This window comes from Pipistrellus kuhlii, unplaced genomic scaffold (genome assembly GCF_014108245.1).
Source record: "Pipistrellus kuhlii isolate mPipKuh1 unplaced genomic scaffold, mPipKuh1.p scaffold_m20_p_170, whole genome shotgun sequence".
Taxonomy (NCBI): domain Eukaryota; kingdom Metazoa; phylum Chordata; class Mammalia; order Chiroptera; family Vespertilionidae; genus Pipistrellus; species Pipistrellus kuhlii.
In genome coordinates this window covers 53-69157 of record NW_023425483.1, presented here as the reverse complement: position 1 = coordinate 69157, position 69105 = coordinate 53, and the positions used below count along the sequence as shown (strand labels likewise).

At 61.9% G+C, this 69105-nt stretch overlaps 2 protein-coding genes across 2 annotated transcripts in view; one reads left to right on the top strand and one right to left on the bottom strand.

Annotated features, from left to right (window-relative positions):
- LOC118721058 (arf-GAP with SH3 domain, ANK repeat and PH domain-containing protein 2-like) overlaps positions 1-4250 on the bottom strand; it is a 35473-nt gene extending 31223 nt beyond the window's left edge. Inside the window, exon 1 of the mRNA XM_036441580.2 lies at positions 3774-4250. Coding sequence (XP_036297473.2) covers positions 3774-3899 — 126 coding nt within the window. The 5' untranslated portion in view covers positions 3900-4250. The remainder of the gene's footprint in view (positions 1-3773) is intronic.
- A 34381-nt stretch (positions 4251-38631) lies between these two features.
- On the top strand, positions 38632-66213 carry LOC123652515 (lysophospholipid acyltransferase 2-like). The gene is made up of 4 exons (XM_045582907.1): positions 38632-38790; positions 52374-52519; positions 55669-55746; positions 66087-66213. Exons 1-4 carry the CDS (start codon positions 38716-38718, stop codon positions 66184-66186), a joined length of 399 nt encoding a protein of 132 aa, XP_045438863.1. The 5' UTR covers positions 38632-38715; the 3' UTR covers positions 66187-66213.
- Positions 66214-69105: the final 2892 nt, after the last annotated feature.

The following is a 69105-nucleotide window of genomic DNA, read 5'->3' as shown; positions in this document are numbered from 1 at the left end:
GGGTGGGATGGGGGGGCACTAGGAGATCTTTTCTTCCTCGAGTGACTCAAACATCTCAGAACACGTAAGTCCAGACTTCAGAACACAGACAGCACCCGGGGCCCGCCTGCCCACAGAACCTCACTTCCACTCACAAACACACCGGCAGAGGGGGCCTCCGGCCGGCAGGCAGCGTCTGTCCAGCTGGAAGAGCCGTCTCAGACAAGTCCCAAAGGGCTGGGATTCAGAATCGCACTCTTTTCTCTCTTTTTTTAACATATGTATTTTTTATCTCAGAGAGGAAGGGAGAGGGAGAGAGACAGAAACGGCAGTGATGAGAGAGAATCACAGATCGGCTACCCCCTGTACGGGTGCCCCCCCCCCGACCCCCGCGGGGATCAAGTCTGAAACCTGGGCATGGGCCCGACGGGGAATCGAACCCATGACCTTCTGGTTCATAGGTCGACACTCAACCCCTGAGCCACGCCAGCTGACCCAGAATCGCATTCTTGCCGGAAAAGCCCAGAGGCCCGGTTCCCGCCCTGATCGCGGGGGAGGCCGCTGGCTCCCGGGGGTCCTGGCAGCCCGGCCAAGCACCCCGGAGGCTCACCCCACCCCTGCAGCTAGAACCCTGCGCGGGGACACCACTGAGGTCTCCACGGTAACCGAGGACAACAGAGCGGAGCAAGATGGCCCCGAGGGAGGAGATTCCATCTTACATCTCCCGAGTCAGCGTCCGATTTACATTTAAAACTATGTACGCCACCGAGCCACACAGGCAGGCGGGAGGCAGGATGCTCTGAAGGAGTTTCCCATACACACGGGATTCCTGAGGAGGACACAACTTCTCCCTGTTTCCAGACAATTCCCAAGTGCCCAGAGACTCAAAGAAGCGGAGACAGAAGTAACCCCCAGCCCCCAGGAAAGCCACCGTCACAGATGTACGCCATCACGGCGCATGCTCTTCCCGTTATTTCCAAAAACACAGGGCAGCCCCGGACCTCATCTGAAATGGTGCCAAAGTAACGATTTCGCCCGGAGAAAGGGATCAGGTAAAAAAATGTAAAACAGTCTCGCGGTGACCTGTTGCCGAGAGAGCTGCTTAAAAAAATAAACACGGGTTTAATAAAAACAAACCAAACGAAAGCACGGGTTTCCGAGTGGCTTTTCATCCCCTTCCTCATTGAGCCATTCACGTCTCTCCCCCCTCTCCTCCTCCCTCCCTCCCTCCCTCATGCAAATCTCCTGGGCCCGGTCCTCCCGGGCTCTGTGGCTTAACCACAACCTGTTAGCGGTCGGACTCTCACCGGGTGTCTGCCAGGGCCGTGCTGGGTGTGTGCTCGTTAGCGCTCCCCTCGGCCCCCCGCGGCCCGGCCTGAACGCGGAGGGAACGCGGAGCTCCCGGAGCCCACACACCTGGCGAGGGGGGGGCTCTGAACTCGAACCCAGGCCTGGCGGACAAAGGAGTCATTCAGGGAGCGCGGCCGCACACAGGAACAGGAAGCAGCATCTGCTTCTGAAACCAGCGTGGAGCCCGTTCCGATGCCAGCTCAGCAGGCCTCGCTGCGCCCGCCTTCCTCGCGGGGAAAGCAGGGGTGAGGCGCCCGGGCCACGGATGTGGAAGCCGTAGCATCGGGGGGACCCGCACCCCCCAGAGCCTCGCTGCAGGTGTGCGTGAAGAGATAAAAGGCACATTCCCGCAGGACCGGGGAGGTGCCGGGGCCAGAGGTCAATCCGTTCAAAGCGCGTTTCCCAATCCAGGACTGGGTGTGGCCACAGGCCTGAGGGGCGGCCCGGCGGCAGGTAACATCCGGTCCCATACCCGCTCCCCTGCCTCTCTCCAGGGGCCAACGCAGCTGCGTGTCACACACCAAAGGATGTGGGCACCCCCGGCCAATAAGGCCATCAACAGGCCCGGGTTTTGGTGAACACCCCGGAAAGGGCATCATTTAAACGGACCCCGTGCAGACCTCGCTCTCAGAAACGCAAGCTCCCACGGCCGCCGTCCCGGGTGGCACCCCGTCCCAGGGTGCAGCCTGGATCGGCTCCTGGCCGAATTCCACCTCCTCACCCCGAGACCTTCACGGATTCCCGGGCTCCGAGGGCACCGCGGAGGGAGCTGGCCTCTAGCACAGTGACCGAGCCCCGTCTCCCCGTCTGCTCCATCCCCCAGCGCCAGGGCAGGCTCCCAGCGGCGTGGAAGGACACGCTGGTGCCGGACGGGGACCGCAGAGGCTGTGCCCGCTTCCCGGCCGCGCCTATCCGCCCGGCCTCCCACGTCTGGCACCGGGAAGAACATGTGGCTGACACACCGCCGCGGGAAAGAAACAGAACTCGCAGCCCGGCCAGGCCGCTCCGAAAGCTCTGGGCACCTGCGCCTTCCCTTAGCAGCCGCTTCCTCTCCGGCTGCCGTCATTCCGCGGACATCATGAATGGTATTTTCAAAGCACCATGAGCATGTTTCTCTGGCCCAGCACGTCCGGGGGGGGGCGGGGGGGGCTCTTCCGGGCCCTCCCATCTGCCTCCCATCGGCCTGTCTGCGGCTGGGCTGACACAAGCAGAACTCAGTGCCGTGGGGTCCCAGAGCTCCCTGAGTGAGGATTCCGTGAGGTTTGCAAGCAGGTCCCCTCTGCGAGAAGGGGGAGGGGCCGGGGGAGGGGCTGGGAGGGCAGCCCTGGCTGCACTCAGAACAGTCAGGGCGCTGAAGCTGCGACTTCTGCCTTAGCCCGTTAGTGACTGTGCCTCCAAAGGGAGAGAAAAAGGTTTCCATTCAGAGAAACATTCTGGATTTCCACCCCCCAGCCCCCAGCAATGCCTAACAGCAAACGCTTTGTTCCGGGGCCACAGAAAGGAATGCCATCGCCTCTCTTACAGCTCTGGGGTGACCCCCATCCCTCCCTCCGCCCAGACAGCTCCTAAACCTTAGAACCCAAAGCCCCTACGAGCCCCCACGTTAGGGCTGCCGCCTGACATCCCGGCCCAGAGAACCATAACCATCTCCTGCGGTCCACACGGGCTCACGTGCGGCTGGAGGGCCGGCGCCCCACGGGGAGCCTGACCCCGGGGCCTGGGACCCGCACCGGCCTGGGAAGGACGGAAGGACGCGGGGCTGCCCCCCCCCCCGCAACCCCCCGGACGTCAGGGCCCTGAGGGGGCAGAAGCGGCCCCAAACCGGCCGCCATCGGCCCTGCCCTCCCCTCCCGCCCGCGGCCGGTCAGGGCGCCGCTCCCGCCCGGCGTCCCCGCGGGAGGGGGCGGGCCGGGGGCCGGGGCCGGGCGCAGTGGCGGCGCCGGGCGGCAGGGTAGGCGCAGGGAACGGGTGCGGGGGAATGGGTGCCGGGGGGAACGGGTGCGAGGGGAACGGGTGCCGGGCGGCGATCCCAGGCCTCGGGCCAGAGCGCGGCCTCCCTGGGCGCCCCCGGGCCCCGGGCCCTCCCGGCGGGTGCGCACCCCGTTCCCGGAGGGGCCCCGGACGGAGGCGCACACCTGCCCGCGGGGCCGCTGCCGGCGGGGCCCCAGCCGGTCCCGGAGGCGGGTGCGCGGGGCGGGCGGGTGCGCGGGGCGGCGGGCCGGGGAGCCGGGCCCGGGCCGGCACCGCCCCGGCTCCGGGCAGAGTGGGGCGGGGCCGGGGGCCGGGGGCCCGCGGGGGCCGGGGGCCGGGCGGGCCCTTCAAACAGGCCCCGGTGGCCGCGGCCGCCTCCGCGGACAAAGGCTCGGGCTCGGGGCGGGGAGCCGGGCGGCCGGACCGAGGAGGAAACTTTCCCGGGAGCGGGCGCGGGCCCGGCGGCGGCTCACCTCCTCGATGGCGGCCACGGTGTGGCGGCACTGCGCCGTGCGCGTGGTGAAGCTGGAGGCCGTGGGCGCCTTGTAGTCCTCATGGGTCTCCGCCACGAACTCCGCCACCGAGATCCGGTCCGGCATCGCCGCGCCGCCCGGGCCGCTCCCCGCCGCCGCCGCCGCCGCCGGGGCCGCCGCCGCCCGGGCCGCCGCCCGGGGCGCGGACAAAGGGAGCGCGGGGCCTGCGGGGCCGGGGCCGGGGCCGGGGGCCGGGGGCCGCGGGGCGGGAGCCGCTGCCGCGGGCCCGGCGGCGGGAGCAGGGGCGGCGCACCCGCAGCTCGGCCCGGCCGTCCGCCCGCCGCGCCTCCGAGCGCCCTCCGCCGCCGCCGCCGCCTCCGCCTCCGCCGCCGCCGCCTCCGCCGAGACCACGGCCGCGGGGACGCGCAGAGCCGGGAAGCGCCGCCACCGCCGCGGGCGAACCGGAGCGTCCGGCGGAGGGCGGGGGCGGGGCCGGCCGGGGGCGGGAGCGGGGCCGGCCGGAGGGGGCGGGGCCGGGCGGGAGCCAATCCGCGCGCTCGCTGCCGCCGCCAGGATCCCGGGAGCCGGGCCCGCGGGAAGCCCGCGCCCCGCACCGTCCCCGCGTCCGGGCCCCGCGCCGCGGGCTGGGCTCCAGGACGCGCCCCGCGGGGCCGGGGCCGGGAGGGGCGGTGGCGGGCCTGGCGGCGGGCTCCCCGGCGCCGCCCCTCCGGCTCCGCGGGGCGCGCAGGAGACGCTGGGCCCCCCAGGCCAGGCCCGGCCTCCTGGTGCACCGCACCGCCCCGCACCCCCGCCGCTCCCCGCCCCGCCCCACCGCCCCGCACCCCGCCCCACCCCGCCCCACCCCACCGCCCCGCACCCCCGCCGCTCCCCACCCCGCCCCCAACCCACCGCCCCGCCCCGCCCCGCCCCAACCCACCGCCCCGCACGCCCCGCCGCTCCCCACCCCGCCCCAACCCACCGCCCCGCCCCGCCCCGCCCCAACCCACCGCCCCGCACGCCCCGCCGCTCCCCACCCCGCCCCAACCCACCGCCCCGCACCCCCCACCCCACCCCGCCCCGCCGCTCCCCACCCCGCCCCAACCCACCGCCCCGCCCCAACCCACCGCCCGCACGCCCCGCCCCGCCCCGCCCCGCACCCCCGCCCCGCCCCACACCCCCCGCCGCTCCCCACCCCGCCCCAACCCACCGCCCCGCACCCCCCGCCGCTCCCCACCCCGCCCCATCCCACCGCCCCCGCCCCAACCCACCGCCCCGCACCCCCCGCCCCGCCCCGCCCCACCGCCCCGCACCCCGCCCCACCGCACCGCCCCCCCCCCGCACCCCACCCCGCCCCAACCCACCGCCCCGCACCCCTCACCCCGCCCCGCCGCACCGCCCCGCACCCCCCACCCCACCCTGCCCCACCGCCCCGCACCCCACCCCGCCCCACCCCCCCACCCCGCACCCCCCGCCCCGCCCTGCCCCACCGCCCCGCACCCCCCGCCGCTCCCCATCCCGCCCCAACCCACCGCCCCGCACCCCCCAACCCGCCCCGCCCACTGCACCGCCCCCCCCCCGCACCCCACCGCCCCAACCCACCGCCCCGCACCCCCCACCCCGCCCCACCGCACCGCCCCGCACCCCCCACCCCGCCCCACCGCACCGCACCGCACCCCCCACCCCACCCCGCCCCACCGCACCGCACCCCACCCCACCGCCCTGCCCCACCCACCGCACCCCACCGCACCGCACCCCCTGCCCCGCCCCGCCTGGCCTGGAGCCCCTCGGACCCCTCGGCCCTCCACCCCTGCCCCGCCCGCCCCGGAGGGAGAAGGCGTGCGGCGCTTGCCCCCTGCCCCGGGCGCACTTGACCTGACCCGCGCCCCCTGCCCGCTGCCTTCTGGCCGGGCTCTGTGACAGCGACAACCAGCCACCATGGCCCACCGGTGTGGCTCAGTGGACAGAGCGTCGGCCTGCGGACTGAGGGGTCCCGGGTTCGATTCCGGTCAAGGGCATGTACCTTGGTTGCGGGCACATCCCCAGTAGGAGGTGTGCAGGAGGCTGCTGATCAATGATTCTCTCTCATCGACGGTTCTAACTCTCTATCCCTCTCCCTTCCTCTCTACAAAAAAATTAATAAAATATATTTTAAAAAAGAAGAAAGTTAAAAAAGAAGAAGAAGAAGCAGCAGCAGCAGCAGCAGTGACCGTAGACTCAGTGTATTCTCCGGGTCCTCACCTCATGGCCTGAGGACCAGGGAGGGTGGGAGTTGGGGTTACGTAGACGACCAGGGCCCCAGAGCGCCAGGTAAGGGGCCCAGACGGGGTTCAAACCCACGTCCCCTGACGCATCCGAGGCCCCCTGGCAAACGCCCCAGGCGTGTTCCTAAGCTACTGCAGGGGGAGGGCCTTCTGGGGTGTTTGGTTACTCCGTGTTAGGGTCCTAGGCCGGTCCCCACCCTGTAAGGCACCGGAATCACCCAGCTTTCTCACCGTTTCCGAGAGAACGTGCAGCGACAGTGGGCAACTCTCCCCCCTACAGATGTCCCTCTAGCAGCTCTCCCGGTTCTTCTAAACGCCCGGGAGCCCCGAAGCCACCCGCCGAGGAAAATCACACCCTACAGCTCCACACCGGGCTGGGCCTGGCCCTGTAGCCGCCGGCCCGAAAGCCAGGAGAAACTGGACAAAAACCTTTTGTGCCTCGGAGAAGGAGGAAGTGAGGGAGACGCTGGAAATCAATACCAGTCAGACCCCGCATAGCCACTGAGGACGGGGGCCAGTCAGACTCCCTCTTTAAGCTCCTTGTGAGAACGTGCTGAGGGGCGGCAGCCTGGGCAGACGTGATGTATGGCCTCTGGTATTTTAGCAGCTCTGCTGTGAAGGTCCGCTCTCTGCAATAGCTGTATTGGTGGGTAGCTTTTATTATTATTATTATTATTATTATTACACTAGGCAAGAAGTCACCATTTTGAAACCTGTCACGTTTTGCCCTAACTGGATTGGCTCAGTGGATAGAGCGTCAGCCTGCGGACTCAAGGGTCCCAGGTTCGATTCCGGTCAATGGCATGTACCTGGGTTGTGGGCACATCCCCAGTAGGAGGTGTGCAGGAGGTGGCTGATCAATGTTTCTCTCTCATCTATGTTTCTAACTCTGTCTTCCCTTCCTCTCTGTAAAACTTAAATAAATAAATAAATAAATAAAATAAAATAAAAATATATTTAAAAAATAAAACCTGTTGCCCTAACCGGTTTGGCTCAGTGGATAGAGCATCGGTCTGCGGACTGAAGGATCCCGGGTTCAATTCGGGTTGTACCTTGGTTGCAGGCACATCCCCAGTGGGGAGTGTGCAGGAGGCAGCTGATCGATGTTTCTCTCTCATCAATGTTTCTAACCCTCTATCCCTCTCCCTTCCTCTCTGTAAAAAATCAATAAAATATATTTAAAAAATAATTAAAAACTAAAACCTGTAACTTTGCTTCTTGTATCCTCCCTATATGTGTAGTTCTCTTCCTCCCTGCCTCTCCCCTACCCCCCCCCCCCCCCAGTGTCTGGGGTGGTTTCCTCTGTCTGCAACATGCCACCAGGCAAGCCCGTGCACATTAGTTACGTGAGCACATCCTGTCCGCTGCGGGCAGACTCCGGCCTGCCTCGCGGGTTTGCGGCCGCAGGTGCTGCTGCTGCTCAGACTCTGCAGCCCGCCCCAGCTCCTGTCCCAGTCCTGTTTAACCAGGACTCCTATCTGTCAGGCCACGAGGCCTTCAGAAGGGACGGCACCCTTTTTCTCAGCACCGGTCAGACGGGTCCAGACCTCCACAAGGACAAAGTCAGCCTTGGCGTCTTCTCCTCTTCTGTCTTTATGTGCAATCCTGTTCTCCTTCTTCTTCTGTTTGATAGGACGTCCCAGGAGCTAAAGGGCCGAGATAAGATTGCGAAGCTGCACCGTGTGTTACGAGGGGAAGGGAGCAGCCATGACCAGGCCTTTGCACTGGAGGTGAGACCACAGCCGGGTGGACACCAACGCAGTGTGTCCTCCCGCCATCCCGGAGCAGCTTGGGAGGCACCACCCGGTGCAGAAGCCGGAATAAAGCAAAGCAAAACCCATAAGGTGTCTCTGACGATGACATACTGTGACTGGCCCGCCGTGTACTCAGGCTCAGCGTCCACCTCCGAACCAGGAGGCCACGGTGTGACTCCCCGTCAGGGTACCGGCCGGGGTTGTGGGCTCCATCCCCAGTAGGAGGCGGGCAGGAGGCAGTGATTCTCATCATGGACATTTCTATCCCTCTCTCCCTCTCCCTTCCTCTCTGAAATCCATACAAATGTATTCTAAAATCCTATATAACAAAGATGTAATGTGCAAGTTGGTCGTTATGTCATGAAGTGTAACAACCAACTGTGTAACGATCAGACCAGCAGGAGGGTGGGGCAGCGAGCTACAGGCGGGCGGTGGAGAGCTTCAGGAGGGGGCAGGCAAGGCAGCAAGCTACTGGCGCCGGATTTGTGCACAGGGCTACGTGTGTGTGTGTGTGTGTGTGTACATATATATGTAATGCGAATAAGTAGTTTCCAAGAAATAATAATGAACTAAAGTTGAATGTGGATCAAGAAAACATTACACAGAAAGACACATTTTTGATGCATAGAGAGACTATTCTGATAACACCTACGCCCTGATCCAGAATATTGCAGTCTTGCCGCCTCCGTCACCTAAAGCTTAAAAATTAACTCCGCAGCGGTGGGCTCGACCTGAAATGCACCGGCGTGAGGCTATTTATAGTCTTGTTTGCCCCACTTCTCATGAATATTTATGTTTTGCTACAAAATATAAATGTGCTTGACGATGGAGTCTTGCCCCAGACCCCGTGGTGCAGGGGGTGGGGGGGGTGGGGATGGTGGTGGGGATGGTGCCAGGTTACCTGGTATTGTTGCTGAATGACCTGTTTAAAATTCTGAAACATTCTGAATGCCACACAATCTGGCTCCAGGGCTTTTGGGTACGAGGCTGTGGACTTGTACTATTTTTTAAGGAAAAAAAAAAAGGAATTGAGGGAGAAGCATGGTGTTTCAGACCGGTCACCTCCGGGAGAGGGGAAAAAATCTCCTCTCAGGAATGAACTCCCAGCGGCCCCGGAGACTGGCCAGCGGCCCCCAGAGACTGGCCAGCGGCCCCGGAGACTGGCCAGCGGCCCCCAGAGACTGGCCAGCGCCCCCGGAGACTGGCCAGCGGCCCCAGAGACTGGCCAGCACCGTTTCCCAGAGGCGCTCTCTGCCTCCCTCGCTCCTCATGAACCCGCGCTTCTCCGTCCAGATCGAGGTGTGAGAATCCGTCCTTCCCTCTGACCTGTGCCGGGGGCTCGCTGGCTGCCTCCCCCGGCCCAGCCCAGCCGCTGGCTGCTTGGTGGTCAGTGATCACCCTCGGAATGTACCTCTGTGCCTGGGAAGAACCAGGGGAACCGAAAATGAAACAGAAAAACAAGACAAAACCCACAAAAACCAACGCGGGACCGCCCTCCTGATGCAAGCAGGTCAGTTAACCGGAAGCTTCTTCTCCACGGCTCACCAGCAGTCTCCCCAAAAACGACCTGCGAAGGGACTCCTCCCCAAAGTGAGAGACGTTTGAGTACATTTGCCACAGGCCCTCCCCTTGGCACTTTGGGGAGGGGTGGTTAATACACCAGCACTTAGCTTACAGACGAGAGCTTAGGCTGAGAGCTTAGGTTTTGTTGTCGGCTTCGCGTACCCGTGCCTTTGGATAAGTAAGCGAACTTCTCTGGGCGTCAGTGGAAGACCGTGCCCCGCTGATTTCACAGGCTCCTGCGGCCCTGGCATCCGCGGTGCCTGGTCCACCGTGTACCTTAGTTTGGGCACAAGGGCCCTGCTGCTTCTGAGGATCTAACCAGGGGGCCGGGGCACTTGACAACGAGGACATTTTAGATGACATTTAAAAGTAATTCTCAAAAAAGCTAATATTGGAGAATGTTGTCATCGACACTCATAAAAGAGAAACATGCAAATCAACCGTGCCTCCACTGCACCCACCAGCCAATCAGAGTGAGGACACAAATTAACCCAACAGAGATGGCGGTTAATTTGCATATGTGAAGACAACGTAAAAGAAGCCAAACGCTGCAGAAGGGAGGGGAGCTGCGGAGAAGGGAACAAGGCAGCGGAGACGGGAGGGAACGAGGCAGCAAAGACAGGAGGGAACGAGGCAGTGGGCTTTGCTCTCTCCTCTGCTTCACTCTGGCCTGAGGAAGCCCTATTTTTGCAGGAATATTCCTGCAACCGGCCTCTAGTTTTTTGTTTTTTATTTGTTTTTGTTTTTTAAGAGCTGGTAGGTTTAGATGACAAACTGATTTATTTATAGCCAATGTCACAATAAGCTACCGGAGGTCTGTTTATTTATTTTTGTTTGTTTTAACAAAGCAGAGTCTACAGGCAACTGATGCCCTCTGTTCTAGAAAAGTGAAGTGTAATCTGCAGCGTGCTCGAGCCGGCCTGAGCTGATGCCAGAAAACTGATGTCAGATGGCCAGGGGCTTTGCACCCACCCGTCGGCTGCAGATGCTTTGTTTTAACCATAATGACGTGCTGTGGCCATCTACCCGCGGGGTGTTCTGGGAGCTTGAAGTCGCCCGTGTGGGAAGTATTTACACCACAGGAATTGGCAAGTGCTCGGCTGTGTTGTTTTGTTTATGTTATGGCTGTGTGGCTTGTCCACACCTACGTGGCAGAGATAATGTTAATGCGGGTGAGACGGACTGTGTCCTGGCTGTAGCCTCTGCATTGTGAACTGGAGATGTGTGCGGTGATGTCCTGGTATGTGCAGACTTGTGTGATTCAGCAAAGAGGCGGCTCCTGTCCCTGACCGGCGAAGGCCCTGCAGCATCCGTCTTCACAGCTTCCCTCTTATCTTAGAGCCCATCCACGTAAACAAAACATCACGCACATTCGCACTGGAACGACCCTCATTTGTCAGTGATGGGGCGCTTCTCTGATGAATTGGATTGCAATCAGGCATTGATTCATAGTTTTGTTTTGTCAAATCGCTGTTGAAATGCAAACGCCGATTGACTACGAATACAAAAGTCAATGAGAGCACCCTGGGGAAGGCAATTAGCTGTATGGAATGTCAATAAAGAATAGTCTATAGCCCTAGCACCATGGTCGGCAGCTCTTTGGCCCCTTGAGTGTGGCTCTTCCACAAAACACCACGGCCTGGGCGAGTATATTTGAAGAAGTGGCGTTAGAAGAGGTTGTAAAAATGTGTCTCTCCAAAGAAATGTCAGTCGTTGTACTGTTGCTATTTGGCTCTGTTGACTAATGAGTTTGCCGACCACTGCCCTAGCCGGTTGGTTTGGCTCCGTGGATAGAGCGTCGGCCTGCGGGCTGAAGGGTCCCAGGTTCAATTCCAGTCAAGGGCACCTGCCTGGGTTGCAGGCTCGATCCCCCGTAGGAGGAGTGCAGGGGGCAGCCGATCAGTGATTGTCTCGCATCATTGATGTTTCTGTAGCTCCCTCCCTCTCCCTTTCTCTCTGAAATAAAAAACAAATAGTGTGTAATTTGTGGTTATCAGCAGGCTGCTGTACATGCTGTGTAGAATGAAGTGAATGGAAAGCAGACCCATGTTTGCCCACACCGTTGTCAGGGAGCCAGTGGTTAAAGGTTTACCCGCTGCGGAGGGTCACCCTCCCTCCCGGGGGCAGGCAGGGACCCCCGCGGAGCGGCTCCTGCGATCAGGCCGGGGGGACCTGACCACCTCAGGCTCCTCCAGACACGCGTGTTCCGTCCGGTGCCGGGGCGGCAGAGCGTGCGGACGGCGGTCCGCCCCGGGAGGAGCAGTGGTTCCGGGCTTCCGGGCGGCGCCGGCATCACTCGGTGCTGGGCCGGCCTCGCTGCCCCGACGAGACCGTCACTCGGTTTGTAGGAGCAGCTCGGTGGCATCGCCTTCACTCTGCCTCCCGGTCCCTCATCCTGCACTGAGGACCCCTGGCCTCAGAGGAGGACCCGCCCCCCAGGCCGCCTCTGTCCCTCCTCTCCCCAGGCCGCCTCTGTCCCCCTGTCCACGCCTCCTCTGTTCCCCGCTCCCCCCATGTCCCCTCTGTGCCCCTGTCCCCGGCCCCCTCTGTCCCTCCTCTCCCCAGGCCGCCTCTGTCCCCCTGCCCCCCCAGCCCCCTCTGTCCCCCTGTCCCCGGCCCCCTCTGTCCCTGCTCCCCCAGCTGCCTTCACGGCTGCTTCTTCGCCTCGCTCTCCGTCTTGCTCTCCGCCTCGCTCGGGCCCAGAGGCCCAAGACGCCTTGTCTTCCACCAAGAATGACGCTGGGTGTTCTCTGAGTCTGAACAAAACCAACAGAGATCACTGGTGGCCCATGAGGACGGCGTGAGCCTGAACCCTGGGTGTCATACGGTTTCCCTGGCTCACAGCCACCCCTTTGCTCCTCTGTGTCACCGCGGGGGCGAGGCTGGGTGGCCGTGACACTGACCGGCCACACCCCGACACACCGGGAGCCGTCCCTCCACTCCGTCCGTCCCCCGCACGTGCCCGCTGTGCCGCGTGACCCGGAGGCCGCGGTGGCACCGGCGTCCAGCCTGGGCTTCCCACAGGTCTCCGGGGGAGAGGCAGCAGAGACTTTGCGGGTGATGCCAGGTGGGCGATGGCGTCTGGGCGGACGTGGCGTTGGGGCTGGGCACACACCGACAGCACTGGCAGCGCCGGCGGGGCCTCGGACAGGCAGACCGCCTCAGGAGGGAGCAGAGCTGATGTCATCTCCCGGGACAGCGTGACGCCCCTCCGGGCAGCAGCCGGAGAGGCCGAGGGCCGGCTTCCCCCAGGCCCGGGCGCTCACGGCTGCCGTCACCACAGCCGTGCCCGCGGCAGAGACGCCACCCCTGGGGGGGGCAGGAGAGAGGGCGCTGTGAGCCCGCACCCAGCCTTCAGGCTCGACCCCCGCACCCGAGACGCTGAGCCGAGAGCCGGTCTGGGCCGTGCCTCCCGGGCTCCTGGCACGCTGCCGGCCGTCCTCGGCACGTGTGCCGGACAGGAAACCGGTGAGGAGACGGCCTCTGAGCTGGCCACGCCGTCCGGGCGCTGGCTCAGGGCCCGTGCGTTCCTGCCTGTGGGGTAGGTCCCTGCAGCTCAGGCTCAGTGCTCTCAGAGCGCCTCTCCGCCCCAGCCAGGGGCTCAGGGGCTGGGCCGCAACCTGGGGCGAGAGGTCAGGGTTCGATTCCTGCTCAGGGCACGATTCCCGGGGGGGGCGTGCAGGAGGCAGCTGATCCATGATTCTCACTCATCATGGATGTTTCTCTCTCCCTCTCCCTTCCTCTCTGAAGTCAATAAAAATATATTTTAAAACACCGAATGGCTCTTTCCTGAATGAACTAAGAAGGGGGGTGAAGTCCAGGGGGCCTGGCTGGCTGTGTCCAGGGGCTGGTGGAGAGGTTCCAGCAGAGTCACTGCTCCTGGCGGGGCGGGCGCCCATTGGCAAGTTCTGGGCTGTGGCTGGTCTGCCCTGGGCTCAGCTTCCTTAGCAAGTCCTGGGCGAGCGAGTGGGCGGGCTCAGAGGGGCTTCCTCCGGCTCCCGTCCTCCAGCCCCACACGCACTCCCTTCGTCCTTAAACATGTCCGGGGACGACCCCGAGGGCCTCACCCGAGACCCAACACCCTGACTGACGGCCACACGGGTGTTCAATGCCCTTCCACCGCTCACCGGCTTTTAAAAAATGTTTTTAAAATATATTTTATTGATTTTTTACAGAGAGGAAGGGAGAGGGATGGAGAGTTAGAAACATCGATCAGCTGCCTCCTACACACCCCGTACTGGGGGTGTGCCCGCAACCAAGGCACGTGCCCCTGACCGGAATCGAACCCGGGACACTTCCATCCCCAGGCCGACACTCTACCCACTGAGCCACACCAGTCAGGGCCAAAAGGTATTTTTATTGATTTCAGAGGGGAGGGGAGAGAGAGAGAGAGAGAGAAACATCAACGATGAGAAGGAGTCATGGAGAGACTGCCTCCTGCACGCCCCCCACTGGGGATGGAGCCCACAGCCCGGCCTGGGCCCGGACCGGCGAACAAAGCCCTGGTGGTTCGTAGGGCGATGCTCCGCCCCTGCGCCACGCCGGCCCGGCTCCAACCAGGAATCTTACTCTGCAAGCGCCGTGTTTTCTCCTGCTCAGGCCCACGAGGGCCACTCCACAGGCTGCGCCTGTAACTATGGGGGCGGCGGGGGGGTCACCCTGAAGGTGCAGAGCTGGGCAGCAGGGCCTGGAGCCCACAGCAGGGAGAGGGGGGAGCGGGCTCCCATGACCACCGCCTGCCTTTCCCGCGCCGTCCGCACTGCCCTCGCCCACGCCGGGCCCTCGCCGTGCCGGTCGCCCCGAGGCCTGGGTTAGACGGCCCAGGGCTGTTTGGGAGGAGGCACCGCATTCCTCATGCGTTTCCCCATCACACACGGCTGCTCTCCCAAAGGGCGCTCTGCGTCACCGGCAGGAACAAAGGGCCTCAGTCTGCAGCCGGCGGGGGAGGCAGTCAGCCTGCGGCCCACGTGGTGTTTGGAATCTCAGCCCCCGGCCTCCGAGGGGCCCAGCACCTGGGAGAGCCGCTCGCTCGCCCCAGCGGCCAGTCCACACCGGGAACCGCGTCTGGACCTGCGGAAACCATCGCCCGAGGGCGGGGCAGCCTGTGACGGGGCTGCTGGGGCAGCCGAGCCACCGCCTCCTGCTCAGCCTGGGGGCCCTGTGCTTAGAGAGACTCATTACAGCCTTCCTTCCTTCCTTCTTCCTTCCTTCCTTCCTTCCTCCTCCTTCCTTCCTCCTTCCTTCCTTCCTTCCTTCTCCTTTCTTCCTTCCTTCCTTCCTTCCTTCCTTCCTTCCTTCCTCTTTCCTTCCTTCCTTCCTTCCTTCCTTCCTCCTTCCTTCCTTCCTTCCTTCCTTCCTTCCTTCCTTCCTTTCTTCCTCCTTCCTTCCTTTTTATTTTTTTATTACTTTTTTTCTTCCTTCCTTTTTAAATGTATTTTCACTAGAGGCCTGGTGCACGAAGTCCGTGCACTGTGTGTGTGTGTGTGTGTGTGTGTGTGTGTGTCTGTGTGTGTGTGTGGGGGGGGTCCCTCAGCCCGGCCTGCGCCCTCTCACATCCGGGACCCCTTGGGGGATAACTCCCTATGGGGATCGGGCCTAAGCCAGCGATCGGACATCCCTCTCACAGTCTGGGACCCCTCCCTCCCACCCACCTTCTTGCTGCTCCTTACAGCTGGGCTCACCACTCCTTAGCACAGCTGCGGAGACTTCTGGCGGAGCTGCGATTCCCCTGAGGGAGCGCACTGACCACCAGGGGGCAGCTCCTGCATTGAGTGTCTTCCCCCTGGTGGTCAGTGTGCATCATAGCGACCGGCTGTTCGGGTTGTTTTGCCATAACGGCGGCTTAGGCTCTTGTTATATAGATTTATTTTAGAGAGGAAGGGAGAGAGAGAAACATGGACCGGCTGCCTCCCGCCCGCCCCAACTGGCGATGGAGCCCGCAGCCCGGGCCTGTGCCCTGACAGGGAGTCGAACCGTGACCTCCTGGTCCAGAGGTCCATGCTCAGCCGCTGAGCCGTGCGGCCGGCCTCCGGGTTTCGTTAGGAGCTTGAGTCTCCTCTCGGGGGCAGCTCTCCAGCACCCGGGCTCGGCCGAGTCCTCCCCTGAGGAGGGACACCGGAGGCAGACGGGGCGGACAGGAGCGGGAGGGCCGGCCTGGCGTCCCTGAGGCCACGAATCACACACCGCGTGCCGGGACCCTCACCCTCCGCGCCGCAGCCCAGCCTGTCGGGGAGTGCACGCCGCTCTGGGGGGGCTCCTCTGGGGTCTCCTGGGCCCCCTCTCTGCACCCCGATGGTGGCTGTTGTTCTCTGCCCTCCGCCCTCCCCGCCCCCGCCCGCTCTGCTCGTCCAGTGTCCGCCTGCCTGTGCCCCTGGCTGTGTGACCAGGGACACGCTCCGCCCCTGCCCGGCCCGGGTCTGGGCTCCGCGAGCACCGCCCAGGCCTGGCGGGTGGACCACGCCTGCTCCGTGTGGGCCTTCTGGACCGTCTCCGAGGGCCGGGCCCGGGAGCCGGCGACACGGAGACCGAGCGGCTGCTTCTGCTCCGCCCTCCCCCCCACCCCGAAGCGGCTGGAGCCGGGCCCTGGGGAAGGCCCATCAAGGGCAATGCTTCCCTAATGGACGATTCATTAAAACAGCGAGCGAGTGAGGGCCCTGGCGGAGCCATAAAGCGGCCGGGTCCCCCGCAGAGCCGGCTCCCCCAGCCCCGGCCGTCCCGGCCCAGCTGTGGCCCTTCAGCAACGAAGACGATGTTTTGAAAAAAGAACTGATTGTTCCTTTTACTTGCCCCAGATCAGGAGAGGAGACCCTACTGTGAGTGGCCAGCGCGGGGAGGGTTCCCCCGCTGGAGCCGAGCTGACTGCGTGGGGTGCGGGGGCCGGGGTCCCCTCCCGAGGCTGCGCGGGCCTGAGGCCAGCCGGGCACCGCCTCGGCTCCTCCCCAGCTGGGCCGGGGGCGTGTCCTCTCGCAATCCTGGACTCCTTGAAGGAGGTGGAGCAGCCGGTTTCAGCCTGGTCCCCGCAGACCCGATCCAAACAGGAGGGAGCCGATCCTGTGCATTGAGTGTCTGTCTCCTGGTGGTCAGTGCGCATCATAGTGACCGGTTGACTGGTTGTTCTGTTGTTCGGTTGTTTAGGCTTTTATAGATACAGACTAGAGGCTGGTGCGTGGGGTCCCATGGCCTGGCCTGCAGGATTGGGCCGAAACTTGTTCTCCAACATCCCCCAAGGGGTCCTGGATGTCAAGAGGGCACAGGCCAGGCCGAGGGACCCCATCGGAGCACGATCAGGGCCGGGGAGGGACGCAGGGGATAGGCTAGCCATTGAGGGACCGCAGGAGGGCTCCAGGGCGTGTCTGGCCCATCTCACTCAGACCCGATCAGGCGGACCCCAGCAGCAAGCTAAACTATCAGTTGGAGCGTCTGCCCCCTGGTGGTCAGTGCACGTGATGGAGAGAGGTTGAGCATCCTTTGCACATCATTAACATATTACGCTTTGACTGGTTGATCAGCTGACTGGGCCATGGGACACTTAGCGTGTTAGGCTTTTATTATATAGGATGTCAGGCACAGCACTGGGATTAAGGCTTGTGTGGCAGGGACCGTGTGTCCACGCCCAGGCGCCAGGCCCTGGGGTCTCACTGGGCCCCCAGGGCCTTCTGCGCGCGGTGCAGCTCAGGTGTTCGAGGTTAAATGCCACGCGATCGGCACTTTTTTTTTTTTCAACAAGAGGGCCCAGCACGCTGAGTCCCGGGGAGAACCAGCCGTCAGCGCGACCGCGCAGGGAGGACATTTCTCCCCGGAGAGGAGGGAGCGGCCCCTGGACCACTGCCGCGCTCCGTGTTTTCATCTGTCACCGCACGTCCGCTCCTTCCTCCGTGAACTCTGAACTCTACTCATTCCACAGGCCACAGCCTCAGGCTCACAGGCAAACACCCAAGGCCCCTGTGGGCGGAGGCGGTTCCCTAATGGCGCAGCAGCACCATCTGCTGGCGAGAATGAGCACTGCACCCAGGCCTTCCTGAGCAACACACTGTCTCCTCCAGCCTCCTCCCCAGGCCCAGCCTCCAGCCTCCAGCCTCCAGCCTCCCCCCCCCCCCCGGCCTCCAGCCTCCTCCCCAGGCCCGGCCTCCAGCCTCCAGCCTCCAGCCTCCAGCCTCCTCCCCAAGCCCGGCCTCCAGCCTCCTCCCCAGGCCCGGCCTCCAGCCTCCAGCCTCCAGCCTCCTCCCCAAGCCCGGCCTCCAGCCTCCTCCCCAGGCCCGGCCTCCAGCCTCCAGCCTCCTCCCCAGGCCCGGCCTCCAGCCTCCTCCCCAGCCGCAGGCCCCTCTCTGGGCGGCAGCCGGGCTGGCGGGTGGAGCTCCAGGCTGAGCCCGTGGGCGACCAGAGGCTCCTGCGGTGGCGCTGGTAGAGCCGGGCTCTGGTCTTGTGGTCGCCGCACCCTCTCCCCTCAGCCCCCCGGAGGCCGCCCCACACCCCAGGTCTGGCTCCGGGCCTGGTTCCTGTGAGATGCCCCCCCACTCCGGTCCTCGGGGCCAGCTCCCGCCCTGCGCCCTGAGCCCCCGTTCCTGGCAGTCCCTGGCACCCCCACTGGTCACCTCTCAGCCCCTCTTTACCCGGCAGGAACCCCCGGGCTGCCGTCCAGCTCCAGGGCCTGGCCGGGGGGTCCGATGCGGGGCTCAGGGAGACTGGCCCCCAGCGCCCGACCTCCCTCTCCCCTCCCAGAGGCCGCAGACGCTCAAGGCCGGAGCCGGGCACTGTGGTCCCTGTTGGCCTCCCCGGCCGCCCAGGCCCTAGCTTTCCTGTTCCTCTGGGCTCAGGCCTCCCGCTGCTCGGCTCCCTGACCCCCCAGGGGCCGGTTCTTTCCGTCCGCGCTGGGGCCGGAGCCTCCTCTCCCTGGTCCCCCCCGGTGGCCTGTGTCCCCTGCTGCTGGTGGCCAACCCCGGGCGGCCAGGGACGCCCAGGTGACCAGGAGGTGGCGCTGCTGAGCCAGCTCTGCCCCCTCCGCTGCCCATGGAGTTCAGAGGGACTGAGCGTGGGCGGAAGGGAGGGGCGGGCCTGGGCCTGGTGGGTGTGGTCCACCTCACGGCATTCTGCGTGTGTGCATGTGTGTGTACCGTGAACACACACACAAATCCACACCAACAAACATGTACACCATACATTCTAACAAACATATAGACACACATACATATCAATAGACACACATGCAGACATAAATGCAACACATTACACTAGTATGTGTATATACCCACACATACACATATACTGATAGATACACATACAGATAAAAACCAGTGTGTTAATCTAACATATGTAAGATATATATGCACATACATATCAATACAAACACACACGCATGCATGTCTATGTATGTGCATATACTGTGTGTATAAATATACATGGGTGTGCCTGTGTGATTCGCATGCACATATATGCACACCCTGGTGTGCACACACGCACTGCCCGTTAGCGGCTGACTCCTGGCCTGACTCCCCCCAGGGGGCAGCGAGCCAGACGGCCGTCCTCCGGCTCCCGCCAGCCCCGCCAGCCCCCGCATTCCCGGGCTGTGCTCCCCTCGGTGGCGAGCTCGGCTGCCGTCCGGCCGCGTTCACTGTTTCAGCGGACCCGCCTCACCGACCAGGGGCGGGCTGGGGTGGAGGCGGGAGTGTGCTCCAGGCTCAGAGACGGCCGTGCTTCACAGACATCGGAGCTGGGGGCTGCGGGTGTCAGACCCTGGCGCCCGGGACCACGTGTGGCCTGGGATGTGTGGCCCGGACGTGGCTGGCTGTGCCTGGAGGGGCGTCCTGGCCCGGGCTCCTCTCCCCGGGCGGGCGGTGCTGGGGGTCAGACCCTGGCGCCCGCGCTCGGGCCTGTGCTGGTGAGGATCTGGCCCCGTGTCCTCCCCGTGCGGGAACCGGCCGTCCTGGTTCCTCCCGGGCGGGGCGGCTGGGAACCGGGACACGCGTGGGCTGGCCTCCCGGTTTCATGCTGGCGGGTGGCTCTCGGTGGAGCCAGGAGGGCGGGCCGGCTGCAGGGAGGGGCCGGCGGAGGATGGAGGGCCTCACACTCCGCTCATTTCTCCTCGTCACCTCGGCCGTCCACCCGCCACAGGCCACAGCCTCCCCACCTTTTAAAACCTCTACTGATTACGGCTACCTGTGTCCTTGTCCCCCCAACCCCTCCCCCCCAGGCCCTCACCCCCTCTTGTCTGCGGCCATTGGCTGGGCTCACATGCATGCACACGAGTCCTTCGGCCGCCTGTCTTGTTCCACACGTTGTCTTTGTTCCATCTTTTTAAAAAAGATGTTTTACTGATTGTTCACAGAGGAGGGGAGCCCTCTGAGCTCTGGGTGGGGCTCCAGCTGTCCCCACGGGTACCACCCTGCGGGCCCCGGGGCTGGAGAGAGCGGGAGACCCCCATCCCGGTCCTCCCTCACCCTCTGCCCCAGCACGTCGGCTCCTTTGTCGAACCCGGCACCCAGCAGGCCCGGCCCCGCGCCCCTGTGATCCCCCTCCCTCCACCCCTCAAACTCCCGGGGGACGGGCCTCAGCACACAACTGGACAAATCACAACCCTTCGCTCAGGTGCACACTTCTATTGATTTCCAAGAGAATGGGAGAGAGGAGAGAGAGAGAGAGGAGAGAGAGAGAGGGAGGGAGAGAGAGAGAGAGGGAGAGGGAGAGATCCATGGTGAGAGAGAACCATGGATCGGCTGCCTCTTTCCTGCCCGCCCCCCACTGCACACCCCGCACCCCGGGCCTGTGCCCCGACCGGGAATGGGCCGTGACCTCCCGGTTCACAGGCCGATGCTCTGCCACGGAGCCACGCCGGCGGGCGAGGGGAGCTCCTTCAGAGTCTCCCCTTCAGGTGCTCCTCTCCTCTCGGACCCTCCCGGGCGCTCAGAAACGATGTTTCACCGGCTCCCTAGCCCCCCTTCGCCCGGGGGGTGACACAGGAAGTTGACCCCGGACAGGTGACGTGGAGCCGTGTCCTGTCCCCTTTCTGTGCGCCTTCCCTTCCAGCCCCGCTCTGACGCCGCCTCCGGGCAGCCCGCCCTCACCAGCCGCGTGTGGCTGGCGTGTGGCTGCCCCGGCCCCTCCTGTCCGCTGCCCCCCCTCCAGGCTCCCGCCTCCTCCACACAGGATCATACGTGTCTCTGCTCCCTCCCTCCAGGCTCCCGCCTCCTCCACACAGGATCATACGTGTCTCTGCCCCCCCTCCAGGCTCCCGCCTGCTCCACACAGGATCATACGTGTCTCTGCTCCCTCCAGGCTCCCGCCTCCTTCACACAGGATCATACGTGTCTCTGGCCCCCCTCCAGGCTTCTGCCCCCTCCCTCCAGGCTTCCACCTCCTCCACACAGGATCATACGTGTCTCTGCCCCCTCCCTCCAGGCTTCCACCTCCTCCACACAGGATCATACGTGTCTCTGCCCCCTCCCTCCAGGCTTCTACCTCCTCCACACCAGGATCATGTGTGTCTCTGCTCACTCCCTTCAGGCTCCCGCCTGCTCCACAGCAGGATCATGTGTGTCTCTGCTCACTCCCTCCAGGCTCCCGCCTCCTCCACACAGGATCATACGTGCCTCTGCCCCCCTCTCCAGGCTCCTGCCTCCTCCACACCAGGATCATACGTGTCTCTGCCCCCCCTCCAGGCTCCCACCTCCTCCACACCAGGAACATGTGTGTCTCTGCCCCCACCTCCAGGCTCCCACCTCCTCCACACCAGGATCATGTGTGTCTCTGCCCCCCTCTCCAGGCTCCTGCCTCCTCCACACCAGGATCATACGTGTCTCTGCCCCCCCTCCAGGCTCCCACCTCCTCCACACCAGGAACATGTATGTCTCTGCTCACTCCCTCCAGGCTCCCGCCTGCTCCACAGCAGGATCATACGTGTCTCTGCTCACTCCCTCCAGGCTCCCGCCTCCTCCACACCAGGATCATACGTGTCTCTGCCCCTCCCGGCCTGTCCGGGCCCAGGGCACTGTCCGAGCCCGCGTCCAGCTCCCCACGGCCGTGTGAATAGAACGGCCTGTTTGTGCGGGTCCAGGAAGTCAGTGTCATTTCTGGGGGAGGAGCAGGCCCCGGGGACAGGAGGCAGGAAGCGGCTGGGAGTGGCCGACGGGGGCGCGGGGCCGGCGGGACCCTGGCGGGCGGCTGCGGGTTCGAGCCCCGGGCCCCGGGCTGAGCCACGTCCCTGGGCCGGAGCCGGTGTCGCGCCCGGAGGCCGACGTGGCCGGTCTGGAGGACACCAAGTCCAGGGCTCAGCCCGGCCGGGGGCTCAGGGCTGAGTGTCCACCTGTGAACCAGGAGCTCAGGGTTCGATTCCCAGTCGGGGCACAGGCCCGTTTGCAGGCTTGATTCCCAGTGTGGGGCGTGCAGGAGGCAGCCGATCAGCGATTCTCTCTCATAACTGATGTTTCTGTCTCTCTTCCTCTCCCTTCCTCTCTGAGATCAACAATATATATATAAATATTTTTAAATTCTACAGCTCATTGTCAGGCCTGCTCCGCTCAGGGCACGGTCTTTGAGGCTTGGCACGCGCACACACACACACACACACACTTGTGCACACGTATGCACACTAACAGAGATACACACATGTGCGTGCACACACAGATACAGATACATACATGTGAGCACACAAATGTGCAATGCGCACACACACGAACACACACACACACACACACACACTCGGTCCCGCGGCGGGAGGAACAGGAGGGGCTCAGCAGCGCCTGGCATTCCTGGCGCTGAGCGTCCTCCCGCCATGGCGACACCAGCGACGGCGGCCGGTGGCCGAGGTGGGGCTGCCGCCCGCCGAGGTGGGGCTGCCGCCCAGGGCTGCCCTGGGCGTCCTGGGCTCCGGGGCCCAGGCCCTCCTCCTGCTCACGGCCGCCCCCAGCCCAGAGGGGCCTCACAGGGACCCCCTCTTTGGGACCGGGCGGGGGGGCACTCGCTGTCACTCCCTCCTGCCCCCACCCCACTCAGACCCACGGCCTCTTCACGCCTCCCCTCCCCGGCTCCTCCTCTCGTCCTGCGGCTCCCGCACCTGCTCCTGCTCAGGGCGAGGGGGGTGTTGGGGCCGGAGGGAAGGTGGGTGCTGCGCCCTCAGCGCCCCCCGCTGGCCTACTTACGGGAGTGCGGCCTGGGCCCCGCCTCCCGGCTCCCTCAGGCCGCTGTGCTGTGCGGACTCTGTTGTTCCCCTTCCTGGCCCCCTGCCAGCGCCCGGGTCAGCCGAGGACCCGGCCGCCGCCTCCGCCCCCAGAATGCCGAGCAGGCCGGGCGCTTCCTGCCGGGCCCTCTGCCCCTCTCGGGCTGCAGCGGCCCAGGGCCCCACGCCTGGGGGGGTGCCACGCCCACGGTTTGGCCGCAGAGCTCAGGCGGCACGAGGGGCGAGGACCACAAAACAGGCCGTCCCTGTGGGAAGGGCGGTCACTCCTCGTGCCCCTGTCCCTGGAGGACTGGGCCTGAGCCGGCGGCCAGACATCTCCCCGGCTGGAGAGGGTGCCGGCTGGGCTGAGGGACAGCCCCAGTGCACGAATTCCAGCACCGGGCCTCCAGTGACTATAGGAGCCCGGTGCATGCATTCCTGCACGGGGGCGGGGGGTCCGGCCAGCCTGGCCAGGGGGAGGGGACGTGGGCGGTGGGCCGGCCTGCCTGCTGGTGGAACTCCTGCTCAAGGGGACAATTTGCATATTAGCCTTTTATTCTATAGTAGGGGTGTCGAACTCAATCAGAGAAGGGGCCAAAATCTAAAATCCAGCCTAAATCGCGGGCCGAATGGTTTACTGAACAGTCATAAACTGTCATTGTGATGGAAACGCAGCGGAGTGCAGTGATGACAGCGCGGTGCGGGCCACACTGCAAGGCCTGGCGGGACGGATTTGGCCCGCGGGCCTTGTGTTTGACACATGTGCTCTATAGGATAGACACTGAGTGGCCAGATTATTCTACGTTCAGAGATCATAATAATCTGGCCACTCAGTGTGTGTGCGTGTGTGTGCGCGCACACGTGCGTGCATATATATAATATATAATTTTTGTTGATTTCAGAGAGGAAGGGAGAGGTGGGGAGAGATAGAAACATCAATGATGAGAGAGAATCATGGACCCACTGCCTCCTGCACGCCCCCTGCTGGGGATCCAGCCGGCACCCGGGCCGTGCCCTCAACCAGAACAGAACCAGGCCTTCGGTCCCAGGCCCTCGCTCTGCCCACTGGGCCACACGGTCAGGGCTCCGCTCGCATCTTTTAAAACAGGATGGTCTTGAAGCGTCTGGGGAAACATCAAAGTGTCTCAAACAGCACAGAGCAGGCGGCCGCCGCCTCTGACCTTGTGCTGAGATGTGGCGTGTTCCCACGTGGCCAGGCGGGGAGACACGCCGGCAGGAAGAGAGGCTGCGGTGACGATGTGGAGGCCATGGCCGCTCCCTCCAAAGGCTCCTTTCCAGGACTGTGCCAGCGCCGGGCTGGCGAGCGGAGAGGCAGCCCTCACCGGTCGGGGTGCGCCGGCCGTGGAATCCCTGCTCGGGTGACGGCTCTCGGTGCTCACCGCCAGGGCCCGCCCCTCTCGGACGCCTCCTGCCGGGACCCCGGCTCCATTTGACCTTGGCCGCTATTTTTAGCCCGAAGCCCGCAGCATGGATGTCTGTGAGCGGCTAAAAATAGGGCGAACATTCGATTCCCGGGCCAGACAGCCCCGTGGCTCAGAAAACAAAAGAAGGGCAGACGTTACACCCCCTCCAGGCGCTCGGGGCGGACACGGGAGCCGCTTCCGGTGAATTCTCTGTCCTTCCTCCCGCTCTGCTTTCTTCTCTCTCCAATGAGATGGAGCTGTTGGCTCTCACATCGGAGGGGGAGGGGGAGGAGAGGGAGGGTAAGAGGGAGGGGGAGGAGGGAGAAGAGGAAGGGGAGGAGGGGGAGGAGGGAGGAGAGGAAGGGGAGGGGGGGGAGGGAGAGGAGCAGGGAGAGGGGAGGAGGAGGGAGTCACTGTGGCCTGTAAATCTCGGTGTATCTTACCTCACCGTGGCCCTGGCCAGGTGGGGGTTCTCTGTCTGTCAGTTTCCACTGCCCTCGGACACAGGTGTGTGCAGGCACATGCCCTTGACCGGAATCGAACCCGGGACCTTTCAGTTCACAGGCCGGCGCTCTATCCACTGAGCCACACGGGCCAGGGTGTGCTTTGGATCCTGGAAGGCCCAGGTCCGGGCTCCTCACCAGACTGGGCGCTCGCCCCGGTGGGCACATGCGCCGGACGCACAGCTCCGGCCCCAGGCCCCGCCGTGGAGCGGAGGCGAACCGGGGACGGGAGCCCGCTAACCGGGCGCCCCGCGTCCTCGGGAAGCGCGCTCACAGGGAGCCGGGAGAGACCTGGCCGCCGCCGTGGGGCTGACGGTCCGGCCGAGAAAGGCCCAGTTAGAGCCACATTCCACCGGCAGACCAGAGGCTGCGGGGGCCGGCCGGCGCTGAGCCGGAGCCAGCGGCACATACTGACAATGTCGTTCCATAGAGAAACACGGTGCTGCAGTTAGACAATGATTAGGGAGGCTTTCCGGGGATGAGAGACGGGCTGTTTGTGGACCGGAGGGTGTCTTTCTGACGGGGACAGCCAGCCGGGCCGGGGGCCCAGGGGCTGAGCATCGGCCCAGGAACCAGGAGGTCAGGGTTCGAGTCCCCGGTCAGGGCACAGGCCCTGGGTGTGGGCTCCATTCCCAGCGGGGGGACGTGCAGGAGGCAGCCGGTCCATGGTTCTCTGTCATCACGCCCCCTCTCCCTTCCTCTCTGAAATCAATTAAAACATTATTTATTTATTTATTTATTTTAAAATATATTTTATTGATTTTGTACAGAGAGGAAGGGAGAGGGATAGAGAGTTAGAAACACCGATGAGAGAGAGTCATCGATCAGCTGCCTCTTGCACACCCCCTACTGGGGATGTGCCCGCAACCAAGGTACATGCCCTTGACCGGAATCGAACCCGGGACCTTTCAGTCCCCAAGCCGACGCTCTATCCATTGAGCCAAACCGGTTTCGGCAAAACTTTAATTAATTAATTAATTAATTAATTAATTATTTTTAATTAAAAGGGACGGAGGGAGCAGGGCCGTGGCTCTGAGGGCGGAGGGCCGGGTCGAGATGATACTTCTATACGTTCCAGCGCGGTGTCTGCAGATGCTCTGAGCTGAAGGCAAGGCCCTGCCAGGTCCCCTCAAACCCTTCCCCCCAGGGCAGTTGGGGTGCAGCAGGAGGCTCCGGAGAAAGGCAGGTCCCCAGCTGGTCTCCCTGTGTCCCGGTCCGGGGTCCGAGAACAGCGCTGCCGGAGGAGGAGGCTGCGGGCTCGCCCAGGCCCGGCCATCGCCGGGAGCAGCCACGCGTGGGGCTAGCTGTCCGGTCTCCGAGGAGCCGTAAACATTGCGGCCGCGCGGACAACACGCTCCGAGCGGGCGCGGCCTGCCCAGTGCTTCCTGCTCTGCGCGGGGCTGGCAGGAGCCTCTGACCTGACCGTCACGCACAGGACACAGGCCCGGGGGGAGGACGGGGAAGCACGGCCTGGGACGCGGGGCATGCCGGCCGCCAGCCTGGCTCCCGCTGTGTCCCCACCGCCCGGCGGCCCCGCAGCCCTGCGGCCGGAGCCGGGCCGGGAGCTGAGCCGGCGGGGTCGGCCGCGGGGGAGCCGCTCTCTCACGTGGGCGCCCTCTCCTCCTCTCCGTCCCCCGACAAACCTGGAGGCGGAGCGCGGAGGGCCTCAGGGTGGCCTGGCCTGTGCACCGCTGCTCTCTCCGGGTTTTTCTCCTCCTCCCATGAGCATATGTGTTCCATGGGTACTTATTTATTTGCAAAGCGTTTTCGTCGCTTTCAGAGAGGAAGGGAGAAGCGGAGAGAGACAGGAACATCCGTGATGAGAGGGAATCACGGACCGGCTGCCTCCTGCACGCCCCTCCCTGGGGATCGAGCCTGCGCCCCAGGCCTGTGCCCCGACCGGGAATCGAACCCTGACCTCCTGAGCCCGCCGCCGGCGGATTAGAATGATCAGAGGATTGCACGGGGGTGGCTGGGGGGGTTCTCAGGAGACCGTGGGAAGCAGCTGCTCTCAGACCCCCGGGAGGCGGGGGGATGGCTGTGGGTGTGCAGATCCCCCGTTCCCCAGTCCCCTTCCCCTAACCGGCCGGGAGGAGGGCGGCCGTGGCCCAAGAGTGAGGGTGCGGCCGGGGTCCGAGTCTGCGGAGCGGAGCCGGCAGGCCGCCGGTCGGTCTGGGCCATGAGCTCGTGGTGTGGGGTGCACGGCCGGGAGCCCCCGGGCGGATGCGGGCAGCGGCCCCGCGGGAGAGCCGGGCGCGCGCTCCGGGGGGCGCGGAGGACGCGGAGGACGCGGCCTTCTCTCGGGAGTGAGCCGTGAAGACGACGCCCTCGCGGTGCCCGCCTCCCCGGCCTCTGGGGCGCGGCCCCGGCTCCGTCCCTTCCCGTCCACCGGCCGGCAGCTGGAGGAGGCGGACCCGCTCCCGGCGCCCGGCCTCTCTGCCTCACCTTTGCCCCTCGCGCTGAATGAGGAACCGGCGGGTACAGCCTGAGTGACTCAGCGTCTGAGCCCCGGGCGTCCCTGGGGGGTCCTGACAGCGCCCCTTTTCCTCCTCCTCGCGCCCTTCTCTGTCCCCTCCTTCTTCGGGGCCGCTGTTCTGAGAGGCCTGCTCACTGCCACGGCGGACGAGGCAGAGCCACCTTCTCCACCAAACCCCGGGGCCCTGTGCACCGGCGGATGCATTCTTTAAACGCTGTTGTTTTTCTAAATGGATGTCAGAGAGGAAGGGAGAGGGAGAGAGAGAAACATCCATGATGAGAGAGGATCGTGGATCGGCTGCCTCCTGCACACACACATACACAGACACACACACACAGACGCACACAGACACGCACACAGACACACACACACACACACACAGAGACACACACAGACAGACGCACACAGACACGCACACACAGATACACACAGACAGACACACACACAGACACACACACACGTACACAGACACACACAGACAGACGCACACAGACACGCACACAGACACACACACACAGACACACACAGACACAGAGACACACACACAGACACTCACACACACACAGACACTCACACACAGACACACACAGACACACAGACACACAGACACTCACACACACACAGACACACACTCACACACACAGACACACACACACAGACACACACACAGACACTCACACAGACACACACACATACACACACAGACACACACACACACTCACACACACACACACACACACACACACACACACACGCTTGCACACACTGGGGATCGAGCGGCCATGGGCACGTGCCCTTGCCCGGCCTTGAACCCGGACTTCAGTCCGAGGCCGGGCTCTGCCTGCTGAGTCTGCCGGTTCCCACGCCCTGACTGAGCGAACGGCTCCCCCCTGGCCGTGAAGGTAGGGAAGCCCTGACTATGGCAGAGAGGACGGCGCCGGTGCTGGCTCCGGCTCCGCGGGGGGAGGGACGCGGCCCTCGGCAGCCGGCGAGGCCAGGGCCGCGGCCCCGGGGACCCTGGGGAGCCGGGAGGAGCCGGGAGGAGCCGCGAGGTGGGGACCGGACAGCACACGTGTCTGAGGTCGCGGGGTCCAAAGGCCTCCGAGTCTCCCTCCTCCCGGGGCCGGAGGAGCGCGGGCACAGCGGCGTCCAGGGGCGGCCCCGGCGCAGGACAGCGCACTTGGCGCCCACCGCCCTTGGGTGTCCTGGCCGTGCTCCCCCGGGTGCTCTCCCTGCCCGATCGCGCTGTTCCGAGCCCACACTCCCGCCGCCCGGCTCAGCGCCCCGTCACGGCTCTCCCACCGCCCTGCCCGGAGGGGAGCTGCTCCCTCCGGTGTGACCGCGGCCAGCGCCCGCCGGCCGGCCACTGAGGCTCCGGTCCATTCCCGGCCCAGGGCGTGCCCGCCGGAAAGCTTAGACCCGCGGTCGGCAAAGCACGGCTCGGGAGCCACAGGCGGCCCTCTGGCCCCTGAGTGTGGCTCCTCCACAAAATCCACGGCCGGGCGGGTCTGTGTGGAAGACGTGGCGTCAGAAGTTCACGTGTAAACACTGTGGCTCTCCAGAGACATGTCCGCCGTGTGCTGTGGAATTGGGCTCCGTGGACGGAGGAGTTGGCTGACTGCGGGGCTAGAACAGGCGACCCCTGACGTCTAGTGAGGGCGCTGACCTCTGTCCCTGAGACGGTCCTGGGAAAACGTGCCAGCAGCCAGCACAGCGATAGCCATTCGGTGCCAATTAATAATAAAAAAAAATCAGACCAATTTTTTTTGGCCAGATTGACACACAGACACATATTTTCATGTGCCACAGCCTTTTCGGAGTCCGTTTATGTGCCACAGGATGGCGTGGCTCTTCCCCGGGGCTCCTCTTCCTCCTCCCCCTCCCCCCTCCCCCTCCCCCTCCTCCCCCTCCCCCTCCTCCTCCCCTCCTTCCCATCCCCCTCCTCCCCCTCCCCTGCCCCTCCCCTCCCTCCTCCTCCCTCTCCTCTCTCCTTCCTCCTCCTCCCCCCCCTCCCCTCCCCCCTCCCCTCCCCCTCCCTCTCCTCTCTCCTTCCTCCTCCTCTTCCTCCTCCTCCTTCTCCCCCCCTCCTCCTCTTCTCTCTCCTCCTCCTCCCCCTCCCCTCCTCCCCCTCCCTCCCTCCCCCTCCCCTCCTCCCCTCCCCCTCCTCCTCCTCCCCTGCCCCTCCCCTCCTCCCTCCCCTCCTTCCCTCCCCTCCTCCCCTCCCTGCCCTCCCCATCCCTCTCCATCCCCCTCCCCCCCCCCCTCCTCCCCCCTCCCCCTCCCCCTCCCCTCCCCCTCCTCCTCCCTCTCCTCTCTCCTTCTCCCCACCCCTCCTCCTCTTTCTCTCTCCCCCCACCCCCGCAGGGCTGTGGCCGAGGGAGCGGCCCTGCCCGCACGGAGGGCGCTTTTCGGCAGTTGCGGTGGTTTTATGCCAATCTCCCCGCCACACCCCGGCCGCCTGTGGCTGAGGAAACTCGCTCCCAGGAGACGTGGGGGAGGCGATAAGCTTGCTGGGGCCTCAGCCGTTTGATGTCCACTCAGTCGTCTTCATTTCGTTCTTTATTTAAAAAAAAAAAAAAATATATATATATATACACACACACACACACACACACACACACACACACACACATATATATATACACACACACACACACACACATATATACACACACACACACACATATATATATACACACACACACACACACACATATATATATACACACACACACACACATATATATATATATATATATTATTGATTTCAGAGGGGAAGGGAGAGAGAGAAAGAAACATCAATGATGAGAGAGAACCATCGACCAGCTGCCTCCTGCACACCCCCCCTGGGATGTGCATTCAACCCAGGAACATGCCCTTGACCGGAATCGAACCCGGGACCTCTCCGTCCAGGCCGACGCTCTATCCGCTGAGCCACACGGGTTCGGCTACAGTGTCATTTCTTGAGGTCTGAGCGTCGGGTGGTCTCGTGGGCATTTCACTCCATTGGAACACGGCCCCGCCCTGCTCTCCTGTGCGCGGGCCCCTCGGAGCGCTGTGTGCTCCGTGCTCCCTGGGACCGCGCTGCTTTCCCGTCGCTGTGACTCAGGCCGGGAGCCGACTCCCCGGTGAGAACAGGCACGAACCTGCCGGGCCGGCTCGGGGTGGTTTGCCTTTTTACTCCGGAATCACCGGGCGATCAGGGTGGTGGGCGGCTGTGAGGCGGCGGGCGCGGGGATTGTGAAAAGCAGGAGCGGAGGTGGCCTCGCGTTGCTCCGCGCTCGCCAACATTTCACCAGGGCGCGTGGGGGCGATGGAGCCGGTGCCGCCGGAGCCGCGGTGGGCGCGGTGCCTGGGCGGGCCCCGCCTCTGAGCTGCACACGCCCTGGCTCACAGCACGGGCGCGGTGACTCGGGCGAGACACTCGTCTTTTATTCTGTTCCTTCTCATCGCTTTCAACGAGGAAATGGATATAAATCATTGTGTGTGAATGATTGGGTGCAAAATAACTGAAGGGAAAAAATCAGTAAATCCGGAGGAGGTTGGAAGATGAAGTTGAGAAAGTCTCACGTGAGAAAAGACAGCTGGAACATAGAGAAAAAAATTAAATTAGAGGCTCCATCCAGGAAGCCGGCACCTCGCAAATGAGAATTCCGTAAAGAGAGAACAGAGGGCGCGAAGGCGGGAACATTATCGAGGACACGAGACCTTTTCCCTGGTTGGGAGGCCTGTGCTTCAGAGCGAAGGGGCCACAGGATGGCGGCGATGTGAGAGAGGAGACTCGCCGTTAGCATTTCAGAGCATCAGCGATGAAAAGGACGCCCCAGCCACTTTCAGAGAAGGAAGGAAAACCCCAACGGATCCACACAAAGAATCAGGAATGAGAGTGGCCTTTCGAACAGCATCCTGGGAACTTAAGTAAAACCAGAGGCCCGGTGCAGGACAATGGAGCCCTGTGTGGGGCGTGTCTCTCAGCCCAGCCTGTGCCCTCTCAGCCCGGGACCCTCCGGATGTCCGCCTGCCGGCTGAGGCCTGTTCCCTGCCGGCAGGCGGACATCCCCAGCGGGGTGCTTAGCGCTCATCGGACAGTCTGTTCGAGGCGTCACTGCCTCTCTATCTTTTTATTCATCGGGCTGTAATGTTCTTTAAAACAATGTTCTTAACAAAGCGAGAGCCTGGAGAATCTGTTCCCGAGCTTCCGTGGGTCCCCAGGGACGTGGGCAAAATGCAGATTCCCGGGCCAGCCTAGAAATAACCCTTCTCCTCCTCTTCCTTCTTCCTCTTTCTCTGTTTGTTTATGTCTTTATTTTTTAGCAGTTTGAGGCGTTTGAGCAGGGATGAGAAAAATAACCGCAGACAATGCCCAAGTTCCTTCTTCTTATTCAAATTCTGATTATTATTTTTTAAAAATATATTTTTATTGATTTCAGAGAGGAAGGGGGAGAGAGAGAGAGAGAGAGAGGGAGAGAGAGAGAGAGAGAGAAACATCAGTGATGAGAATCATGGGTCAGCTGCCTCCTGCACCGCCATCCTGGAGATCAAGCCTGCAACCCAGGCCTGTGCTCTGACCGGGAATTGACCCATGACCTCTGGGTTCACAGGTTGACGCTCACCACTGGGCCTCACCGGCCGGGCTAACTTCTCTGTGTGTTTGGTGTTGCTGGAATCGGGGTTTTAAGCAGGCGTGCTGGGCGAGACGTGCCAGCCAGGGACTCCGGGGGTGGCCACGGAGGCAGGGACTGGCTGGCCGTGTCAGACACACCTGAGCTCGGTTTCCTCTCCCTTCGGCTTATTTCTCAGCGGCTCGCGGCAGCCCCGAGGAGCAGCGGGGTCAGCGGCTGATGGGTCTGACCCGGAGGCGGGCGGCGGTGCTTAGTGCAATGAGATCCCGATCCTGGCTCCGAGCCTGGAGTAACATGAACTCGATTCACTGTCCACCAGCTGGACACGGGCCAGAAATTAAGAGAGAGAGAGAGAGAGAGAGAAAGACAAATACATGTGGATTAGGAGATGGCATTTAAAGAAATACCACACCGAAGGAGGAATTTCCAAAATCACCCATCAGAAGGATAATTCTTAAAAAAATAAATAATAAATAAATAAATATATATATATATATATATATATATATATATATATATATATATATATATATGTTATTGATTTTTTTACAGAGAGAAAGGGAGAGTGAAAGGGACAGAGAGTTAGAAACATCAATGAGAGAGAAACATCCATCAGCCGCCTCCTGCACGCCCCCTACTGGGGATATGCCCACAACCAAGGTCCATGCCCTTGACTGGAATCGAACCTGGGACCTTTCAGTCCGCAGGCCGACGCTCTATCCACTGAGCCACACCGGTTTCGGCGATAATTCTTTAATGTGTCACAAAGTCACGCTCCAGACGATGAATTAGGCATCCCTCCGCTGGGTGCTTCCCCATCGCAGCCTTGTATAAACGACCGTCTGTCTTTCCGTCCTCCTGTGTCTGTCCTCTGAGCAGGCGGTGAGGGCTCACAACGGAAGCCGACAGTTACAAACACACAGGACGTGCCCGGCCAGGAGGAGTGTGAGGCAGCTGCCGTCCGCCCCGTGGCCAGATGCCGGTCAATGCCTCCGGTGCGCTGGGCCAGGCGGACTGCGTCCCCCCGCGTCTGCCTCCACCAGGGCCGCCTCCGCTGCCTCTCCCCCCTCCATGGGGGCCCCTCCTCCTGCCCGCCCCGGCACGGCTGCCCGGTGGGCGGTGCAGTGGGAAGTGTGCCCGCGGACTCCGAGGCCCGCCATTTCTCCAGAAATAACGGTGAGCAGGAGGGGCGAGGGCGGCTGACATTCACCAGGAGCTCACCATTCGCCGTGGACGTGACGTCGTAGGAGTGGCACAGGCCATCATTATCCCCTTTATCATCCCCATTTTACAGGTGAGAAGACTGAGGCCCAAAGAGTTAAGTACCGTGTCCAAACGCCAATCAATAACAGCTGGCTTCAGGCTCAGGTAATCTGGTCCCAGGGCCCAGCTCTTTACATGGTACTTTAAAAAAATATGTTTTTATTGATTTCAGAGAGGAAGGGAGCAGGGGGGAAAGAAATAAAAGAAAAAAATCAGTGATGAGCGAGAATTGCCTCCTGCAGGCCCCACACTGGGGGTGCAGCCCGCTCCTGGGCCCGTGCCCTGACTGACCATCAGCCCGTGACCTCCTGGCTCCTAGGCTGATGCTCAGCCACTTGGTGTTACCTGGTTCATTTGATGACCACCCCTTTCCCCCTACCCCAACCCCAACCCCAAAGCCTCAGCAAAGTCAGGGTCATAGTTCACATGAAGAATCTGAGAAAGGGCTCCTCTGGGTATTTCCACCTCTTTCTGGAAGCAGCAGCCATTGTTTACGAATCCAATGACGCGGACACACACACACACACACACACACACACACACACACACACTGGGGGCCGTGGCTGTCCCACCACAGCGGTCCCTGTGCTGTGGTTCCATCCACGCCGGGCTGGGCGAGGCAGCGCATAAGCCCCGGTCAGGACTGACACGCAGAAACCCACATCCGGGAGAGCAGCTATCTGCTCCCAATGGAATGGAATTAAGAGGTAATTTGATGAAATCGAAACCCAGCCATTATCTGATGAGGACACTGCTTGGCAGGCTGCTCAGGTGCAGCCAGAAGTCACCTGTCCGGGACGGCGGGTCTTGGCGGGGACCTGGGTGAGATGTGGCCACCCCCGGGGCCTGCCACGTGAGGGAGGAGGGCCCCCCTCCCAGTCCGGCCGCCTCCGGCTCAGGCAAAGGCCCCGCCTCGGAGCCCGGAGCCGGGAGCAGGCGGCTGGGAGGGCGGGCTGGGCTGCAGACACCTGCCCCACGCGTGCTTTCTGACACGTTTACCCACAGATGGGAGATCCGCCGACGGCGACCGGCCCCGGGGACCCCCCGGGACTCCGGGGGCCGGAACCCCCAGTCCTCCCTGTGGCAGAGCCGGCTCCGGGAGGGGGTGACTCCCAACTCGCCAGACCGGACGGTCAGCAGCGTGTGGCAGGCGGCCGGTGGATGGGAGGGGGCTGCTCTGCAATCACAGGGAAGGGACGGGCGGAGCGTGGAGGCAGGACCGGGAGTCGAGGCCGGGGGGAGCCGGGGCCGCGGGCGGCCGAGGCAGGCGGACCCAGCGCCCCGGGTGCGGGTGGCGGCTTACCTTCTAGATGCTTCATAACTAGAACAGAAATGCCTTCATGCGAACGTGTGCTTTCCTTTTATTTCTTTTTCTTTTTTTATTGGTGTCAGAGAGGAAGGGAGAGGCAGAGAGAGAGAGACATCCATGGTGAGAGAGAATCCTGGGTGGGCTGCCTCCTGCACGCCCCATCCTGCGGATGATCGAGCCTGCAATCCAGGCAAGTGCTCTGACCTGGGACTCGAACTGTGACCTCCTGGTTCATAGGTCAGCGCTCACCCACTGAGCCACCCCAGCCAGGCTGCACTTTGTTTTCCTAAACCTAGAGGCCAGAGGGGTTCGCCTGGCTCCCTTAGACTCCGTAAGCACTAAGGGGACGGGTGTCCTTCTCCCTGAGACTGGCCCTGGCCCTATAAAGGGGGAAAAAGCTCAGGGAGCCCCAGAGCCAGAAGCCCGGCCTCTGCCATGACAGGCCTTCTCAGGAGGCATCATGTTAGGGGCCCGAAGCTGGCGGAGCAATCGGAAGACCAGGCAGTTCTCCAATCGATGAGTCCGCATCCCTTCTGTTTGCATCTCTCTGACAAATGAACCTAGACCGAAGGTGGGTTCGGGAAGAGAGGAAAGGTCTAGACATTTTGGGGAATCGAAATTTTCGGAAGACCAAATCGCTGCTGCCCATCGCCCCCCTCTTGGGGGGCAGACGCTCAATGGTTGGGGGCAGCTCCTGCGATAAGTGTCTGCCCCCTGGAGGCCAGTGTGCGTCATAGCGACAGGTGATTCGGCTGATGGTTCCACCGTTGAGTCTATGTGCATATTAGGGTTTTATTACACAGGATGGTTCAATGCCCTTCGTCGCCAAAGTCATTTCAGAACACAAGCGCATACAGTAGGCAAAATCATTGCTGGAGAACACTGATTTCATGACACACTCCACTTTGTGAGACAAAAGCAACATGGCAGAGTATCCATTCCTTCTGAGCGGTTGACTCGAAGTTAAAAATAAGTTGGGAAGGTGTTGTAGTGTGCCTGAATCTCACAGAGGACACCTCAAAAAGTCCAAGTATGGAGTCATTTACTCAAAGGCCGGCGGCTACGCGGGGAACAGCGCTCAGATCTCGCAGCTCCGAGGCTCACCACACCTGGCTTATGTGCAGCATACCTCAAAGGGATCGATTCCATCTCGGGGTTTGGAACGAGGAAGCTGGTTTGCACAGAGCAGTGACAGGAGCGAAACTGAGCAAGTTAGTTATCTACAAAGATTAAGTGTAGTGTTGGGTCTTGGGACCACTGAGTCAACGAAAACACATTACCTGGAGCCATGGGGCAATCTAGAAAAAGTGTGGTGTCCAGATTCCAGGACCACTGAGTCACCCAGGGTGCGTTACCTGCAGTCATTGAGGCAATTTAGGGTAATTGCGCTGTCCTGGTCCCCAGGTGCAGAAGAATGTGCCCTGATAACCAGTGAGATCACCGTCAATGGGATATTCAAACCACCACCCATGGAGTATTCCGTCGATGGGGCAGCATATGTAAGTTCAGAAAATCAAAGTAACATTTCTATTGTTTTAGCAAGCACATGAGTACAGAACCCCAAACAGCAGGGTCACTGTGAAAGCTAAAACTGCCGTTTCTGTGAGATGAGGGCCGTCATCCTTCAGAGGGACATTTTGACGGCGGCGGCTTCAGTGACCACAGACCCGCTAGGAGGGGAGAGCCGAGGGGACGAGAACGCGGGCAGACATTTTATACTCGCGAGCGCGGCTCAGTGCTCGTGGGATTTGGCCCACGTGAGTAACTCATTAGAACGTGGTTGTATGTCAGAATCCCTCTTCTACTGGCTATTTCTAACACTAATATTACTAACATGCTTTAAAGCATCTTAGATATTATTAATGTCATGCTTGTAATCAGTTCTCCTGTGAGGCTGGGCAGTGACCTTGGGGAGTTAGTTTACTGGTTATTACAATAGAGACCCGGTGCTCAGATTCGTGTGTGTGTGTGTGTGTGTGTGTAATCCTTCAAGTTAAGCAGATTTCTCAAGCTCACAGCTATCCAGTGGAAAAGTCAGGGCTTAAATGCAGGCCTTTTGACTTTCTCCTGGATTGTCCTTTCGACTTTAACATTTAACAAAAGACCTCATTCCGTGCTTTCCTTTGTTCAAACATTCATTTTCCAATTACAGGGGACATACGATGTCCTGTTAGTTCCGGGTGTACAACACACTGATTAAACATTTATATACCTTCTGAAGTGATCACCCCGGTAGGTATATTTCTTTAAAAAACATTTTCATTGACTTTAGAGAGAGAGAAATATCCACAAGGAGAGAGAATCATGGATTGGCTGGCTCCTGCACGCCCCACACTGGGAATCGAGCCCACCACCCGGGGACCTGACCGGACCAGGAGCAGAACCGTGACCTCCTGGTTCATAGGTCGACGCTCAGCCACCGAGCCACGCTGGACAGGCCCGCTAGTGCTAGTCTGTCACCCTTTCCTTTCTCTGTCTTGTCTGTGTTTCTTCTTTGGATGAAAAACATCCTTCGGTCTTTATAGAACCCCATCCAGTTCCTTGAATGTACCAAGTGCTTACGTTTGCTTTTAAAGAACTCGGCCTGTGAGAGTCACTTTTGCGGGGCGGATGCCTCTGAAGTGGCACAGGAGGCAGTCTGTGTAATTAGCTCCATTCTTTCTCGCTCCGTCACAGTGTAAGGCGTCTGATCTAGTCAGCAGATACTAGACTGACGGCCTGCCTCGCGATTACGCCATCGCCCCTGAGCGATTACCCTAAAATATGGGCCTCCATTTCCTCACCGAAAACGCGACACGTGTTTTTAATGTGAGAAAAGCATTTCCGATTTCAGAATCACATGGTATTTCTTGGGTGGTGATTGAGAGAGTTTTAAGTCTCACCACGCTCGGTTCTGAGCTCTCTTTTGAGTTATGGTTTATGAAACATAATTTATGCCTTGATTATGCTCCAATGGTAACGCCAACCACAACTCCGACCGCCGGAGCACGAGGCTCTGGTTTGCGGATTTGCCTTCTGCCCTTCACCCAGCGAGGGCCCATCCGAGGCGTTAAGTTAAGCAACAGATCAGAGACGGAGAGGCAGGGGGAGGCTGAGCCGATCCATTCACGGCCTCCTCTGCAGAGGGATGACCGGGCCCAGAGGTGCGGGGCTGGGGCTCCCGTATGCTCCCCTGTGCTGGCCCCCCCAGGCCTGGGGGGACTCCCGGGCCAGGCTGGGCTCCTGGTCCCCATGAGGGTTTCTGGCCCGGGTTTTGGTTGGAGGGAGAAGAGGGGAACGGGAGGTAGGTTCCTCGGCTGTCATCCTCTCTCCTGTTCCTCAGCTGGGCTGTTCTGGGCGAGTTCCTAGCCCCATGGTAGGCAAACTCCTTAGTCCACAGAGCCAAACATCAACAGGACAATGATTGACATGTCTTCGGAGAGCCACATTTTTAAATCTTAAAACTTCTTCTAACGCCGCTTCTTCAACATAGACGCACCCAGGCCGTGGTGTTTTGTGGAAGAGCCACACTCAGGGGCCAAAGAGCCGTCTGTGGCTCAGAAGCCCGGTTTGCCGACCACGGGCCTAGCCTCCATGGCTTTGTGGGGTCAGGGCGGTGCGGCCTGTCTCCCGGGCGGTGGTGGTGGTGGGGAGTGACCTGTTGGCACCTTGGACACAGTCCGAGCCTGAAGCTTAGTTCAGCCCCATCCGCTGTCCCTGCTCCTTCCCAAAGCTCAGGCCGCTGGCCTGGAGTTTCCAGCCCCCCAAACCCCAGCCCCCCAAACCACCAGCCCCCCAAACCCTCAGCCTCCCAAACCCCAGCCCCCCAAACCCCCAGCCCCCTAGCTGCCCCCTCCTGGGGGACAGGACACGGCCTCTGCCAGGAGCTCAGGGTTTGGGTCTGGGCAGGTGGATTGGACCAGGGACACCCTGCCCCACGCAGACAGGGTGCCCGGCGCAGGCAGACAGGGCGCCCCGCGGACAGACAGGGTGCGCACCGCCCGCAGGACCTGGGTGGCGCGTGGGGCGGACGGGGGCGCGGACAGCGATCCTCAGGGCGGCACGCGGGTCCCCCCGCGGGAGGGGCGGCCGGTCCCCGGAGGCCTGGGCGCGGGGCGGGGAGGGAGGACCGCAGCCGGCTGCTCCCCGACAAAGGGCCCTACGGCCCCGCGCCCCGACCCGCACGCCGGCCTTTGTGTGGCGGCCCCGCTCCTTTGGCTCCCCCCCCCCCCCCCAGGCGGCGCGGACCCGCGGGGAGACACGGGGGGTACCTGGGGGGAGACCGGGGGAGACACGGGGGGACCAGGGGGATCCGGGGCGGGGAGGGAGGTAGCAGCGGGCACCCGCCCCTCCCCGCCCCGCGGCCCCGGAGCCCCCGCCCGCTGTGCGCCCCCCGCCCCGGCCGGTCCGCGGGAGCGAGCGGCGGGCGGCGCCTCTGATTGGCCGCCGCTGCCGGGGCGCCGCGCCCCCATTGGGCGGCGGGCGGGGGCGGGGCGGGCGGCGGGGCGGGGCGGGAGCCGCTCGGGAGCGCGGAGCCCGGGAGGCCCGGCCGGTCCCGCCGCCCCGCCTCCCTCCGGGCCCGCGGCTCCGCGCATCCCCATCCTCGCGCGGCGCCGGCAGCGGCCGATCGGGCCTCCCGGCATGGCCTCCAGCAGCGCCACGGGCTCCGCCCTGCTGCGGCCCCTCAGCGACGCCGTGCGGCTGCCGCTGGACCAGGTACGGCCGGCCCCGCGCCCGCGCCCGCCCCCGCGCCCGCCGCGCCCGCCGCCCTCCGCGCCCCCCGGACCCCGCGCCCGGACCCAGCGCGGCGGGGGGGGCTGCCGGCGGAGGGGCGGCTCCGGGCTTTGTCCCCGGGCCCCCCGCCCCCCGCGCCCCCCGCCGGGCCCGGGCCGGGGCCGCGGGGAGGGGCGCCCTGCGCGCCTGCTGCTCGGCCCGCGCTGCCCCGGCGCCCGGCCCCGGCCCCGGCCCGGGGAGGCGGCCCCGGAGCCCCTGCCGGGCGGGGGCGCGGCGTGGAGGGCGGGCACGGGGTCCCCGGGGGGCGCGGGGGGCGGCCTGGGGAACGGGCCCGTTAGGAGCGCGGCGGCGGCGGGGGCGCAGGGGTCACGGAGAAAAGTCACGGCGAGTTCACCTCCCGGTTCTGGGCCGAAAGTTGCAACCTTGTAGCCACCGCGGCCGCCGCCCCCCTGCCTCCTGCCCCAGGCCCGGGGGTCACGGCCACCCCGTGGGCACGCAGGCTCCCCGAAAGGCAGGCGGGGAGGCGGCGGCCGGGGGGATGGACACGGAGCGGCCCCAGCCCCAGGCGAGAAGCTGGAGCTGTGGCTGGAAGTTGTGTCCAGGGACCTGCTCCCCGAGTGCTGGCGGCTTTCGGGGCGCCGGGCCCCTGTCCTCCTGGGTGTGGGGTGTCAGGGATGGCATTGGGGATCTCATCACAACGCAGGACCCGCTGTCCCCCGGCTCCGCTCATGGCGGGATGGGCCCCCCTGTGCCTGGCAGGGTGACACGGAGGCTTCGTGCGCGTGTGTGTGTGTGTGTGTGTGTGTGAGAGAGAGAGAGTGTGTGAGGGTGTGTGTAATGTGTGTGTGAGTGTGTGTGTGAATGTATGTGTGTGTGAATGTATGTGTGAGTGTGTGTGAATGTATGTGTGTGTGTGTGTGTGACCCTCACCCGAAGACATTTCCCCATTCATTTTCAGGGAGAGCGGAAGAGAGAGGGAAAGAGAGAGAAACCTCAGTCTGAGAGGAACATGTCGATGGGCTGCCTCCTGCACGTGCCCAGGCCAGGCCCAGGCCAGGGCCAGGCCAGGGCCAGGGCCGGGGAGGAGCCTGCAGCCGAGGTGCGTGCCCTTGACCGGAATCTAACCCGGGGCCCTTTGGTCTGCAGGCGGGTGCTCTGGGCTGTGTGTGTGTGTGTGTGCTTGCTTGTTTGCTTTTTAAACACACTCAATGTGTCCGAGCACAAAAAACTCTACCTCAGCTCCAAACCTGAATGCTCTACCTTATCCGTGTCAGTCCTGTCTGAGTGCTCCCATCGGGCCGTAACTTTCGGTTCCCGGTAAGCCACCTGCCCCGCACGCCCTGAGCGGTTACACTGTGGCTGCTGCCAGCTGATCAACGTGCCAGAAGTGAAAGTAATCCTGTGCCCTGACAGCGTGGTCTGTGTGAGCACGCAGGGTTCCGGGAGGAGGCTGCGCCCGGCAAGCAGGCTGCTGCGGGCGTTCGCGGAGGCAGGGCGGGTACCAGGTCAACGCTTTTTGTTTGTTTGTTTGTTTTTTTGCTGACAGGGAGCAAGGTTTGTTCTGGGAGAAAGGCCGCCTCCCTGTCCCCGTGACTGACAGGAGGGGATTTTTCCTTACTCCGCTAACACCTTTACATTTATATGAAGCTTATCTTTGAAAGGCGGTTTAATATTGACGAGGGCCTTTGACCTCTCAGCCACCCGGAGCGAGCGAGTCCTGACAGCGGCGGGGGAGCCGGGAAGGCCGGGGGACTGAGATGCTGACTTTCCTTCGTCATCCACAGCCCCGATGGGGCCCTCCGGACACATGGGGAGCCATTTGTGTAGGGTTTGGAGTGGTGTTTCCTAGGCAAGTGTCTCCTGCCCCCAACAGTAGGTTGTATTGGTTTCCGGGGTGCAGCCTAGTGGTTAGGTAGACACTCATGTACTTTACAAAGTGACCCCCTGCTATTCCAGCACCCACCTGGCTCCACCTACAGTTATTACAATAGAGGCCGGTGCACGAATCTGGGGTCCCTCGGCCTGGCAATCCAGGTCTCACAATCCAGGACCCCTCGGGGGATGTCAGACTGCTGGTTTTGGCCCGATCCCCGCAGGCCAGGCCGAGGGACCCCACCGGTGCACTTACCCATGTACCAGGCCTCTAGAGTATGCATATGAGATCTTTGGTTAATCTCTTCCCACCCTCCCCCTCCCCCTCTTCCCTCTGAGATTTACCAGTCTGTTCCATGTTTCCATGCCTGTTCATCGAGCGTCTGCCCCCTGGTGGTCAGTGTGCGTCATAGCTACTGGCTGACCCGTCGAAGGCTCGCTTAGGCTTTTATATAGATAGGTATTCCCTAGCTATCAAGTGGCACCTCTACACCCCTTCCCCCAGCCCCCCAAGTCCCTCCCCTCTGGCAGCCTTCCCAGGCTGTTTTCTGTGTCCAGGAGTCTTGTTTCTGTTCTGTTTGTTTGTTTTGTTTTTTCAGATTTCACATATAAGGGAAATCCTCATGGGCGTGTGTCTTTCTCTGGCGGACGCATCTCACTTAGCACCACACGCTCTGGTCCCCCCATCCTGTTGCCAATGGCAAGGTTCCGTTCCTTTTGTGGCCGAGCAGCATTCCGTGGGCACAAGCACCACCGCGCGCTCACCCCTCACCTCCTGGTGGGCACAGGGGCTGCTTCCACACCTGGATTACTGGGCGTCAGTGAACACAGGGCCGTGTGTTCCTCGTGGCTGAGTGGGATCACTGGGTCATGAGGCCGTTCCATCCTGACGTTCTGAGGAGGTCACACTGCTTTCCACGGGGCTGCGCCATCTGCACTCCCACCAGCAATGCCGAGGGCTCTCTTTCCTCTGTCCTCCTCCTCGTCAGCCGTTCTGGGAGGCGGCATCTCTTTGCGGTTTTACCTTGCGTTTCTCTGGCGATGAGCGATGCTGAGTATCTTTTCCTGCGTCTCTTGGCATCTGTATGTCCTCTTTGGAGAAGTGTGTATGTAGGTCCTCTGCCCATTTTTTAAATTGCTTATTTTTTTTTTTAAAGCAAGTCTTAATAGTGTTGAATGAATGCCAACAAAGGCCTTAACCTTTTCTACAGCGATAATAAATTGTTGCCAGCACTGAAGAGTTGACTTTAAAAAAAAAAAAAAAAAAGCTCTAGGAATAACTAAAAGCCTTATTGTAACATTGCATGAATAAGTAGTCAGTAGGCCGTTATTTTAAAATGGAGCAGAGTAGAAAGTAACTTTCTGTGATAGGTGAATAACCGGGTCCAGGTTGGAGAAAGCTTAAGAAGTGGTGGTAATCAGACCATGTGATTTAACAGGAAAAGGGGCTAAATCGGGAGACGCGAAGTGTGGAAATAGAACTTGTTAGCACTGTAATTGGGTCTGAACTAATTAACAGAGTTTTGGAAATGCGGGAGATGATAGAGGTGGTGGCTTGGTCTCAGAGAAAGAAAGGACGGTCGGGCCAGAAGACTAGCTTAGCTTTTTCACTGGAGCGTCCGGTGTATGGAATGGTGAGGTTACTGGTCCACCTGGAATACAGGGCGGGGCAAAAGCAGGTCAGCCCTGGTTCACGGTGAAGGAAAACAGCGATTAATTAGTAACAATGCAGGCATAAGCTCCGGGCTCTGCCTGCTCCCAGCTGTCACCTCCCTCTGCCCCGCCCGGGGGAGGAGGACGGAGGGGAAGGAGGAAATCAGTGTTTGATGTTTGATACAAAGGTCAGGGAGGAGAAGGAGCGAGCGAAGGATCGGCGGACCCTGGGTGAGTAATGCTGGGTGTCCTTGGGCAACCATCGGGCGTGCTCAGCCGCCTGGGGTTTAAATAAAGAGCTGTGTCCAGGGAGGCCTCTGACGCTTTGAAATAGGGCGTTTCTGCCCTGACCGGTGTGGCTCAGTGGATAGAGCGTCGGCCTGCGGACTGAAAGGTCCCAGGGTTGATTCCGGTCAAGGGCATGTGCCTTGGATGTGGGCACATCCTCAGTGGGGGGTGTGCAAGAGGCAGCTGATTCATGTTTCTAATTCCCTCTCCCTCTCCCTTCCTCCCTGTAAAAAATCAACAAAATATGTGCTTTTTAAATAAAATAAAATAGGACATTTCTGTCCCGAGGCCTTGCTGTCCCGAGGGCTTTATTTCTAGGGCAGTCAGCACTGGAGGGCGGTGGGTCGGACTGGAGGCCGGTGGGTCAGAGTGGAGGGCGGTGGGTCGGATGGAGGGCGGTGGGTCGGATGGAGGGCGGTGGGTCGGACTGGAGGCCGGTGGGTCGGATGGAGGGCGGTGGGTCGGAGTGGAGGGCGGTGGGTCAGAGTGGAGGGCGGTGGGTCGGACTGGAGGGCGGTGGGTCAGAGTGGAGGGCGGTGGGTCGGATGGAGGGCGGTGGGTCAGATGGAGGGCGGTGGGTTGGATGGAGGGCGGTGGGTTGGATGGAGGGCGGTGGGTTGGATGGAGGGCGGTGGGTCGGATGGAGGCCGGTGGGTCGGAGTGGAGGGCGGTGGGTCGGACTGGAGGGCGGTGGGTCAGAGTGAAGGGCGGTGGGTCGGACTGGAGGCCGGTGGGTCGGACTGGAGGGCGGTGGGTCGGATGGAGGGCGGTGGGTCGGACTGGAGGCCGGTGGGTCGGATGGAGGGCGGTGGGTCAGACTGGAGGGCGGTGGGTCGGACTGGAGGGCGGTGGGTCGGACTGGAGGGCGGTGGGTCGGATGGAGGGCGGTGGGTCGGACTGGAGGGCGGTGGGTCGGACTGGAGGCCGGTGGGTCGGACTGGAGGGCGGTGGGTCAGAGTGGAGGGCGGTGGGTCGGATGGAGGCCGGTGGGTCGGATGGAGGGCGGTGGGTTGGATGGAGGGCGGTGGGTCGGACTGGAGGCCGGTGGGTCAGAGTGGAGGGCGGTGGGTCGGATGGAGGGTGGTGGGTCGGACTGGAGGGCGGTGGGTCGGATGGAGGGTGGTGGGTCGGATGGAGGCCGGTGGGTCGGACTGAAGGGCAGTGGGTCGGATGGAGGCCGGTGGGTCGGACTGGAGGGCGGTGGGTCGGACTGGAGGGCGGTGGGTTGGACTGGAGGCCGGTGGGTCGGACTGGAGGCCGGTGGGTCGGACTGGAGGCCGGTGGGTCGGACTGGAGGGCGGTGGGTCAGAGTGAAGGGCGGTGGGTCAGACTGGAGGGCGGTGGGTCAGAGTGGAGGGCGGTGGGTTGGATGGAGGGCGGTGGGTCGGATGGAGGCCGGTGGGTCGGAGTGGAGGGCGGTGGGTCGGACTGGAGGGCGGTGGGTCAGAGTGAAGGGCGGTGGGTCGGACTGGAGGCCGGTGGGTCGGACTGGAGGGCGGTGGGTCGGATGGAGGGCGGTGGGTCGGACTGGAGGCCGGTGGGTCGGATGGAGGGCGGTGGGTCAGACTGGAGGGCGGTGGGTCGGACTGGAGGGCGGTGGGTCGGACTGGAGGCCGGTGGGTCGGACTGGAGGGCGGTGGGTCAGAGTGGAGGGCGGTGGGTCGGATGGAGGCCGGTGGGTCGGATGGAGGGCGGTGGGTTGGATGGAGGGCGGTGGGTCGGACTGGAGGCCGGTGGGTCAGAGTGGAGGGCGGTGGGTCGGATGGAGGCCGGTGGGTCGGATGGAGGGCGGTGGGTTGGATGGAGGGCGGTGGGTCGGACTGGAGGCCGGTGGGTCAGAGTGGAGGGCGGTGGGTCGGACTGGAGGGCGGTGGGTCGGATGGAGGGTGGTGGGTCGGATGGAGGCCGGTGGGTCGGACTGAAGGGCAGTGGGTCGGATGGAGGCCGGTGGGTCGGACTGGAGGGCGGTGGGTCGGACTGGAGGGCGGTGGGTTGGACTGGAGGCCGGTGGGTCGGACTGGAGGCCGGTGGGTCGGACTGGAGGCCGGTGGGTCGGACTGGAGGGCGGTGGGTCAGAGTGAAGGGCGGTGGGTCAGACTGGAGGGCGGTGGGTCGGATGGAGGGCGGTGGGTCGGATGGAGGGCGGTGGGTCAGATTGGAGGCCGGTGGGTCGGATGGAGGGCGGTGGGTCGGACTGGAGGGCGGTGGGTCGGACTGGAGGGCGGTGGGTCGGATGGAGGGCGGTGGGTCGGACTGGAGGGCGGTGGGTCGGATGAAGGGCGGTGGGTCAGACTGGAGGGCGGTGGGTCGGACTGGAGGGCGGTGGGTCGGATGGAGGGCGGTGGGTCGGACTGGAGGCCGGTGGGTCAGATGGAGGGCGGTGGGTCAGAGTGGAGGGCGGTGGGTCAGAGTGGAGGGCGGTGGGTCAGACTGGAGGGCGGTGGGTCGGATGGAGGCCGGTGGGTCGGACTGGAGGGCGGTGGGTCGGATGGAGGCCGGTGGGTCGGACTGCAGGGCCAGTGGAGGGTGCTTTGGGAAGGTTCGGGCTGAGGAGAGCGGTCTCAGAGGCAGAAGGTGCCGGAGGAGACATCTGATCCCAGCAGACCTAACTGGCTCCTCTTTAGTTGCTGATGTGGCCAATTTTCAAAAGACCCCAGAGGGCTGGCACAGCGCAGGAGGATGCTGACCGCCCGGGATCAGCCTAGTTTCCCCCTGTTTTCCTGACCTCAGCACATCGTCCTGTCGCATCCGATGGACCCACATCGCCGAGTTCCTGAGCCTCCAGCCCTCTCCTTCCTCCTTCTCTCCCTCCCCCCCTCTCTCCATCCTTCCATCCCTGCCTTCCCCCTCTCTCCCTTTTCTGGGGGAGGGGCAGGGTTTGAAGGACGGATGTACCAGCTCTTCTCCCATTGCAAAGCCCACAGTGCAGGCACCCCGTGAGGACCACGCAGGACGTGGCAGGCTGCCTTCACGCAAGAACACGCGCTTGGGGCACCCACTGACAGACACCCCGTGTGTGTGTGTGTGTGTGTGTGTGTGTGTGCGTGCGTGTGCGCACGCATGCGTGTGGTGACCCGGAACAGTGCGGTGACCGAGGACCACGGGACAGGATACTGGTTTCAGACACTCAGCCCACTGACCTGTCACTTGTATGATCTGTGCGATGGTGGCACACCTGTCCAGTTCACACCCTTTAGGGAACACCTGTCCACAGACATGGCTCCCTCGCTTCCCGTGGTGCTGTGGTCACGGTGACATCGGCGTGACCGCGTGCCTGGTGGGGAGCAGCGGGGTGAGGCGGCTCGCGGACGACCTGTGTGGGGCAGGCCACTGTCCGGGACGGGGGCGAGCGGAGACCCCGTGCTCGGAGAGGCTGGGGGCAGGGGGACGGCGGGGACAGCCTGTGTGCCGCCCGGCCCTGCGGCTCTGGCAGCGATTCCCACGGTCACTCCTCCGGGCGGACACGTTCTCTCACCTGCATACGTCACCGCATGGAGCCCTCCCAGCGCCTTTGAAATCAGATAAGACTCAAGGCTGGACATTCTTAGCAGAGGCCACGTTCTCCGGTGGCTGTTTCGGCAGCTGGCGAAGGGCCCTGGCGAGAGGCTCTGCCGGCCGCTTATCAGACCCTCACGAAGGAACCGCCTTTATCTGCAGAGACAGGCCTGTCCGCTCCGCCCTCCCCTCCGCGGGCCTCCAGAGGGCTCCTTGGGCTCTGCCCCCCACGCCGCCACGGCCCTCCCGCCACGGCCCTGCCTCCGCCGTCCGGGGCCTGGCCTCGGCCCTCAGCGGCTCCTCTGTGGGCACAGTGTCCTAAGACGGACGGCACTTCACACAGGCCGGCTTGCCTGGCTCCTGTCTGGCTTCACACAACCATGAAGATCCTGTTTAAAAACACTTTTATCCCGTGGAGACCTTCTCCTGCTGGTGCGAGGTCAGAGCTGCCGCTAACAGGCGTTAGGTGTGTTCAGGTCACTCAGTGCATGCGTGTTAACACAGGCGCGTGTTCGCCCGGCCGGCGGGGCTCAGTGATGGATTGAGTGTCGATCTATGGACCAGGAGGTCAGGGTCGAGTGCTTGCACAGGCCTGGCTTTTGGGCTCCGTTCCCAGTGTGGGGCGTGCAGGAGGCAGCCGATCCATTTCTCTCTCTCATCATTGATGTTTCTGTCTCTCTCTCTCCCTCTCCTATACAATAAAGTGTATATTTTTAAAAAATAGCTCTCGCCAAAACCGATGTGGCCCAGTGGATAGAATGTTGGCCTGAGGACTGAAAGGTCCCGGGTTCGATTCCGGTCAAGGGCCTGTACCTTGGTTGCGGGCACATTCCCAGTGGGGGTTGTGCAGGAGGCGGCTGATGGATGTTTCTCTCTCATTGACATTTCTAGCTCTCTGTCCCTCTCCCTTCCCCTCCGTAAGAAATCAATAAAATATATATCTTTAAAAACAGCCCTCTGCAGACACACGAACCACGAAGCCTGATCCTGCGTTTTCCCTGGGAAGCGCTGCAGGTCCGGTCACACTCGTGAGAGCCGCCGTCCGCGAAGCCGCCGGTTCCAGAGCCCCGTGGCCGGGTTGCCCCGGAGACAGGGGTTGCGTCGAATGCATCTCGGTGAACAATAGAGTGTTTCAAAGGTGCATGCCCAGGCCCGCTGCGGAGTTCTGAAATGAACGGCGGACGACAATGGCTGAATGCATAAACCCTGGGAGCGGTGTTTACGTAAGGTGTGTGGCTGAGCAGGTGGCAGCAGCTGCCAAGGCCGAGCCAGGCCGGCCGGCCCTTCTTCCTCCCTGCGGCTGCTTTTGGACCGTTAGTAAATGGGGTCTCAAACCCCTTCGTCGCCTGGTGTGGGGTCCGAGGGCTGTGCGTGAGCGCTCCTGCCCCCGGAGGGGGCCGTGCCTCAGTGTCTGAGTGCGCCCTCTTCAGGCACTGCGGGCGGGGCGTGCTGGCCTGCAGGCGGGCTGCCTTTGCCTCCGTCGTGTCCTCCTCCTCGCACACAGAACACAGTCAGCACTGGGAGAGCAGCCACCGGGCAGGCCCCCGAGCCGTGTCTTTAGACTCCGGGACTGGCCGCCCCCCGCCGGCTGCTTGCGTGTCCGTGCGAGAGAGCGTGTCTGAGCACACGGGACGCTGGAGGGATGACCTGAGGGGTGGACCCCCACACCCGGTCTCGGGCCAGGGGCCTGGAGGGGGGTGACATTGGCATTGAGCTAGAGCTGAACGCCACCCAGCAGATCTCAGCCGCGGCCCCGGCGTCCCCGCTCCGTCCTCACGCAGGCCTCCCTCCGGGGATTCGGAGCGAGAGAAGCTTCCTCGAGAGCCAGTGAGGTTGGGACGCCCCGTTCTCTCCGCCCTCCTCTCGGCGTCCTTCCTGCTGTTTCTTCTGCGTTGTTATCGTGAACTAGGGGCCCGACGCACGGAACCCGACAGCGGGTCGGCCCTCGAGGCCCGCCCTTGGCCGGCCGCCGCCGGTGTGATTAGCACGGCAGCCCGTTATCAACGGGCCGTGTGCGTGGGGGGGGTGAGGGCGCCGTTCCGATGGCTGGAGACGCGGCGCTAATTAGAGGGGGATCCCCACTCGGGGCCTTTCTGGAAAAGATTCCTCACGCCCGCCTGGCACGCAGCGGACATCGAGCGCGGCTCCGGAAGGCCAGGTGAGGGCGCTAAGCCGTTTTACAAGGAACAGAATTACAGCAGCACCGGGCCTCTCTCTGACCTTCGACAGCGGCCGAGCATCGGGCTCGAAGCTATCGGGCTCTCCCTGAAGTTGTCATGGGAACGGACCCCTTTCCCCGTACCCAGCGCAGCTCAGCGGCCCTCCTCCTCAGAGTTCTCGTGAGTTTTAGTCTCTTGCAGTAACAACCACACATGTATGTTTTCCCCGGTAATTATGGAAAGCGTCTAGGCTGCTTTCGCTCCGAGTTCTATGCAGGAGGCTTACCGATGCGTGCTTGACAGCCAACAGCCACCTGTGGACGGTAACGGAGTGAAAGCATGGCTGCGGTGTTGGCCCCTGTGCTCATCAGAAATGGGGGGTTGGCTCTCACGTGCTCCCCGGTCTCCACAAACCCAGGGCTGTTGGCGATGACGGAATAGGTGTCCGGCCTTTTGGCTTCTTACAGGCCAAGGCCTCAAACCCAGGGCGAGATGGCGGCGTAGGGCCGGGCAACGGCGCTGAGGCACGCGGGGAGGGGGGGGGACGAGGGATCCTGCGTGAGTCACTCGTATTTCACCCTCAGAGCGGTGACAGGCGGACAGCAAGCCCCCGAGGCACGTCCCAATTCCGAGTCCTGTTTTTTGTGGTGTGTGTGTGTGTGTGTGTGGTGTGTGGTGTGTGTGTGTGTGTGTGTGTGTGGTGTGTGTGTGTGGTATGTGTGTGTGGTGTGTGGTGTGTGTGTGTGTGGTATGTGTGTATGGTGTGTGGTGTGTGTGTGTGTGTGTGTGTGTGTGTGGTATGTGTGTGTGGTGTGTGGTGTGTGTGTGTGTGGTATGTGTGTGTGTCTGTGGTAAGTGTGTGTGGTGTGTGTGTGTGGTGTGTGGTGTGTGTGTGTGTGTATGAGTGTGTATGTGTGTGTGTGTGGTGTGTGGTATGTGTGTGTGGTGTGTGTGTGTGGTGTGTGTGTGTGGTGTGTGGTGTGTGTGTGTGTGTGTGGTGTGTGTGTGTGTGGTGTGTGTGTGTATGAGTGTGTGTGTGGTGTGTGTGTGCATGTCTGTGTGGTGTGTGTGTGTGGTGTGTGTGTGGTTTGTGTGTGTGGTGTGTGTGTATGAGTGTGTGTGTGGTGTGTGTGTGCATGTCTGTGTGTGTGTGGTGTGTGGTATGTGTGTGTGGTGTGTGTGTGTGTGTATGAGTGTGTGTGTGGGTGTTTGAATCGGGCTCAGACTGAATGTAAAATCATTGTAACCGTTGCCTTTACTTCTGGAGAGTCGTTCCCCATTCTGTTTCGTTGCTTTCCAAAACCTGAGGGAGGGTCCCCATTGGGGTGCAAGGTTGTTAGGCATTCCTGAGTCGTGGGGAATGTTTTGTTCTATGAATTCCCATCTGTACACTTGGTGCATATACCTGCTTGTTTCCTTGGGAGAAGAGGGTTTTGTTTTTTTTTTTTTAATATATTTTATTGATTTTGTACAGAGAGGAAGGGAGAGGGATAGAGAGCTAGAAACATCGATGAGAGAAACATCGACCAGCTGCCTCCTGCACAGCCCCTACTGGGGATGTGCCCGCAACCAAGGTCCATGCCCTTGACTGGAATCGAACCCGGGACCTTTCAGTCCACAGGCCGACGCTCCACCGCTGAGCCACACCGGTTTTGGCGAGAGGAGGTTCCTTGCGTCTGAAACAATAAGGAAATCACTGGGCTTTTAATATATATATAAGAAATTTATTTTATTGATTTTTTTTTTTTTTGGCAGCAGTGTCTTAACCTTCCCAGATTCTTTAAAAAGTGGGAAATTAAACGTTTCCATTCGGACCATGTGCTCTTTGTGCTGCTGGCAGTGTTTCAGAGGCCGGGGCCTCCCGTCCCCGCGAGTCACTAACAAACACGCTTTATGGCGGTGCACGCGGTCTTTATGGGAGAGGCAGTGTGTCAGGTGGAGGCGGAGTAGCTTCAGACCGATCGCCGTGTTGGCAGTGGGTGTGGCATCGAGCTGAGCCTGACGATGCTGAGGCGGCCCTGAGCCTGTCCGTTCACAGGGGGCCGTCCGTTCCCGGAGCCTGTCCGTTCCCGGAGCCTGTCCGTTCCTGGGGGCCGGAGCCTGTCCGTTCCCAGGGGCCGGAGCCTGTCCGTTCCCGGAGCCTGTCCGTTCCCGGAGCCTGTCCGTTCCCGGGGCCGGAGCCTGTCCGTTCCCGGAGCCTGTCCGTTCCCGGGGGCCGGAGCCTGTCCGTTCCCGGGGGCCGGAGCCTGTCCGTTCCCGGGGGCCGGAGCCTGTCCGTTCCCGGAGCCTGTCCGTTCCCGGAGCCTGTCCGTTCCCGGAGCCTGTCCGTTCCCGGGGGCCGGAGCCTGTCGGTTCCCGGGGGCCGGAGCCTGTCCGTTCCCGGAGCCTGTCCATTCCCGGAGCCTGTCCGTTCCCGGAGCCTGTCCGTTCCCGGGGGCCGGAGCCTGTCCGTTCCCGGAGCCTGTCCGTTCCCGGGGCCTGTCCGTTCCCGGGGGCCGGAGCCTGTCCGTTCCCGGGGGCCGGAGCCTGTCCGTTCACAGGGGGCCGTCCGTTCCCGGGGGCCGGAGCCTGTCCGTTTTCGGGGGCCGGAGCCTGTCCGTTCCCGGAGCCTGTCCGTTCCCGGGGGCCGGGGCTGTCCGTTCCCGGAGCCTGTCCGTTCCCGGGGGCCGGAGCCTGTCGGTTCCCGGGGGCCAGAGCGGCGTTGCTGGGATTTGTTGTTTGTGTGGGGGCGGTGCTTCCCCCGATCAGGTGCGGCCCCCGGGCAGGTCTGCTCTCACGTTCAGTTCGGACAGGAACGCTGTACCTGCTGGGGCTGATGCTTCCGATCGCCGTCGCGGGAATGAATGAATGAATGAATGAATGAATGAATGAGTGAGTGAGGGAGGGAGGGAGGGAAATGTTGGCAGCAATTCTAATAAGCAAGCAAACCAATCTGTGAGGTTATTTCAGACCCTGCCGCTCCCTCCCCCGCGTCCCCGGGTGACCCCAGACCTGCTTCTGCTGGCCTGTTCGGCGTTTACTGGGAGCGGGGGTGGGGGGGGGGGGGAGCGGGCGCAGCGGGTGCCGTCCTCCCGGGGCCTCCCTGGCCGGGGGCCGTGGTGCGGGCGGCGGCAGCCGTGTGACCGCGGCCCTCCCTCCGTGCCGCCCCGGGTCCTGGCGCGGACGTGAGCGCCTGTTCACCCATCGTGCAGAATGAGACTGCTCTGCCCTCGGCAGGCCTTCCGGGGTGTTGTGTGTCCCCACGGAGAGACAGTGTGGAGGGACACACACACAGGCACACACGTGCGCAGCCTCACGCTCCAAACCCTCTGGGGAAAACGGGGCCCTGGCTCCTCTTTCCCTCCTGTTTATCCCGCTTTATCCTGTTTAGGGATGAGCTCGCTGCCAGTCACGTGTCCGAGTGAGTGAGCGGAGCGAGGCCACGGGCAGCAGACCAGCCCCTCACCAGCGTCCCCCCGCCCCCGGATCTGTGCCTGGGGGCCAGTCAGAGCTTGGCTCCCTGTCCCCGCATGCTCGCCCTGCCCCAAGCTCCATCACATGGCCGTGAGGCTGGGTTAGTTGGGACGTCCCCCCCCTCCCCGCCTCAGCTGGCCCTCCATGCCTCCTCCTGGGCCGAGACTCTCCCTGTGGCGCGGGGTGCGGTAAGGAGCTGGCGGGCAGCGGGTACTGACCATCCCTGCGAGCCTGCTTCCTGCCTCCGTCCCGCTGTGGGCTGGCCACGTGTGACAGGTCCTCTCCTGTAAGGCCTGGCCAGCCTGCCACGCCTCAGGGGATGCAGCCCAGGGAGCTCAGGGTCCGGGGATAGTTATTATGTTCAGTCCTGGCGCTCAGGGGCTGGTCTGGAAGCTGGGAGACCAGCAGCATCCTGCAGGGTAGATGCTAACGGCCCACTGAGCAGGACGCAGAGGGAGAGAGCATGCAGCGAAGGGGCCCTGTCCCCTGTCCTCTGTCCCAACGGGCTGCCGCTCCCAGGTGACTGGGGTACGATGTCAGAGAGGAAAATAGAGAGAGGGAGAGAGAGAAACATCCCTGGTGAGAGAGAAACTTGGAGAAGTCCAGTCTGCGTTGCTAACGGGGCCTTTCGCCTTCTCTTCACAGGTCAACTTCGTGGTGTGCCAGCTCTTTGCCTTGCTAGCGGCCGTGTGGTTTCGAACTTACCTTCACTCGAGCAAAACGAGCTCTTTTATCAGACATGTCGTGGCCACGCTCTTGGGCCTGTATCTCGCCGTTTTCTGCTTTGGATGGTGAGTATGTTGGTCCTGTGGAATGAGGATGGACGTCCTTGTGAATCGAGTGTGTAGAAAGATACACTCGGAGGTTTTGTGCTCATATCTGCACCAACAAAAGAGCAAGATGCAAATCGATCGTACCTTCACCAATCAGGAGTGTGTATGCAAAGTAACCCAACTAAGATGGCGGGTTAATTTGCATACACAGGCGTCCTGCACCACCCCAGCCGCTCCGGGCCTCTGGGCAGCGTGGGAAGGGGGAAAGGCGGCTACATTTTTGCACAAATCTTTGTGCATCAGGCCTCTATGAGTTTCTTATAACATCTCATAGTGCTTTTTTGGGTGTTTTAAAAAATGTATTTGTATTGATTTCAGAGAGGACGGGAGAGGGAGAGAGAGAGAAATACCAATGATGAGAACCATGGATTGGCTGCCTCCTGCACACCCCCAACTGGGGATCCAGCCCGCATCCCGGGCCTGTGCCCTGACTGGGATTCGAACCTGCAACCTTTTGGTGCACAGCGTGATGCTGAGCCTGCTGAGCCACTCCAGCCACGACTGATGCTTTGTGGTTTTTATGTCAATGAGTGGCCAGTGGGCCTGTCGCTCTGGTCCGGGCTGAGGGTGTTGGCGATGACTAATGTATGAAAAAGGACAGAGGAGGATAGAGACTCTTATCCCATCAGGCATAGCTCTCTTCGCCTGTTTTACAAACCCCTTACACCAAGACAGACAGGCCACTTAAAGCCGTGTGTGTGTGTGTGTGTGTGTGTGTGTGTGTGTGTTTATAGCAGCACTCCAGGTCGTGTGTGTGTGTGTGTGTGTGTGTGTGTGTTATAGCAGCACTCCAGGTCGTGTGTGTGTGTGTGTGTGTGTGTGTGTGTGTGTGTGTTTATAGCAGCACTCCAGGCCGTGTGTGTGTGTGTGTGTGTGTGTGTGTGTTTATAGCAGCACTCCAGGTCGTGTGTGTGTGTGTGTGTGTGTGTGTTATAGCAGCACTCCAGGTCGTGTGTGTGTGTGTGTGTGTGTGTGTGTGTGTGTTTATAGCAGCACTCCAGGCCGTGTGTGTGTGTGTGTGTGTGTGTGTGTGTTTATAGCAGCACTCCAGGCCCTGTGTGTGTGTGTGTGTGTGTGTGTGTGTGTGTGTTTATAGCAGCACTCCAGGCCGTGTGTGTGTGTGTGTGTGTGTGTGTTCTGCCGTGGAACCTACTTTTTAAAACAAAAACCAAAAAACATATTTTATTGATTTTTTACAGAGAGGAAGGGAGTTAGGAACATCGGAGAGAGAGAGAGTCATCGATCAGCTGCCTCCTGCACACCCCCTACTGCAGATGTGCCCATAGCCAAGGTACATGCCCTTGACCGGAATCGAACCCGGGACCTTTCAGTCTGCAGGCCGATGCTCTATCCACTGAGCCAAACCGGTTTCGGCGAACCTGCTTCTTATTTATGATATTTCTACGGAAAAACTTGGTAAAGAGTGTAGGCATCCTGTCCACGTTGGAGGTGCCTGTTACTCCATGACGCTGAGGCTGAAGGTAACTTTAATGGAGGGTAGGACCCGCATCAGTCCGTGAAAACCGTGTACAGTGACCTGACAAAGTCTCTGTGAGTGATCCGGGCCGCCCGGGGACGGGCGTGGACGTCTGCACACGTGTGCGGCCGCCGGGGGTGGGGTCGATTACAGCCGGAGCCCCCGGAGCCTAGCCTGAGGCGGGAGGGCAGGGCTCAGGGCGTGCCCTCAGCGCCCGGCTCCCGGGCCACCAGCGGAGGGTGTGTGGCTGGTCCGGCACCGAGGCCCCCGGAAGCTCATTCCACACCCCCACACACACACCACACACACACACCACACACACACACCACACACACACACGCACACACACACACACACACACACCCCGTTTCAGAATAAGCAGGTTGGGCACGCATGCTCTCTAGTGGTCGGCAAACTCCTCCGTCCACAGAGCCAAATATCAGCAGGACAACGACTGACATGTCTTTGGAGAGCCGCATTTTTTAATCTTAAACTTCTTCTAACGCCACGTCTTCCACACAGACTCGCCCGGGCCGTGGTGCTTTGTGGAAGAGCCACAGTCCGGGGCCAGAGAGCCGCAGTTTGCCCACCGCGGCTCCAGTCCATGCCGATGGCTCGAGCTTTTGCTGCGTTGTGAGCGGCCCCCGGAGGGAGAGCACAGGGCTGCCCGGGAGGAGCTGGTTCGATGTCCCTCCCGGACTTTTCTGGAACCCTGCTCCCCGTCCTGGGCCCTGAGTCTGGCAGAGGCCGTGGCCGGGAGCCGGGCACGGTGTGGCACGTGGCTGGGAGACGTGGGGCCTGAGGCACCCGGTGCAGTCGGCTTGGCTCTTGGGCTTCGAGGTTTGAGTCTGCTTTTCGTCTGGGGGTGCTCGGTGTTATGCTTAGCACTTTAATTGTGCACTCGTATGTATATCTATACTGATAGAAGGGTAATATGCTAATTGGACCCGGAGACCGTCCTTTTGGACAACGCCATGGTGGTGGGGCCGAGGCAGAGGCGGCTAGGGGCCATCAGGCCAGCGGGGGGGGGGGGGACAGTTGGGGGCGAGCAGCTGGCATTCACAGTGGTTAGGGGCAATCAAGTAGGCAGGCAGGTGAGTGGTTAGGATCCAGCGGTCCTGGATTGTGAAAGGGATGTCCGGCTGCAGTTTAGGCTGATCCCTGAGCGGTCTCAGCTTGGAGAGAGTGCAGGCCGGGCTGAGGGACAACCCCCACCCACTCCGTGCACGAATTTCGTGCACTGGGCCACTACCGTGTTTCCCTGAAAATAAGACATCCTCAGAAAATAAGACCTAGCGTAACTTTGGGAGAAAAAATTAATATAAGACACTGTCTTATTTTCGGGGAAACAGGGAAGTATATATATATATATTTATTGATCTCCATGAGGAAGGGAGAGGGAGAGAGAGAAGCATTCATGATGAGAGAATCATGGACCGGCTGCCTCCCCTACGCCCCACACTGGGATGGAGCCCGCACCCGGGGCCTGTGCCCTGGCCTCCTGCTTCCCAGGTGGACGCTCAGCGCTGAGCCAGCCGGCCGGGCTAAGCGTGGCACTTTTCAGCCCAAGTTGTTCGAGCCGGACGTTGTGAGTGGTGCCGCCCGGACTCACACGCTCTCCTCTCTGCAGGTACGCCTTGCACTTCCTGGTGCAGAGCGGGATCTCCTACTGCATCATGGTCCTCCTCGGCACGGAGCACATGCACAGGTGAGCGTCCGCTTCGCTCGCACACGCGCGTGAACACACACACAGGCACGCACACACAGGCACGCGCACACAGGCACGCACACACAGGCACGCACACACACGCGTGAACACACACACAGGCACGCACACACACGCGGGCGCGCACACACAGGCACGCACACACAGGCACGCACACACAGGCACGCACACACAGGCACGCACACACAGGCACGCACACACATGCGTGCACGCACACACACACGCACACACGTGCGCACGCACACACATGCACACACATGTTTCCCACGAATACCACTGGTCAGGTAGAACCTCACTGCGTTAAAATGGCCGCACGTTGTGATCGCTGTGTCTAGACTTGTGAGATCATCGCATGTGCCCCCGTGTACCGGTGCCAGGCTCCCGGCCTCGCCCGTCGGCGCTGCGGGCCGGTGGGGTCACCCGTCGGTGTGAGGCTTCGTCCCTGTGGGAGGTGCGGCTGCAGCCGGCCCCGCCCCTACACGCCAGGGGCCCCCACTGAACGTGTCAGAGCCTGCCACGGCCCCAGGGCCAGGCTGCCTCCGGGAGAGCCGGGCTTAGGCAGGCCAGGGCCGCAGCACCCTGAGCGGCGGTGGGAGGACGGCCTCCTCCTCCGGCTCTGACACCTGTGGACCCGCCGCCGTCCCGGAGGGAGGGTTTGTGTTAGGACCGCCCGCGGGGATGGCCGTGACGTATGGTTCTCGCTGAGATGCCCTCCCTGTGCCGGAGCCCGCGGGTCTGGGAGCCGCTGCGGAGCCCGCGGGGGGCGCTGTCGGGAGGGAGGGACCGTCTGCAGGGCTCTCTCTGGCTCCTCCAGGGACCGGAAGTCCCCGGCTTCTGGTCTGAGGTTCGCCCACCCAGTGCCCTCGGGCCGGGCCTGCCTTCCCAGCCGTCTGTCCCGGGCACCTTTCCCCGGGCGACGCTCCCTGTCCTGGCCTGGGTGCTGGGTGCTGGGTGCTGGGTGCCCGCTCCCAGGACACTGCCTCCAGGCGAGGTCAGTCTGCTGCAGACGGGGGTGGGCTCCAGGGCACCACGTCCAGCGGGAGGGATCCTGGCTAGGCACTCGGGGGCCTTCCTGGAGGACACAGAGCAGGGTGTGTCCGGAGGGCGGAGGGCGGGCATGGAGGCAGGGGGAGCTGGGGGAGCGCGGGGGAGGGGCTCGCTCGGCCCAGGCTGCTGGAGATGGGGTGCAGGCTGCTCGGCAGCCTCAGGGCCATGGGGCTGAAGAAGGAGTTAGGGGTGCAGCCTGCTTCCCCCCCCCCCCCAACAGCCCTCCACCTCGTTCTCCAGGACTCTGGGGTATTCTCCTCTTCCCAGAATATTGTCTCCTCCCTCCTCCCTCCTCCTTCTTCCCTCCTCCCTCTTCCCTCTTCCCCCCTCCCTCCTCCCTCCTCCCCCCTCCCTCCTCCCTCCTCCCCTCTCTCCCTTCCCCCCTCCCTCTTCCCCCTCCCTCTTCCCCCCTCCCTCTTCCCTCCTTCCTCCCTCTTCCCCCCTCCCCCCTCCCTCCTCCCCCCTCCCTCCTCCCTCCTCCCTCCTCCCCTCTCTCCCTTCCCCCCCTCCCTCTTCCCCCTCCCTCTTCCCCCCTCCCTCTTCCCTCCTTCCTCCCTCTTCCCCCCTCCCTCCTCTCCCCCCCTCCCTCCTCCCTCCTCCCTCCTCCCTCCTCCCTCCTCCCTCCTTTCCCCTCCGAATCCTGCGGCGTCCAGGCACTGCACACCTGGGAGCTTGTCTCGGCCCCTGACTAGGACAGGTTCTTCGTCACACGCTTGCAGAGCTGTACCCCCCTTGGAGTCTCTTCTCCATTTTAATTCTGAGTGTGTGAGGCTATTGAGTAACCTGTCCTGCCTTCCCACTCCGCCGGCTCTGTGGCTGCCGCCTGGCCATGCCCGCTTTTGTTTCCTGAGTGGGCCCAGGTCCCAGGTCCCAGGAGACTATATTCTCAATGCGTGTGTATCGAACAAATGAATGAATGAATGGATGGATGGATGAACAAGTGAATGAATGAATGAGTGAATGAATGGATGAACGAGGGAATGAATGAATGAGTGAGTGAACGAGTGAATGAATAAATGGTTGAATGAGTGAACAAATGAATGGATGGATGAATGAATGAATGAACAAATGAACGAATGGATGGATGAATGAGTGAACAAATGAATGAATGGATGGGTGAATGAGTGAACAAGTGAATGAATGAATGAGTGAATGGATGAATGAGTGAATGCATGAACAAATGAATGAATAGATGGATGAATGAGTGAATGAATGAATGGATGGATGGATGAACAAGTGAATCAATGAATGAGTGAATGAACGAAAGAGTGAATGAATAAATGGTTGAATGAGTGAATGAGTGAACAAATGAATGGATGGATGAATGAATGAACAAATGAATGAATGGATGGATGAATGAGTGAACAAACGAATGAATGAATGGATGAATGAGTGAGTGTATGAATGAGTGAATGGATGAATGAGTGAATGGATGAATGAGTGAATGGATGAATGAGTGAACAAATGAATGAATGAATGGATGAATGAGTGAGTGTATGAATGAGTGAATGGATGAATGAGTGAATGGATGAATGAGTGAACGGATGAATGAGTGAATGGATGAATGAGTGAACGGATGAATGAGTGAACAAATGAATGAATGGATGAATGATAGCACGGCTCCTGCAGAACAGCAGCCCTTCCCCTGGCCTCCCAGACCTGCCTTCAGGCGCCCCTGCTTCCTCCCGCAGGCCCCCGGCCTGGGCGCCCCGGGGAGCAGCGATGGGATGGGGGTGGAGAGGGTTGGAGGCGGGAGGTGGGCCGGAAGCGGGAGGCTCGGCCGGAGCGGGCCCCGTGGTGCCGAGGCCGTGCGCTTCGTGGGGTGTGGGGAGGGCAGCTCCGAGCGCTCCGTCTGACTTTCCGGGGGAAGCGCGTCCTGTTCCGAGAGGCTCAGCCTGAGGGCGCGGAGCCGGTGCTGAGCGGGGAGCGGGGAGCGGGGTGGGGGTGACAGTGGGCAGGCCCGGTCGCCCAGGTCAGGCGGTCAGGCCGCGGGCTTAGTAATTTAGCGGCCTGGCTGTGGCGACGGCGACGTGAGCTTCTAGGAACCGGAACAGAACGAGGCGTGCTCCCGGCGGAGGGCGGGAACTAATCCCCGGAGCTGGGAGGAAGGGGAGAAGCACAGCCGTCTGAGCGAGTCTGAACCCCGGTGCTTCCGGATGCGGGTGTGCGTGAGGGAGCGCGCGGCCGTGTGCCGGGGGACGCTCGCCTGCCCGGGCTCCGCTCTTCATTTTTATTCCTTTTAGTTAAAAAGACACAGCGCTTTTATTGATTTCAGGGAAGAAAGGAGAGAGAGAGAAACATCCATGGTGAGAGAGAATCACGGATCGGCTGCCTCCCGCTCGCCCCCCCCCCCCCCCCCCCGGGGACTGAGCCCACAGCCCGGCCTGCGTCCTGACCCCCGGTCCCCAGGTGGACGCTCGCCCGAGCCCCCCGGCCGGCTCTAACGACCCCCCCCCCTGTGCTGCGGACGGGCCACCGCGGGCGGACGGGGGGTGTGGGTTCTGGGAGGCGAGGCGGGGACGAGGCCCAGACCCCGGTTCCGGCCGCCAGGGTCTGTGAAGAGGGACCGTCCGTCTGCTCCGGGGTCGCGGGGGGTCGCGTGTGGTCAGGTCACTCCTCGGCCAAGGTTCTCCCCGAGGCCTCTGTTTGCTCAAGTCGGAGGCACAAAGAGATTGTCATCTGCTTCCGACGCCGTAAACATCCTGGCTCAGGTTCTGAAGGAATAAGGAGCGCTGCGGAGACCTGGGGTGGGGCCAGCTTTTCCTTCTCTCTTTCCATCCTCGTCCAAGGATATTCCCCCCCCCCCCCCATTGATTGCTAGAGAGAGCGGGGAGAGGGGAGGGGAGACACACCCACATCGATGGTCACCTCCTGCCTGCCTGGCCTGGGCCTCTGACCAGGAATCAGTCTGTGGCCGCCGCCCGATCACGGAGCCAACCAGCCGGAGCCGGGCTGGCGTGCCCTGAGCCTCCGAGAACATAGCAGCGGGTGCTCGGGGCTCAGCCGTGGGCGCCTTGGCCCCCGTCCTGCCCACTCTGAGCGGCAGCTCTCACACCTCCACCGAGACGGTCCCAGCGGAATGAGCCACTGTGCTTCACATGTACTCGCACACACACGCACACACACACACACGCACATGCATGCGCGCACACACAGGCACCAGCTGTCCACACCCAGCCCCTCTGTGTTGGCATGTGCGCTGGGCCCTGGGCCCTGGCTCTGCTGGCCTCTGGCTGACGGCCTCCCCCCCTCCCGTCGGAATGAGTCACCTTCACCTTGGCGGCCGGCGCCTGTGCCTCTCGGGTTACGCTGTCGTGGGGACCGGCTCTGGAGGAGGGCAGGCTGCGTGCAGATCCTGGCTCCCGGGAGCCAGTCTGAGCTGCTGTGCTCACGGCCTCCAGGCCTCTCTGTCAGTCAGGAGCCTGGCAGTACCCGCCAAGGGGTGGCCGGGAGGGTGCGGGTTTCATTACGTGTCAGATCCACGGGTGCTCACGTGCTCCCTCCACAGGGCTGCATGCCGTTCATCGTGAGAGGACTCTTGTTTTTTATAACATATTTTATTGATATTTTTTTTTACAGAGAGGAAAGGAGAGGGATAGAGTTAGAAACACCAATGGGGAGAAACATGGACCAGCTGCCTCCTGCACACCCCCTACTGGGGATGTGCCCGCCACCAAGGTGCATGCTCTGAACCGGAATCGAACCCGGGACCCTTCAGTCCGCAGGCCGACGCTCTACCCACTGAGCCGCACCGGTTTTGACATGAGAAGGACCCTTGGTCTAAAGATGTTCAGTGTCCCCGGCCGGCGTGGCTCAGGGGTTGAGCATTGACTTAGGAGCCAGGAGCTCAGGGTTCCGTTCCCGGTCAGGGCACGGGCCCAGGTTGTGGGCTTGATCCCCAGGGTGGGGCGTGCGGGAGGCAGCCGGCGTGATGCTCCCTCCCATTGGTGCTTCTCTCTCTCCCTTCCCCTCTGACGTCAATAGAAACGTATTACAAGCAGAACAAGCAGGCCTGCCCTGTGGGACCTCACGGAGTGTCAGAGTCCGCAGGGCGGCGGGCGGCGAGCCGAGCACAGGCTGGGGAGCTCAGCTCCTTTGCTTCCCGGGACTTCGACCCCGAGGCCGGCCGGGCCCTCGCTCAGTTCTGTGGCCTCAGCACCGCCTGGACCGAGTAAGGATCGAACGTGCACTTGGCCCCGCTGAGCCGGTCTGCTCCCGAGCTGACCATTTTCTGTAACCCACACCCCCTGCCCCGGGGCCAACTGCAGAGGGCGCCTCTGCGCCCGGGTCCCAGCCCCGAGAGAGAGGCCAGGGCTCAGCTCAGCTCAGCGGCCGGGGCCTTCCCCCCCTCCCCTGCCTGTGTATCAGCCAAAGCGTGGGGCCGCCACATCATCTGCTTTCTGTTTTTATTGACGTCAGAGAGGCAGGGAGAGGGAGAGTGATAGGAGCGTCAGTGATGAGAGAGAATCATGGATGGGCTGCCTCCTGCGCGCCCCCTACAGGGGATGGAGCCCACAGCCCGGGCCTGTGTCTCGACCGGGAATCGAACCCTGACCTCCGGGGTCCTAGGTCGACGCTCCACCGCTGAGCCACCCCCGCCGGGCCACATTGTCTTTCTTGCTGCCCTTGCTTCCAAGACCTTCACAGATGAATGCCTCACTGTTTCCCTTTCCTACGTCCCACCTAGAACCCCAGATTCCCCCTCCCACTGCGATGGGAGAAATTCTGCCGCCTTGTGAGCTGGGGGTGGGGGTGGGGAGCTGCCCAGGCCCGTCTGCGCGGAGGCGGCCTCTGCAGGTTCTCTCCTCCTGCTGGTGTGGCCCACTCCTCGGAGCTCGTTCCCAGCACTGGCCTCCGGAGTCCGGGTTCCAGAGCAGCATGAGGGGCTGAGGCCTGCTGGATGCCTGCAGTGTGTGTTTCTGTGCCCTGAGCGCGCGTGGGGGCTGTGAGCCAGAGTCAGAACCACAGGCCTCAGCTGTTTCCCACCAGCAGGGAAACCTGCCCAGGCCCAGGGCGGTGGGCTCAGCGGTGGCTGCCTGCAGGCTGGGAGGTGGGGGGCCTTGTGGGACCTCGGGGCGCAGGTGGGGGTGTGGGTGTGGCTGCACCCCAGCCGTCACAGCAGCCACAGCCACTCCTCTGCAGGCATGTGTATCGATGGAAACGGTCCTGGTGAGGGACAGGGAAGTGAGTCCGGCACGCCTGGAGCCCGCGGCGGGCGGACAGTGGGTTTGCCGAAAGGTGGCACCGGGGAACAGAGCGCGGCCGGGCGGCTGGGCGACTCTGGGGTCCCAGGTCGGGGTCAGCGTCCCCTGCATGTCCGCTCTGGTGACCGCAGCAAAGCTCCCCCTCTCCCCGCGACTGAGGCTCACCGTGCGTGCACGTGACATCACGGGGGTCCCTAGTGCCAGCCAGGGGGCCTGGGCAGAGGCCTCACCAGCAGCGCAGGGTGTGATGGACACGGGCCACCGGCAGGTCCCGGGGAAGGGCCGAGGGTGTTCGGTCACAGACGCCCGGATCCGTGTCTGTGTCCGGGAGGAGCTGGCGTGGGGACCCGCAGAGGACTGTGTCCCGAAGGCACTGGAGCCGCGCGGGGAGGGTTGTGGGGAAGCAGCCGAGAGGAACTGCCTCTCATGGACCCCGAAACTGCCAAGCAGCTCTGGTACACATGTTCACAGAACTAGAACAAGATCTGATGCCCATGACCCAGCAAACAGGGACGGTCAGGAGGGCACAGAAGCTGCTGGAGAGAACCAAGCGGGAGCCCTCGCGTTGCAGCGGGAGTGACCCGAATGGACCATGGACTGGGGCTGTGCGGAGTGGTTTGTGATGGCCGAGGAGGGAATCAGTGAGCTCATTGATCAGTAGACATTAGCCAGCCTACAGGACAGATGTGAAAAATACCGAAGACGTCCGGCTCAGGGGCTGAGCGTCACCCTGGGAACCAGGAGGTCACGGTTCGACCCCCGGTCCAGGGCACACGCCTTGGTTACAGGCTTGAGCCCAGGGTGGGGCGTGCAGGAGGCAGCAGATACATGATTCTCTCTCCTCATAGATGTTTCTCTCTCCCTCTCCTTCCCCCTTTCTCTCTCTGAAATAAATACAAATATATTTTAAAAAGGAAGAGGGACTGGGCCACCAGCAGGTAGTGGCCTGAAGCAGACGGGCCCATCATTTTGCTTAGGGTTCTGTGGGTCTGGGGTTCAGGGAAAGTTGAGCTGGACAGATCCCTGTCCATGTGACGTCAGCTTCTTCACTCGCATATCTTAGGGCGTGGCCCTGCTCGACGCCTCTCTCACACTCCTCCTCCTTCCTTGTTTTTATGAGAAAAATATTTTTTATTGACGATAGTATTACAGATGTCTTTCATTTACCCCCCCTCCCCCAGTCTCCTCCTTTCAGTCCCTATCCGGTCCCCACCAGATCTTCACTACCCCATAGCCCTGTCCATGGGCTGTGCATATCTCTATCTCTATTTATCTATCTATCTATCTATCTATCTATCATCCATCTATCTATCTCTATCTATCTATCTATCTATCTATCTATCTACAATATATCATCTATCATCTATCTATCTCTCTCTATCTATCATCTATCATCTACCTACCTATTTATCTATATATCTATCTGTCATCTATCTATCAATCTATCTATCATCTATCTATCTATCTATCTAGCAAGCTAATATGCTAAGTCTAACTGTCCAACCAGTCACCATGATGCGCACTGACCACCAGGGGGCAGACACTCAACGCAGGAGCTGCCATGACACACACACAGATACGGCACCACAGACCTGGCGCCCACAAAGCAACACTCAGCTTTCCCCAGCGGGACACAGCCCCCCTCCCCCCCAGAGCGACAGCCCACCAAATCGCAGCCAACGCCGCCGAGACCCCGTGGCACAAACAGCAGCCCACAGCCCGGCCCGGAAATGGCGGCCGTGGGTGCCGGTGATGACGTCACACAGCAGCACCGGCCTCCTCCCCCCAGCGACGAGCCTCCTGTTTCTTCCGCCCAGAAACCTGACTTGCTTTACAGCAGGTGCAGACACGCACACTGTGACCAGGTGTCTGTGGACGTTTCCCGTGCCCCCTCTCATTCGGTCCTGGAGTGGGCAGACAGGAGGCTCGGTGGAATCGCATTTTCTTTTCATTAGCCAGAAAACGGTGACTTAGAAAGCTTAGAGACTTGACCCGACTGAAAAGAAGTGAGAAATGGTGGGCCTTGAAAATGACCTCAGGTTTTCTCACTTCGCAGAATATAGCCAAACTCTGCTGCAGTTAAATATTTAACCTTGTCCTCCCTGCCTGATCAGCAATAATAATCTGCTTTGTGTTGGTATTTCCTGCTGTGCTGCTGACAGTTACCTGGAAGAGAAGTTGGGGTGCTTCACCGGGCTGGGAAGAGTTTAGTACATCAGAAAGCAGGTCTAATGAAGCAAGTTTATTCTATATCTATAAAGGCCAAGTTGACTCGCACATGGGGGCGATACATATAAAGCTCTCGCTGGCGCCAATTGCACGCATGTGTTCCCGTCTGTCATTGCTGATCGTGAACTTGGCTGACACTTCTATTATAGAGAAAGGGCGCACGGCCGATATTAAGATATTTCTTCTATTTAATTTCCTTTCAGTGTGCACGAATCCGCGTGCCGGCCGCTAGTGAGTATATAAGTTCTTTGGTTTATCTCTCCTCGTCCCCCAGCCCCACACGGAGGCCGGTCAGTCTGTCCCAGGCCTCCCTGCTTCCGGTCTTGTTTGGCTGGCCCATTCGTTTTGCTCCTTAGCTTCCACAGCGAAGGGAGCCCCTGTGCTCTCTGTCCACGTAGCACGGTGTTCCCCAGTCCGCCCAGGCTGTCCCGCGGGGTGGGATCCCCCCTTCCTCACAGCTGCCCAGTCCTCCGCGGAGTAAGGTCCCCAGCTTCTTACCCTCTCGTCACAGGACCCCCCTCCGGCTGCGTCCCGTCCTCCAGGGCCTCCGGACGGTCACGCCCTCCCGCGGCCCCTTCTGCACCCCGGAAGTGGGGACTGCCCGGCTCATCGTGGGCTCCCCTGGGAGCAGGGCCCCACAGCTCTGGCCGGCGCGGCCGCGGGACTCACAGTGCTTCTCCTGGGGGGCGCTGGCCGGGCTGCCGAGGAGCCGGTGGACGGGGGTGCTGCCGCGGCTTTGGGAAACGCGGCTGCCCCCGAGCGCCGGGCGTTGTTTTGCGTTGGATGTGTCTACGCCGTTTGCGTGTGCGTGTGCGTGTGTGTGCGTGTGTGTGCGTGCATGTGTGCACGTGTGTGTGTGTGTGCGTGTGTGTGCGTGTGCGCGCGCGGCTGCCCCATCAGGTGGCTGCTGGGAGCGTGCTCCCTGGGTAAAGCGGTCCCCTCTTCCCAGCCCAGGGATTGGGGTTGCCTCTTTGTCTAGAGTTTGAAACAATCTTTCATAAACCACCCGAATTGCCTCCGTGAAAAATGTAAGATTTTAACCTAGCCAAACATGCTTATTTTCCGTTGATTTCTTCTATAACGTGTGTGCACATTTAATGTTAGAAATGATGAGACGGTCCTTCCCCGCTTGAGCACATTGAATATGTCCCCACAGCTCAGTGTGCGTGGCTTTGTCCTGCGCACCGTGCCTTCACCCGGTGAGAATTGTGTGGCTGCAGGGACCACATGCCTTTCGCCCCCGGACGTTCACTGCCGGGAGGTACCGTCCGCTCCCGCCACTTCGCGCAGCCTTCCCTCCAGGGATCTGCTTCCGGTCTGTGTCCTCCATATGTAAATCCACCCCCACCCCTTTAGTTATCGCTTCCAGGCGTTTTAAGGCGAAAACCCACACGGCTGCATGCCTAACGGTGTGAGGACCTGCAGGTCTGACACCCACGGAGGATGCATGCTCAGAGACCACAGAGGACACGTGTGCAAAAATCCCATGAAGCGTTCATTGACAGTGCATTTCAGCCAGACAGTGTGGTGCTGAGCACCGTTTTCTAGGAGGAAGGAGGGACACGTAGAGCGAGGCACAGCTTGGTGCTTGGGAGCACGACGGTCAGGCCCACGATGGAGTGCGAAGGCGCATCGCCTGCGTTTGCCGCCGAGGGTCCGCGCTCGGGCACCCAGAGCGGGAACTAACTGAGTTTTCAGAATTCCTTGGAGAAAGCCCCTGGGAGAGGATCTGGCGACACTGAAGCCCTGAACCCTGCCCCATAGCTCCCGGGTTGCTGAAATGTGTTCTTGAACAGAGTGCACCTTTTATTTTCACTAATCCAGCCTGTTTTTGTTTTCCAGATGTTGTTTTGTGTTTGCTTTGGGATACCTCATAGTGTGCCAAATTACTAGAGTCTATATCTTTGATTATGGACAATATTCCGCTGATTTTTCAGGGTAAGACGAACATTTTGATTTAGTAGCCTTTTTTTTCTTTTCCTTTCTGCTCTAACCTGTGGGTTAAAGGGCGATATGTATTGTAGTTCCCCTTGTAGCTCCCGTGGAAAGCCGTTACGAACATGCAGTCGAAAAGCCTGTTGTGAACGTAGAAATGTCCTTGTCACGTGGTCTCCTGTCGTGTTACAAAAGCCACCACGCAGCCTCTCCTCTCCCACGGGCGTGAGCCAGGCCGGTGGCCGGCAAACCGTGGCTCTCGAGCCACCTGCGGCTCTTGGGCCCCTGGAGTGTTCTAACGTCTGTTCTTCAAAATAGACTCTCGCCCAGGCCGAAAGCCGACGTCTGCGTGAGGGCCACGACGTTTCCATCGCACTGTCCGTGCGCGCCCACGTGTGGTGTTTTGTGGGAGAGCCACACTCAAGGGGCCAACCAGCCGCAGGTGGCTCGTGAGCCAGGGTTTGCCGACCACTGAGCGAGTCTGAACAGGCAGCCATCACGCTTGCCCCTTGGTGTCTGGCATTGAACGCTGCTCCCGATTCCGGGAGAAATGTCTGCGGTCCTCACCAGTCCTTGCCCACCAGCCCCCCCCCCGAGCCCACCCCGCACCCCCTCTCTCTCCCTCGCCCCCTCTCCCTCTCTGCGCTCTCTGGCCCCTTCCTCCGGCCTCGGCAGCTTCTGCATGTGCTCTGGCGGCTGCCCTGCCTCTCAGCGTCCTTCCTTCGGGCCAGGGTGCTGGTCTTCCGAGACCCCCTCCGCAGGAAAGTTCTCTCTGCTTCCTCCTGGCCCTCGGAAGGGCGGGGCGGGCTCGGCTCTTCCCTGCCGAGGGGGCCTCGTCCTCTGCCCTCCTCTCTGCCTGTCACGGGCCCACCCCATGTCTGCGGGGAGACCAGCCCGGGCCACGTCCCCAGGACTGGCCTCTGGAGGGGCGGGAGCTGCGGGAGCCTCCGGCGTCCCTGAGCCCGCGGCACGCTCAGGGACGGGACGTGAAGCCCGCCTGGACGTCCGTCCCTACCACCGGACAGGACACACGGCGGCCTGACCTCCGACCGGAGGACAGCCACGTGCAGACACTGGAGTGGAACCGGCTGTGGAAGAAACCGCCCGGCAGCCGGCGGAGCCGGGTGTGAGCAGCGGGCAGCCTCGGGCCGGAGCGTGAGCGGGGAACGCGCGCTGCTCCTTACTGAGATGAAGGTGGAGCTCACCGCCATCAGACAGCTTCACACACAGGCCGGGCGCGAGGGCATCGCGTCCAAAGGACACACCGCCCGGCCAGGCACGCTGACCTCACCCCGAGACCTGGGCCGGCCGTGAGCAGCGCCACGGGGACCGAGGCCCGGGGGTCAGGCCGGCGCCCCCGTGCTGCCCCAGCTCTCATCTGTCCCAGAGAGAGGAGCGTGTGAGCGGACCCGGTAGATCGGGCCCCACGGGCGCCCTCGGGAGCCTGCAGAGAGACGCCCGTGTGCTCACAAGTCGGGAGAACCCAGTGTGTCTGTCTGGGGGGCCAGCGCCGCGGGGGAATGCAGCCTCCTGGAACAGGGCGGCGCCCTGGACACCCCAGCGAAGCAGCGCCCCTTCGGGGAGCAGGCAGAGGAGCCTGGCCGGGCGCGGGGTCCATGCAGCAGTCACCGCTCTGACCGGCACCTGTTACCGGAAACAAGCGCTGCGTCGGCGTTCGTAACGATCCTCAGGAAGACACGGCCCCACCGCCTTCAGAGAGCGAGGTCACACCTGGCGCTGTAAACACCTAGCATGGTGTGGGACTGTCCGTCAGGAAAGACACCGCCCAGGGTCAAGGGGCTGGTCTGTATCAGATGGACAGATTGGCTGCAGGGACCATCCTGGCCAGACTCAGCTGAAGGGCCCTCCCCCTCCTCTCTCTCCCTCCCTCCCTCTCCCTCCCTCTCTCTCCCTCCCTCTCTCTCTCTCTCTCTCTCTCCTCTCTCTCTCTCTCTCCTCTCTCCCTCTCCTCTCCTCTCCTCTCTCCCTCCCCGTTCCTCTCTCGGCTCTCTCTCACTCTCCGCTCTCTCTCTCCCCGCCCTCTCCTTCCCTCTCCTCTCTCCACGCCTCGCTCCTCTCACTCTCCTCTCTCCTCCCCGTCCCTCTCTCTCTCCATTCCTCTCTCCTTCTCTCCCTCTCCCCCCCGCTGCCCTCTCACCAATCATCTTATCCCCTTCCTCTCTCTCTCTCTCTCTCTCTCCCTTCTCTCTATCTCTTCTCTCTCCTCCTCCCTCCCTCTCTCTCTCTCTCTCTCTCTCTCCTCTCCCTCTGTCCTCTCTCGCTCTCTTCTCTCTCTCTCTCTCTCTCAGAGAGAGAAAAGCCCCTGGAGGCATGCTCCCCTTGGACCTCTGGGCAGGAGGGCGCTGAGGGCTGTTGGCAGAGAGGACCCTGACTCATTCCCAATGCGGTCAAACGAACACCTGCACTCGGCGGCAAAGCGCCGGTGGAGCGGAGAAGAGCGCCCCCTTGGGGAGGGGAGCCCGGGAGCGAGCCTGCGCTGCTGAGGGGCCGCCGGCAGCTCTTTCACTGGCCGTGTCACGTGCACGCGGCGAGAGAGACTTACTCTGTGTGCGTGGTGTGTGTGCACCGTGTGTGCGTGCATGTGCGTGTGCGTGCGCGTGTGGTGTGTGTATGTGCGCATGCGCCTGTGGCGTGTGTGTGTGTGCGTACGTGTGCGTGTGCGTGCGCGTGTGAACGTGGTGCGCGGTGTGGGTGTGTTCGTGTGGTATGTATGTCTGTGCACATGTGTGTGCTGTGTGCATGTGGTGTGTGTATACGTGTGCGCGCGCGCGTGGTGTGTGGTATGTGCGCATGCGCCTGTGGCGTGTGTATGTGTGTGGCGTGTGTGCTGTGTGTGTTGTGTGTGGTGTGTGCGTGGTGTGTGGTGTGTGTATGCGTGTGGCGTGTGCGTGTGTGTGAGTGTGTC

Excerpts from the sequence above, each read along its gene's own strand:
- LOC123652515 (XM_045582907.1), top strand. The coding sequence starts at position 38,716 with ATGGCCTCCAGCAGCGCCACGGGCTCCGCCCTGCTGCGGCCCCTCAGC. Across the intron at positions 38,791-52,373 it reads TGCGGCTGCCGCTGGACCAG|GTCAACTTCGTGGTGTGCCA; the intron begins GTACGGCCGGCC and ends TTCTCTTCACAG. Across the intron at positions 52,520-55,668 it reads GCCGTTTTCTGCTTTGGATG|GTACGCCTTGCACTTCCTGG; the intron begins GTGAGTATGTTG and ends TCCTCTCTGCAG.